General features: G+C 38.2%; 1 protein-coding gene and 1 long non-coding RNA gene across 3 annotated transcripts; both read left to right on the top strand.

The window, feature by feature from the left end:
- The first annotated feature begins 37,708 nt into the window (after positions 1-37,708).
- LOC141556614 (uncharacterized) lies at positions 37,709-50,373 on the top strand. The gene is made up of 3 exons (XR_012486581.1): positions 37,709-37,945; positions 46,447-46,481; positions 50,225-50,373. It is a non-coding gene; the product is annotated as an uncharacterized LOC141556614 (long non-coding RNA).
- A 3,591-nt stretch (positions 50,374-53,964) lies between these two features.
- On the top strand, positions 53,965-69,245 carry CLBA1 (clathrin binding box of aftiphilin containing 1). Of its 2 annotated transcripts, XM_074291022.1 has the most exons (7): positions 53,965-54,210; positions 54,637-55,318; positions 56,650-56,798; positions 58,555-58,684; positions 61,226-61,342; positions 64,780-64,813; positions 67,948-69,245. In XM_074291022.1, the coding sequence occupies exons 2-6, from the start codon at positions 54,857-54,859 to the stop codon at positions 64,789-64,791; spliced, it is 870 nt and encodes a 289-aa protein (XP_074147123.1). In that variant the 5' UTR covers positions 53,965-54,210; positions 54,637-54,856; the 3' UTR covers positions 64,792-64,813; positions 67,948-69,245. The 2 variants fall into 2 exon arrangements, with proteins under 2 accessions (XP_074147123.1, XP_074147122.1); XM_074291021.1 differs by lacking the exon at positions 64,780-64,813.
- The last annotated feature ends 2,844 nt before the right edge of the window (positions 69,246-72,089 follow it).

Raw genomic sequence — 72,089 nt, 5'->3', positions numbered from 1 at the left:
AACCTGCATGACTCATAGTCAGCATTCCCTAGGTTCCCAGCCACATCTCCACCCAGTCTCTGGGAAGTGCTGATTCATAACCCCTTTGCTTGCCCTCCGTTTTTCTCATAGTCTCCCTTCCCAGAGACTGTCTTGGCCAAATGGTAACTGCTGGAACTCTATCTTTCCAGAAATCAGCAAGAGTCAGGATCACTAAACGTCTTTATTCTAGATCTTTACCTTCGCCTCCAACGCCCGGTCACGAGTGCAAGTGAGCGTGAGTTCCACCACCCAAGTTTCTCTTGCTCCTCCCACACACGTCACTTCCCCCTCTTTGTCCCACCAATCAAGTCAGCACAGAACAGCTGGGGAGGGTCAACCTTAAACAAGTTAATAGGGAACCGTCCAATTGGCAATTAGTCTCACGTGCTTCACCATCCAAGTGCATTGCTCAGTTCTAGCCCTTTACATCTCCCGCTTTCTTTTGTTTTAGACCACAGGAGGTCGCGCCATCCCTGACCTTTCAGGGAGATGAGAACCCCAAAAAGGACGTGATCACGCCCCCCCTGACTTCTCAGGAGGGGAGATGAAAGCACTAAAAAGGAGATAATCACACCCTCCCTGACATCTCAGGAAGGGAGATGAGAAGCACCAAAGAGAAGTGGGGATTTGCTAGCGGGTTTCTGGATTGAAGGGCCTTATTAGAGACAAGTATGCACAAACCCATCAGCATGGGAGTTATTACACAAGCACATAGCAATAACGCAGAGGCTATTAGTGGTGACTCTCCCCACAGTCAGTGCAGACTCGATGTGGTGTAACAAACAGGAATTGTACATGCAAATAGTGACATAACAAACAATATAAATCTACATGGTATTGTAAGAGATTTCCAGAAGTCCTAGAAGGAGGGTATGTAGACACCAGACACACATACCCCTTCTTCAGCAACCAAGAAATAGTCCAAAACCAATCTATTGTCCATTGCTTCACTGTTAGGGAATCCAATGATCCCCACAAGTTTTTGAAATCCCACATCAGTCTTTTTATATGTTAGGGAATCCAATGATCCCCACAAGTTTTTGAAGTCCAGCAACAGTCTTATGATGCCTCAGAGAATCCAATGATTCCTGAGGATTTCAGTCCTACAATAGTCTTATGATGTCTCAGAGAATCCAATGATTTCTGAGGATTTTCAAATCCAACAGTTTTTGATGTCCATGGGTCAAACGCCATAACTGCCAGGTTCTTTCAGTGGTGGGCACAGTCAGCAACGGAACCACCCGATGTTTCTTGGGCCTTCTCCTTCGTTTCAAGGGTCTGCTCTGTCTCTCTCCGATGGACAAGGCGAATACGGCTCGTTGGCACCCATCTGATTCCTTCTCCATCTGTAGAGATACAAGCAAACCCTCTCCCCCAAGCAGTTAACCTATCTGGTCCCTTCCATTCACCACTTTCTGGGTCTCTCCACATCACTTGGCGATTATCTAAAGACAATGGAGCTGCTCGCACTGGACACTGCCCTTCCGGTGGGTTATAAAACCTGTCTGCTGGAGCCAGTGCATCTTTGAGGCCCAGAAATTTCTGTGGATATTAGGACTGCCCTTGGGCGGGATCCTGGCCATATTGAAATAGCTTCGTAATGGGTGACTCTCTCGCTGATTGGCTGTGTGTGTGACCTCACAGGCCCTATATAAGCCCACTGCAGGCAGCAACTGGCCTCTTTAACCTCCTGCTGTTCACCCTGGCTCCTAGCCTGGGTGGCCAAGCCAAGATGGGTAGCCGAAAGAGGTAAGGATTTTGGTAGTGAACACATGGGTCTTCTGACCAGGTGTTCACTTGGGAACCAACAAGTCAGGGCATCAGTTAGGGCATTATGTGAGTAGGTATAATAAAGGCTTTTAAGATTACATGTGGTTGTTCTTGAGTGCGCTACCGGTTACTAAGCTATAGATTCAAGAGATTGTGGCCAGAGACCTTAGAAGGCCTCAGAGGAGGCGAGCCGGGTAGAGCTCACACTGCAAAGGACAGTGGTCAAAGGTATTCTGGTGGGTCTAGGACAGACTAGTAATTGTAACTGCCAGGAGAGCTCGTTACAGGTAACATCCAGCAGGGTTACCATCCTATGATGCTTTTTCTCAAACCTGCATCCATCCTAGCATTAATCCCAGTCATTGGATCCCTTCCCTCCCTTTGTATTATTAAGGGCAAATATGATTCCCTTAGCAAGAGGATTGATGGTGACAGAAATAGCAGTGTGCCTGCTGGTAAATGTTTAACAATCGACTCTCCAGTAGAAAAAAAATTATATGTATACACACACACACACACACAACCACACACATATATATAGTATGTGTGAATGTGTGTATTCAACGACACATTTAATTTACATTATTAATACCTTTTCAATCATTTTATGTCCAGAAAAAATATAATAATAAGATTTGTAGCAATTTGTCAATTTCTGAGATATAAATGGTTACCTGAAAACTTAACAATTAGCTCTCCAGAGATTATGTAAGCTGGCTCTAGAGCACCAGGAGTCTGCAATGAACAATGAAAGAATCCCTAATGAGAAAATTCCAAAATTCCAAGCTCTAAGGGTGGGAAGAGGAAAAGCAAAGAAAACCATAGACTGCTATCACAAAATTTTAAAATCTTATAATGTATCTATAACAACCTGTAACTGAATAGGAATCCCCTCAATAGTATCCCAAACAAGTGGTCATCCAATATCCACTAAAAATCAAGTGATAGGTATCTTTCTAAATCCCAGGTCGAACCACATCACCCCTACCCACTCAATAACCTCCAGGAGATAGGGGAGGGGAGGCAAAATAATTTCAAATATTTTAACACCTGTTATGGAATAAAGGAAAATCTCTCCATATATGCAGGTGAAAGCTCTTACACAGATTCACATGTAACTAGTGGAAAAGGGAACACATCAACAAGACAATCAACCAGCACTATTAAATGCCTCTTCTATGTCAGGCCTTGTACTAAGTATTAGGACATGAATAGCCTGGGCAACTCACAATTCTAGAGCTGCATCCCAAGTGAAACTTCTTTTCCAGCTAGAAGGCTCAATGGATCAAGTGATAAGTCTGAAGTTGGAAAGATCTATGTTTAAATCTGGCCTCTGATATTCACTAGTTGTGTGACCTATATGCCTCAGTTTCCTCAAATGTAAAATGAGAGTTTAATAGCCACCTACTTCCCAAGGGTCTTGTGAGGATCAAATGTGACAATCATTGTAAAATGCTTAACATGGTTCCTGGAATATAGTAAGGGGTGCATAAAGGTTGGCTATTACTATTACAAAGCTATGGCTGCTAATGTTATCTTCTGGGCTATTTTTCTCTATCAAGCTACCATCTTCTGAATTCTCCACTGAATTACAGCCACTTCCTTACCAGGGAGGGATCCCAGTTGTTTTATACTTGGGACTAATCCAGCTATTTTATGAGTCAGAACCATAGCTGTATCAGGCCAATCAGTAAACACTCTTCAATCAAGTCAGTCTTTTAAAGTCCTTTATTTTTGTTGCAGAGACTTCTTTTCCAGATTTCTCTACTGTTTCAGTTGTGGGTGAGAAAATTCCTTTCTAAACCCATCATCACTCCGGCACTGTAGCTTTAATCCAAGCCTATGTCTTTACCCTTCTAGTAAGTCTATACTTACATGACAACACTTAGTTGTCTTAACCTAACATCACCTAACTTCATGATGCTATCTTAATGACCCACCAAACTCAGGCCTATCATATAGTAAATCCTAGCCCATGACCACTGGAGCCAGGATCATACAAATTATCTGGAGTGTCACTTAGTAAGACCAGAGGGATGAAGAAGAACTGGTAACTTCTTATATTTCTGATAGCACTAAAATGGATCCTTCCCCTACACAGAAAAGATTTTGTCTCCTATTAAACAGATAGCATAGAGGGGTAGAGGTAGGCAAAGCAGGTTATAGACCTAGAAATGCTTTCTAGGATCCTGTGGTGGGAGCATTATTCCCCTATCCCCTTTGTAAGTAAGGCTGGTTTCTTCTCAAAAGTTATTGAAACCATCCTAAACATATAATTAGATAGGGAAACTAAAAGCTAAGATTGCTGACATCACTTCCTGATCACCTGAATACAAAACATGCTTTGCTGGCAGACTCACGATCAAATTCAGGTATCTTTATCCTTATTGAATATCCTTTCTGCTGGAGCTAATTTAATTTCCTTTTGTTAATTCTGTTTTTCTGAAGACTAAACTTCCCTAATCTCACATAGACTCTAAGTGCAAAGATAGTCATGGCCCAATCCCCAATCTGCAAGGGAGCTTTAACACTCTGGCTCTGCTTCTGACCTGAGCCAGTTTACTCTTCCTTAGACAACCTGGTGGCCTTCTTGCTCCCAGTGGCTCACCATATTGATGCCAAACTTAGTGGCAACACCTAATCAGCATAGCTCATTGAAGCTCAGAACTCCAATCAAGAAAACCACCAGACGTGGCTCTCTTCAACAATGAGATGATTCAGAGCAGTTCCACTTGTTCAGTGATGAAGAAAGCTGTCTACACCCAGAGAGAGGACAGTGGGAACTGAGTGTGGAACACAACATAGCATAGCATTCTCACTCTCCAATGTTGTTATTTGTTTGCATTTTATTTTCTGCCTCAGGATTTTTCCTTCTTGATCCGATTTTTCTTGTGCATCAAGATAACTGTATAAATACGTATGCATATATTGGGTTTAACATATATTTTAACATATTTAACACGTATTGGATTACCTGCCAACTAGGGGAGGGGGTGGGGGGAAGGAGAGGAAAATGTGGAACAGAAAATTTTGCAAGGGTCAATGTTGAAAAATTATCCATGCATATGTTTTGTACATAAAAAGCTTTAATAAAAGAGAGAGAGAGAGAGAGAGAGAGAGAGAGAGAGAGAGAGAGAGAGAGAGAGAGAGAGAGAGAGAGAGAGAGAGAGAGAGAGAGAGAGAGAGAGAGAGAGAGAGAGAGAGAGAGAGAGAGAGAGAAATCCAGCCTCTCTGTTGGCTGGAATTATAGCCATGTGCCACCATGCCTGGCTCCTTTTGTTAACTCTTGAATGACCTACAAGTGACTCATTGCATTCCTATATTGAGCATAAACTACTATGGTCTGACATAAGTCAGGCTCAGTCTAGATGCTGGGAGGAAGATGGGACATGGGGGAAGGTAAAGGGTGGAGAGTGGAGGGGATGGGGGAAGATATTCATGAGGAAGGAAAATGTGTTGCAAGATGGTAGCAAGTGTGGGATATTTGCCATTTCCTATCTCCTCTATTTGGGAAATAAATATCCTTAACCCTCAGTGCTCCACCTGGATAACCTCGCCAACCACCCCCATCTTGAACCAAGTGTCAATCCTTCAGAACAATTATAATCTTAATTAATCTTTATTTGCAGAGTCTGAGAATGGGCTATTGGGAAAATTCTGCCCCAACCTCCTCATCTTGTGACTGGGGCAGGGGTTATTTTTTCTAGGGTAGTACCTAGGGAATAAGAGCCTAGACTTCCACCTTTTTGTTTTGAGTGAGACAGGGTGAGTCACACAAGATAAGCAGGAATGGATAGATTGTGATATATCATTATGGTACCTTTTTTCCCCAAACCTACCTTTTTCTTTTTAAAATTAACTTTTACTTTTTGTTATTCTACATTTGACAAATACCAATTGTCATGAACATTATGACTTCTAAGCAAGATAATGACCTGAAAGGTGTCAAACCACCCAGTTCTCATATATCTTCTCCAGCAAAACTAAAACAAGTGATTTCTTCCACCCCAGAAATGTACAAAAAGTCAGTGAGGAACTCACAGGCAATTGCAAAGGAAGCCACCATCAAACAAACTGGCAGCCTCCCAGTGAGACCTTTATTAGAGATAAAGGTAGTATACTGAGTTCTATGTGTAGAGTCAGCAAGGGCAGCATCTCCTCCTACCCAAGAAGGCCCCGTGGTGGAGGCCCTGGAAGACCCAGGAGTGCCCTTGGCAGCACATATACTACTAAGACAGCCCAGATATATATATGAACCTTCTAGCATTCTATCCTGATGCCATTAGAGGGTCTGAAGTTTCAGTCAGTCTGTTAATAAACATGTATTAAGCTCCCAGTATATGCCATGCTCTACACTTAGTGCTAGGGATACCAAAAAAAAAAAAAAAGACAGTTTCTGCTCTAAGAAAGCTCAATGGAGGAGACAACATGTAAGCAATTACTGCAATCAAGATATAGACAGGATAAATTGGATATAAACAAAAGAGTAAAGGCATGAGATTAAGGGAAATTAGAAAAGGCTTCCTTTAGAAGGTAGGATTTTAGTGCTCCAAATCTCAAAGATCCAGAAGGGTCTAATCTCAGGAATCCAAGTAACTCAGATGGAAATCAAACTGGGTCAATCAACTCATGCAAAAATATAAGTCAGGCCATGTCACTCCCAGCTCAAGAAATTCAAGAAGCTCCCCAACAAGTTTTGGATCATCTATTTCATTTCTATCTCATTCTTTTTTAATTTCTATTTTTACAACACAATTTTACATACATATTTAACATATATATGTTTTATATATGATATATAACATATCACATTTATAAACATATATACATTTTATATATTTAGAAATATATCATATATAAACATATGTTTTAAAACTTAATTATTAATATAAAAGTACACATGTAATTTATAAATAAGTAAATATATGTATAACAGAAGTAGAAGATCATGGTCTTCCACTGCATCTGGGGCCACTGCCAATTATCTTGACCTATGTCTTGCCACTGGCCCCAGTGACTCTGAAAGAGAAAGTTAAGACTGATGACTGTGCACAGCCCTGCCTGACTTAAATCCAATTCACTTGAAAGCCAAGACATCACCTTCCTGATGTCTTTGGTCCTCTTCAAAAAAAAAAAAAAAAAAAAAAAAAAAAGAATGAACAACCATAACAAGATGCTACAAAAATTCTGTATTAGTATGAATTTTGAGTTCATGATACTGCTTGCTTTCTCTTAGCTTTCCTTCTTCAAGTCTAGATACTCCTGAGTTGCAAGATCTTCTTTCTTGTCACACCATTAGCTGTGGTATTGTTTTGGCCCCTCTTCTCTTTTCTTTTTATATTTATATTTTTTAATATATTTATATTTATATTTCAAGATCACTTGTAATCTCATCCCCTCCAGAAGGCTTGATAATCAGTTTCTATGCAGATGCTCAGGTCTATATATCCAGCTCTAGTATCTCTTTTGAGCTCCAGCCCTGCATCATCAACAGCCTGCTGGACATTTCAAATTGGAAGTCCACAGGCATCTCAAACTCAACACATCCAAAACAGAACCCCTTATCTTTCCTCTCAATTCCTTCCCTCCTTTAAACTACTCTATGACTATCTGGGTAGGCACCATTGTACAACTAGTCAATTAGATTCAAGTCTGTGTCATCTTTCAACTCATCTTTCTTTATCTGCCCATAAATTCAAACAATTGCTAAGTCTTGAAATTTCTACCTTCACAACAACTCTCATACATATCCCCTTCTCCGTACTCTTACTTCTACCATCTTAATTCATATTCTCATCTCCTCTTCCCTGGACTATTGCAATGGCCTTATTTTTTTTTTTAAACAAAAATTTTTTGATAACTTTTGAGTTTTTATATCAGCAAAATTTCTTCCTGTATCCCCTCCCCCCCAGAAAATTACCCCATGTAATAAATAATATTTTAAAGGAAAAAGTAGAGAAAATCAACAAAATTGATCAAAACATTAAAAAGTCTAGAAATATGTACCACAATGTACTGCAACTGGGGGTCTCATACCTCTGCAATGTACAGAGTAAAGGTATTTTCTCATATAACTTATTTTGGCATACTTTTGTTCGTTGTCATTTTATTGCAATAGCCTTATTATTGGTCTCTTTGATCTAGTTTCTCCCCACTACAATCCATCCTCCATAAAGTTGTCAAAGAGATTTTTCTTGAAGAGCAGATCTGCCCATACCATACATGCACACACACACACACACACACACACACACACACACAAATACACACAGACACACATACACACACACCAATTTTATAAGCTCCAGAAGATGAAGATCCTCCAGACATTTATAAGTAGTATGACCTTGAGCAAGCCACTTAATCTTTGTGCCTCAGTTTCTTCATCTGTAAAATGGGAATAATAATAGCATCTAGCTTATAAGTTGTTGTGAGGATCAAATGACTTAATAGATGTATTTTGCAAACCCTAAAAGCATGATATAAAAACTACTATTATACTCATCAGGATGAAATATAAATAATTTTGTCATATTCATCCTGGCCTCTTTTTTCCTTTTCAACCTTCATCTCCCCTCTCTATGTATATCTTTTCACTGGCCACACTAACACCCCCAATACCAAGAAATACATTACAATGTTTTCCTCTTCCTGCAGAAGTTCCAAGCTTCCTTCAAGACTCAGCTCATAGAAACTGGAGGATGAATGGATGTCCATCAGTTGGAGAATGGTTGGGTAAATTGTGGTATATGAAGGTTATGGAATATTATTGTTCTGTAAGAAATGACCAGCAGGAGGAATATAGAGAGGCCTGGAGAGACTTAAATCAACTGATGCTGAGTGAAATGAGCAGAACCAGAAGATCACTGTACACTTCAACAACAATACTGTATGAGGATGTATTCTGATGGAAGTGGAAATCTTCAACATAAAGAAGATCCAACTCACTTCCAGTTGATCAATGATGGACAGAGGTAGCTGCACCCAGAGAAGAAACACTGGGAGGGGAATGAAAATTGTTAGCACTAATATCTGTCTGCCCAGGTTGCATGTACCTTCGGATTCTAATGTTTATTGTGCAACAAGAAAGTGATATTCGCACACATGTATTGTACCTAGACTATATTGTAACACAGTAAAATGTATGGTATTGCCTGTCGTCGGGGGGAGGGAATAGAGGGAGGGGGGGTAAATTGGAAAAATGAATACAAGGGATAATATTATAAAATATATATATATATATATATATATAATAAAAAAAAAAAAAAAAAAAAAAAAAAAGACTCAGCTCAAATGTCACCTTCTGGAGGAGGACTCTTCCAATTGTCCCCCCAGCTGCTGTCTTCTTCTGTACAGTGATTGTCCATCTACTCTTTATACATCTTAAAAGTACCTATTTGTTGTCTCGTTTCAAGTGTAAGCTTCTTATAGGCAGGTACTGTTTTTGCCCTAGCTTTTAGCACAATAAATAATAAATAAATAAATAAATAATGAAGCTTTTGTTGATTACCTGCCTTGCAAACCAGACAGCCATAAACGAAGAAACAAAAGAGAAAAGGGGCAATTTTGCAGTTTGATTAAAGTCACACAAATGCTCTGAAAGAGCATCTGAGGCATCATTGCTCTCTCTCTCTCTCTCTCTCTTGCATTGATTCTCCCATTCTAATAGATGCTTCCATGAGAAATTCTCAATTATCAACCTTTACAGTTAACTGCCTCTCATCTATCTCCAGCCAGCCCCTTAGAATACTTCCTTCTCAATTCAAATGCCAGTTCCTCCCCTCCCCTCACCTCCTCAACGACCTTGGTCTCAAGGACTTCACATAGCATCTAGGACATCTTTCATGCAAGGGTTATGTACTATCTTTGTCTTTATGTATTAGTGTATCCAGTACCTATATATTATTGTATTTATCTTTCTTTTTATTTTTTCTCTCTCCTCCCTTTCCCTCATCCTCATTAGTCTGATGGCTCCATGAAGGCAGAAACTGGTGCTTCATCTGAACTTTGTATCTCCTTCAGTATTCAAAAGTGAGGTCTAAATGCAGTAGAATAAATGAGTGGGAAATTTGAATTATTGTGGTACTGGCCAAAACATAATAGACCTAGTTAAAAAGGTGAATCTGATGTAAAAAAAAAAATAATAAAATAACTAAAAGTCTGCCAAAACCAGAAAGATTTTAACAACTTGGATTATCTACTGTTTTATATGATCCATACCAGAGTTCCTCTTCCATTTACACAAATCACTGAGAGACAATTCTACCCTAAGTAAACTAAAACTGGGAAAGAACTAAGATCCAACTTTATCATAACTCGACAGATCTTTCCCAAAGCAGTTTTCCTATCTTTTTTCCCATTATACTCTCCTACAATTTTTCAAGGGAGGCAAAAAATAAATAAATAAACAAACAAACAAAAAAAAAAAAAAAAAAAAAAATAAAAAATAAATGAAAATGTTTTTCATTCCCATTATACAGATGAAGAAATTAAAGAGACTCATCAGTTTGGCCAAGGCATCAACAAGGTTCAGTTTACCGTAGGCATCATAAGCGACTGCCTACACTGTATGATGTGAGGTGTGCTTGTAAGTCTTCTGACTCTATATTATTGAGAGAAGAAGAAGCAGGACAAAAGGGTCTTCACAGATTCTACCCAAATTTAATCATAACTATTGAAGGAAATTATTGTTTTGTAACAAAATATTAAATTAAGATTAAGGCTTCTTCTCCGTTATTTCCTCATTTAGGGACCAGTCTCTGTAGGTCAGTCAGCCAGGCTCTGAAGAATAGGCTTGATAGATGTGATTGCCCTAATTCTTGAGAACCTGCTTCTAGGACCCCGCCCAACTAGGAGAATTTACTCCTGTTTAGAGTATAAACGGAATCTAATCTAGGTGATTTTCTTACCTCACATCAATGAGCTCCGGGTCTTTGTACCCTTCCATTGGAGTTTAGGGTGACCCAGTTCAAGAAGAAGAAAAACAGCCAGAGTGATCTGAATGGGGATGGATTCCTCTGTCCAGATTGCTGGAAGCAGCTGAGTCTCATGATCAGCCATGTTCTCAGCAGGACATCATGTCCTCATTAAAATGTCTATCAATCAGAGTTGATTTTTATTTGTCATGACCTTCAATTTTCCAAAAGTATATTAAGCCTCTCCATGATTTTGTCTTTGGTTGCTGATAAAAACCACTGACCCTCAATTTATTGATTATTACCTAGCTAGCCTAATTAATAAAATGTTTCTAGAAACTCTGTCTCCAGGGTTTTTAATTTCTTGCACTGTGGCCCTAGTATCATTTCTCCCAATTCCCCAATTATCTGGACCCTGTAGATAGTGCCCTTCAAAAAATCCCAGGTTTCTCCCAAACAAATACAGTTATATATACATATACTTGATGGGTTATGCCTAAAAAGAAAAAAAGTAACAAATCTTAACCACTAGGCTAAGGAGAAGAGGAAGGACAAGAATATCACTGTTAAGCTGATATGAAAGGAGAGGAGAAAGAAAGAAGAGAACAGGATGAAGAGAGGAGGAGAAGTAAGGAGGATGAGAGGAGAAGAGGAAAAAGAAGAAAAGAGAGGAGGAGGAGAGAACAGTAAAGAAGAGAGGAAGAGGAAGAAAGGAGGGGAGAAGAGGGAGAAGAGAAAGAAGAGAGGAAAGGAAGCAAGGAAGAGAAGAAAAAGAAGAAAGGAGGAAGAGGAGAAGAGGGGAGAAAGGAGAATGTGAGGAGGGAGAGAGAGGAGAGGAGGAGAGGTGAAAACCTGGACAATCAGGAATAAGCACCTCATTACCGGAAGAGTGAATGTGACTTGGGAAGCCAAATGCTAATGACCAGCACAGCACAGTCCCTGGCAGACAGAACCTGGCAGGGTTCTAGCAGGGAGAGGCCTACCACCCCTACTTTGTTCAGAAAAGGTAAAAAAAAAAGAGTCCACCCCATATTGAGCTCTGACCCCCGACCAAGCCTCTCTCACCTAGTCCCAGACAAAACTCAGATTCAGGCCTTACATTAAACCCTGATTCCTTCCCCAAACTGAGTCCCAACGATAACCCTAGGAAGGTCCTGCCACCACTTTGCCTCTTATAATCTGTATGATCTTTTCTAAGCCTCAGTCTGCTCATCTGTAAAATGAGTGAGTACTCATGGCTTCTGATCCCCTTTCTAGATCTCCTTTTGGGACCTTCTGCCCCAACCAGGCTGAGGGCTGCTCCTCTTCTCCCCCCACTCCTGCCCCCCAACACACACTGAAGCATTTGGGGAAGGAAGGTTAGCAGACCCGTACATCTGCATAGCCCAAGCCAGCTTGGGCTGCAGCTCCCCTCCCTCTACAGCAGGGATTCTCATCCCATCTATCATTAATGTCTCCCTTGGCTCAGGCTTTATGGCAAAAATAGCTCTGACTGCAGCAGCCCCAGCCCCAGCCTTCCCTTTCTCCTTCTTCCCTCCCTCCTCCTGGCCCAGCCTTTGTCTCTTTCTGAGAAGGAATTGGGGATGGGGGCAGGGGCAGGAGAAGAAAGGAATGATGAAAACAACTTCTTGTGGGAGACCTTCCCACTCGCCTCTCCCCCATACCCACACCAATCGCAGCTTCTTTGCTGTAGCTATGGCTGCCAATACCCATCGATCCTCCTCCTAAGATGCTTCCTGTCTGCCTATGTTCTGCTTGCTGCTGACCCCGGAGACTTCTCAGAAAATGCACAGAAATTGCAGTGCACAAGGCCTGAGAGACTCAGGGACTCATGCAAACAAACCCAGAGAGCCTGGCTGGGGGAGAAAGTCCTGAGTGTGTCCCTCCAAAACTGTGCACCCAGCTCTGTCAGCCCACCTATACTTAGTATAGCCTCTGCCTATTGAGAGAGAAAGCCTCTCCAACCCCTCTTCCAAGAGTACTCTTGCCCTGATTCCCTGATTAAGTAAACACAGAAAGCTTCCCCAGTTTCCCCAGCTCCCTTTTGGTGACCACTTTCTCTGACTTTTTCTGCTTCTCATGTTTTTCTGTTCTCTGAGGAGGATCATCTTTGCATCCTTCAATGTCCCCAGAAAAAGGGTTCTGTGCACAGCAGGCCCTCACTTAGTAAGAGTTTGGATGAATGAATGATTAGGGAATCTCTATTCCTTCAGCCTGTCCAAAGCCTGGAGTGGGGGGAAGGGGAGAGGTGAGACCTGCAATGCAGTGGGATGGGACCACAGTGCAAGGGGGTGACTGCCAAGGGATGGAGCTAACAATCACAGATCTTGGGGGAGGGGCCAGGGACCAGCCCAGAAATCAAATGGAAAGTGTTTCACCACCAGCCATATAGGACTGCAGTGGAAATTCAGAAATTCATGAATTTTTAAAATTGTGATTCATCTGCTTAAGACTGAACAAAAGGCAACAGGCCTGAACTAAAGTGGGAGAAATTGGGCACAGAGTGCACAATGCTCATCATTCATTCCACAAATACAGATTAACATCTGTACATCAGCTGGAAGATGATGGTCCCAGCTCAGAGTCTAGAGGGGCATAAGACACCAATATGGATAACTTACATGATTAGTGCATGAGAGAGGGACAAAACAAAGTGAACTAATGAAGTCTGAAGCCATCAGGGGTGAAGGCAGAGGGGGAGTTCAAGGAAGACTTCCTGGAGGGCTCATTTGAGTTGGCATTAAAAGAATGGGTAGAAATGCAAGAAGAGGTACAGAGAAAATTATTAACATGGTGGGGTTATTCAGCCACTGATTAGATGACAGAGAAAAGATATAGGCTGTGAGTCACCAGAAATAGTAGGAAGATAAGGCACTAGACCATAAGTTCCAGATGATTTAAACACTTACCCAGGGTCCAGGGACTGGAACTGATGATGTCTTCTTAAACTACCTATGACCTTCAATGGAAGCACTGATAAACTCTAGATATTTGCCCATTTGCCATAACCCAGCAGCCGCATAAATGTCCTCAGGGGGCCGCATTTGGCCCGCAGGCAGTAGTTGAGAACCCCTGAAACTACTGGAGCAAACGAAGAACCACTGGACCTTCTAATCCATCTCCATTAATCTCTGTCTGCTCTGTAGCTGAACTGTCTTTTATGTGTTGTTTCTCCCAAATAGAATTTTTTTTAATTATCTTTTTTTGTTGGTTATTTTATTTGGTGTTTGTTTGGTTGGTTAAGTGATTTGCAAAGGATCACACAGCTAGTAAGTGTCTTAGGTAGGATTTGAACTCAGGACTTCCTGATTTCAGAGCTAGTTCTCTACCAATTGTTCTTTACCTAATTGCCCCTCCTATATTACCTTTCCTATTTGTAGCTCCAGTGCTTAGCAGTGTTTGGTACAGAGTAAACAATAAATGTTCTTTTGTTCATTCATTCAAGATCCCACAAAGGAAAAATGCTGAAATTCCCATACTCTATCAACTTGATGGCCCATGAAGTTCCTCATTGTCACTTCCAGGCCTCCTCCCTGCTATGGATAGTCAACATTGTTCTTTTGAGGTTTACTCCATTTACCTATATTGCCTTATCTAATATTTATAATCATCTTCCAGTTTTCCTGCTGTTCTCAAGAAATTCACCATCTTCCCTTCAGTCCTTGCCCCTATACTCAGGAACTTCAGCCTACAGGTTGACATATTCTCAAATCCCCTGGCTTCCCAATTCTTCAACTTCCTCTAGTCTACTCAAAAAGGTAGCCATACTTTAGCAATCACCATGACCCACAATTGCTATTTTCATGATCCTGAATTCTGAAATTCCTCTCTAATCACAAAATATAATCCCTTCCCCATCTTTCTTCCTCGTTCCTCCCTTGCTCTGATCTCAATTTCCTCTACTCAGTCTCTACCTTACAGTTGATGAGTTTACTATATCTAGTCCTCCTCCCTTGAAGCCCTTGCTCTTTTAAGCCACTCACAGGTGATATCTGACCAAACCTCAGTATTCACTTTCTCTGCTCCATTTTGTACACTGCTGAACACCAATGAAGGAAATCAAAAAATTATGATGACTGGGAACACTATAAATTTATGCTATCTGATCTTATCTGGGACTTTATTTGTAAAGGGCTAAAACTCTGAATAGGTGCATTGGAATCAGACAACTGAGCACTTAAGACTAATTACCTATTGGACAATAATTCTATTAGAATATGCTTGGGAAAATGACCTTTCTCACTATTCTGCACTGGCTTGATCTTTTGGTGTATACAGATAATCATAGGAGGGATTAGAGGGTGGAGTGAGACAAGCCAGAGTCCCTTTGGAGGAGAAGGAAGTTTGGTGGATCCCCTTCACTTCTCCCCCTAAAGACTCCTGCTGATTCTGAGGCCTCCAGGGAGCTAGCCCAGACTTTACATTTATTGTTATAATCTCTAAGCAATCTCTGAAAAAGGGGTATCCCTTCTCACAAACTGACCCCCTGCCTTGAATGCAAGTTTTCCTTACCTTCATTTAAAAGCTTTCTCCACAAGACTGCTATTATTGCTACTCAGATTGCCACATAGTAAAACCTTTGATTCTCTTTCCCTCTACAAATTTTTTTATACTCTCTTATCTCTGTACTTTCTTATTAAAAATTAAACTGCTTAAGTGGAGGAACAGTTTTTCTCTTTAGTTTGGTATCCCCAGTGCTACCCCTAACCCTAACCCTAGCAATTCTTTACACACTTTAGGTGCTTAATAATTATTTGTTGAGTTGAGTCAGTAATTCTGGTCACTGGCATGCTTTTGATACCTAGCCTGCAGGTTATGCTTATGTGTTTATATTGCCATTTGGCTAATCAATCATTTAATTAACAAGCATTTACAAAGCATCTTTCTGACAAGTACTATGCTAGGTGAGGGTTAACTATTACTCTCAAGGCAATTGGTATAGATAACCCTGAAGAGTCTGTTTTCAAGCACAGACCCCCACTGGTATGTTTCTCATTAATAATTCATCAGCCAGATTTCATTCTTTTAGAAAAGGATTTTTACTGGGAACATATATCAAGAACAGTTGATACAAAACATTTCCCACAGATCTGGGCACATATTCCACTATGAAATTTATGGGAAAAAAATTGGTTTAAACTTTAAGTACAAAGGTAGCAAGAAAACAAGTGGTAAAGAGGTAGCTTACAGTTCCTGTTGTAGAGAATCTTTTTCTCTCTTTCATAAAGTTCTCACCAAATTTTCCTTACATATAGCTCTCTGCGGGGAAAGAAACCCAGCTTCAGTGTCCTTGTCACTACAGAGTTCAAAGCTGGCATTTCTCCAGGGTTCATGACAGTTATATCTCTGAAACTATCGTGTTTATTATACTTGTCATTGTTATATCTCTCTCTGCTCCTGAAGTAGCCTCTTCTGTCATTACTACTTCAGTACATGACTCAGCCCTGCCTCACAGAACATTTGAACCTTTCAAAGATTATAAGATTGTTACTCAGACAATTCCATTTTGGATACTCAATTGGTTAAAATCAGAAAGGAATATAATATTATATGTACTATATATATAAAAACTATATATAATATAATAAAGAATATAATAAAGGAATAGAAATATGAAAGAAATGGAGGTAGTCATATGTTTACAGACTACAGCAAGATGGAGGAAGGAAGATGCACTCTCCCTCCCTCCCCTCTACAAACTTAAGAGACATCCTTACACTTGGAAACTGGAAGGAAGGGAAAGGCCAAGAGGCAGATTCACCCTTTAACATATCCACAAAATCCTGGCTTAGCAGAATCGTGGCACTCAATTCAGCTCTAAGTCATACACTGGTAGAAGCCTGCCCCTCAGAATTTCCATATGATATACTGGAAGCAAGCAATGAATATATGCACATATTCAGGTTTGTGGTGATAGTTGGGAGCAAGTGCCACTACAGAGAAATAATTCAAGCAAACATCTCCAGTTTAGCCCCAAAGCCAGTCACCATTTTCTCACAATAGATTGAGCTAGATCAGGGCTGGGTTCCTAACTTGGAGTACATGAATTAAAAAAAAGTTTTCTTCTAACCATATTTCAATATAATTGCTTTCCATTAAGCACATGGTGCCCCCTTTTGGTTAGAAATATGATTGCTTCAGATTCAAGATCCTATCAAAGATTCTGAGTAATTTTAGAGATGGATGAAACAATTTTTGTTCCTACCTATCCATTTCAGGGCTGAGGAAATGAAGTGATAAAGAATCATGGACACACACAATTCAAATCCACATCTGCCTTATTTCAAGTCCAGTGGTCTATCTTCTATGTCATATTATGTTTAGAAAAACAGTTCTTCTAGAAGTCTATGTGATGATCAACTCTGATGAACTTGGCTCTTTTCAATAGTGAGGTGTTTGAGGCCAATTCCAATAGACTTGTGGATGGAGAGAGTCATCTGCATCTGGAGAAAGGACTATGAGGACTGAATATGGATCACAACATAGCATTTTCACCTTTTTTGTTGTTTGTTTGCTTTTGTTTTCTTTCTCATTTTTTTTTTCATTTTTGATCTGATTTTTCTTGTGCAGCATGAATGTGGCAATATATTTAGAGGAATTGTACATATTTATCCTATACTGAATTAATTGCTGTCTAGGGGAGGGAGTGAATAGAAGGGAAGGAGAAAAATTTGGAACACAACAAGGTTTTGCAAAGGTGAATCTTGGAAAACTATCTTTGCATGTATCTTGAAAATAAAAAGGTATTAAAAATAAATACTGAAAAATACAAATAGCCCTTGAAATAAAAAGAAAAGAAAAACAGTTGTTGTTAGATGAAATATTTTCTCCATTAAAATAACTTCTTCCCTCCCCATCAAAGATTTATATTAAGGAAATATAAGACTTGTTTTTGTTATTGTTTATTTGTGTCTGACTCTTTGCGAAACCATTTGGGATTTTTTAGACAAAGATACTGAATTAGCTTCTTTCTCCATTTCTTTCTTCAGCTCATTTTTAGAAATGAAGAAACTAAGCCAGACAGTAAGTGGACTGCCCAGGGTGACACAACTAATAAGAATCTGAGTTCAGACTTGAACTCAGGAAAATGAGTTTTTCTTACTGTAGGCCTGGCATTATCTACTGTGCTACATGCAACAAAAAACAATATCAAATTTAGAGACAATAAAAAGCAAGTTTCACATATGATTCTGTCTCCAAGGATATCTTCCTCTAATATCCTGTGACATAGGGGAACTCTGTGCACTTAAAGGCTATGCTCTATACACAGTTGGTAAATAAATGTTAGTATTATATTGTTGTATGCCAGTGAAGCATAAGCTCTTACAGGTTCTACTAAGTTGGAAAGACTTCAAACAATCCCTAAAACCTAACTCAATTAAATGCAAAAAAACCTATCTCTAGAGTCATGGCTACTAATTGAAGTATTTTTTAAAATTCCAACAATTTGTGTGTTAGATGTTGGAATTGTCATGAATGAAGAAAATATCCAGCTTGATGAAATTAAAGAAGTAATAAAGAAAAGATTTAAAATTTACTAAATACTTTTATGTATATTGCTTCATTTGATCCTCATAACTGTCCAGCGAAGAAGATGCTATTTATTATTTCCTCTTTACTGAGGTAAGCAGCATAATTTATCCAGGGTCACAGAGCAGTATTTAAGGAAGAAATATGAACTCAGCTCTTCCTGATTCTAAGTACAACATTTTATCCACTTGTATCTTGTTCTATCTCTAGCTGCCAGGATAAATGTAGCAAGTGGCTGACTTTCTACCTCTGGGACACAATTACAGGTACTTGGAATGGTTACCACAAATCATAAGGTCCATACCCTTCATTTCCAAAGAAATAGCTCAGAATAATGTGTAGAATATAACCCATTTGTCCTGAAGAAAGATGGAAGATGGAAGGAGAACACCAAAAAACCTTTGTAAATCCCCAAAGATTCTGTAGAAATGGTTGACAGGAGTCCATAAATGACATTATCCATAAAAGAGAGGAAAACTGCTTCAGTCTCACGATCACCCAAAATAGGACAGAAAACAAAAATCCACCTAAGTAGCTGCCAGAAGAAATCTTTTGCGTGGAGGATGGAATTGTAAAAACTAAGTGTAAAAATCACAGAATTTAAAAGAGATCAGAGTTACATTTGGAAGTAGAAAAGACCTGTCACATCAACAAGGCCCATCAACAAGGCCATCCATAGCAGAAGTTGTCTCCCCTGAATAAACATTTCACTGAATTTCATTCAATGCTAGTCTTACCAGCAAGCACTGGGCCCTGTTAGAGATGACCGCATTAGCACTTTCTGCCTTTTAGGCAGATAGAACTGCTACGTGTGAGAGAGGAAAAGTGGGAGCCCATTAGAGGCCCAGGACTGAAAGCTTTCCAAATCCTTTTGAACCTGGGTGCAAGGAAGGCCATGCAAGAAGAAAAGAATCTATATATGGAAAACTATTTATAGTAGTTCTTTTTTGTGGTAGCCAAAAATTAGAAACCAAAAGGTCATCTTTCTATTGGTTAATGGTTAAACAAATTGAGGTTTTGAACACAAGGAAATATTACTATGCCATATGAAATGACAGTTTCATAGGATATTGGTAAAAGTTTTATGAAGTGGGGGCAGCTAGGTAGTGCAGTGGATAGAGCATCACCCAAAGTCAGGAGGACCTGAGTCCAAATCTGAACTCAGACACTTAATATGTCCTAGCTCTATGATTGCCTCAGGGGGGGAAAAAGCTTTATGAAGTGTTACAAAGGGAAATTTGAAGTAAACAGAAGTAGAATAATGTATACAATGATAAGAACTTTAAAAATAAGGTCTAAATAAATGATTTTAAAAGATTTTAGAACTCGATCTATGAAATATTAAGCCATGCATCCAAAAGAATATAGATAAAACAACAACAAAAAGAATATAGATAAAACATACCACTCATTTCCTGACAGAGGAGTGTTATAAATATATATTTCTATTCATTGCAAATGTGGGAATTTGCTTTGCTAAACTATGCAACTATGTCTTGTGGACTTTTTTTGTTTTTGTTTTGTTTTGTTTTTGCTCCATTGGGTGTGACAACAGTAATGGAAGGGATAGATTTTTTAAATGCTTGTAAATTGAAAAAATAATAAACTTAAAAAAAAAAAAAAAAAGGAGGGCTGCTTAGAGCACTAAGGCTAAATGACTTACCCATATTTCATATTTTTGTCTTCTCCATTAACAGTCATCACCACTCTTGACTAAGTTCTTTTCTGCAATCTCCTAGCCAGACTCCTGCTATCACTCTGTCCCCATTATAGTTTATTTTCCATCCAATGGCCAAAATTATCTTCTCTAATTTATTCTCCATGTAGAAGTTAAAAGAATTTCCTAAAGTACAAATTTGACCAAGTCAGCTCCCTGCTTAGGAAGATTCTGGGGATCCCTTTTCACCACAGGTAAAAGGCTTAGGTTTTTAACACTTCATAATGTCACCAGCCTGCCTTTCCTGGGTTATTTCACATTATTTCTTTGTGCACTAACTCTAATTGCAATCTACTTGTACCACTTCTTTCCTACTGCCCCTTGTCATAAGTAAACTCTCCCTCTCTTCAAATAATCTAGCATATTCTTATCTGTTTACATGATATATTCCCTCATAAGACATAAAATGTGTGAAATCTTTTGTTGTTTTTGTTTTGTCTTTGGTTTCCTAGTGTTCAGTACAATGTCTGGCATATGCTTGTTAGGTTGGGGAAACATTATCTTGGTCCCAAACTCCAGGCGTTTACCCCGCAGATCAATGCACAGAAAAGTATTAGGCAAAGATTTCCTAGTACCATGTTCCTCAATGTCTCTGCCACTAAGAGTTTTACCCTGACTTTGAAGATAAAGTGGGAACAAGAAGGAAAAGGGGGACGGGGCAGGATCTAGCACAAGCAGTTCACTGCCATGGGGAAAAGCAGAGACAAGAGACTTTGCAAAACCGGGGAGCTGAGCTCTCCAAGTGCTACAGCACCCTCTGGCTGGAATGAGGAGCCCTGCCGAGCAGTCTTTGATTCAGGGCTCAGGATTACTCAGAAAGTGCTAATGCTGTTCATCTCTAACAGGGCCCAGTTCTTGCTAGTGAGACTAGCATTGAATGAAATTGAGTGAAATGTTTGTTGTGTTTATTATGTATGCTAACATTGGGATACAGATTTTTAAAAAGTAAGACTGTCCTTGTTTTCAAGGTGCTCATGATCTAATGGAGAAGACAAAATCTACGTAAGGTTGTAACTACAAGTTAGATGATTGTTAGGATACAGTATCTTATTTAATGTTCATTGGTAAAATCGTATCAGTTTCAGGTGTTGAACCATCTGACAACGCCAAGGATTTTGCTGACAAGACCTTTCTTTCCTGGGTTCTCATAGATGAAACTGTCTTTAGTATCTTCAGGAGCAGTTTCAAGATACTTCTAAGGATGAAGGCTTAGGGCACTGGGAACAAAGTTTTGATATTCCAAAGTTTCCCGGGATCAGGGTCCTGGGTTCTTCCCTTTAACATCTTAGGAGAGATGGTGGTAGTGGCAGCTTGATTTGCCTGACTTATGGCAGTCTCTCTCTGAGGAGGCTTTGCTGCCCCAGCAAAGCTGGCTTGCTTGCCCTCTGAATAGCCTCCCAAGATGATGGCCCTGAGATCTGAGCTGGAAGCAGATCTGTGTTCTGCAGGGTGCTGTCTCTCTCAGCGCTCTTCTACTTGTGTGCCTGTTAATGGCAGTTTTGGTAGGCAATTTTTGTTAGTGAAGACAGTTTCTTTTTTTAGGACCTTTCTCCCTTTCTTCCCTTTGTTCCAGCAGGTTTGGAAATAATTGGTCCAAGGCAAACCAGGTGGCTGAAATGGAGGTTTTTCTCCTTTTTGGGAGAGATATCCTCTTCCCTCACTTATCTGGCCTAATCTATTCTTTGACATTGTCGCCCACATAAACTTTTTTTTTTCCCCCCTGAGGCTGGGGTTAAGTGACTTGCCCAGGGTCACACAGCTAGGAAGTGTTAAGTGTCTGAGATCAAACTTGAACTCAGGTCCTCCTGAATTCAGGGCTGGTGCTCTATCTACTGCGCCACCTAGCTGCCCCCCACATAAACTCTTAAGGATTATTATCCTAATTTCTTCTCTCACAAGTCTTGGGTGCTGAAGCAAGGCTGTATTTCTACCTCAAGATTTTAGGGGGAGATAACTGACTGAGGAGTAATCAGATTCTCTGATGGCATCAGCTTGAGCTGGTGTCCTCATGTTAATATTCATATTAGTCAGCCAGCCTTATGTAGCTTCTAGAAAGTTTTGCTTATGAAGAGAGTACAGTAAGAAAAGTTGTGCAACAGTTGAAGATAGTACAAAAGAACAAAACATTTCCCCAAAAGTCTATAATATACTCTTCCATCAGTACATGCACATTTGCACACATTGAAAAAGAGGTAACCACATAACTCCTTGTTCTCCCTTCCAACCTCGAGAAGTTCCCCTTATGTATGATATAGTTTCTTTGATAGGTTCCATGTGGAGTTAATCCATATCCAGTATGTTCTTTGTTCCAAATGCAGACATGCTGTCAGCTGATCCAAAGATGCGGATGGATGGGAAGTCCAACCTCCTCTGAACCCTTGCAAGGTCCTACTGTAGAAGAAGGATGAAGGAGAAAAGAAGACCCAAGTATGAAGCCAAAGCCTTTCCCCCTAGGCTATTCCTTCTCAGGATTTCTACTGGAATACTGCACTTACTTCGATTTCTAATTGTTTCTATTTCTAACTAGTATGATAATTTATAAATAGTTCCTGGGAGATCCCTTGGATTAAGTGAACATGATTTTTTCACAAATTGACCATAGTTTGATGGACTTTTCCAGCCTATGATTGATTAGACTATTTACTTTAAATAGGGCAACTGGGTTGAGGTAAATATCAGTCAGCTCTACCTTTTTTTTTTTTTTTTTTGCATAGTATGATGAATATGGAAATATGTTTAGAAGAATTGTATATGTTTAACCTATACTGGATTGCTTGCTGTCTTGGTGAAAGGGAGGAGGGAGAAGAGGAGGAGAAGAAAAGTTTGGAACACAAGGTTTTGCAAAGGTAAACATTGAAAACTATCTTTACAAGTATTTGGAAAAGTAAAATATTATTAAAATGTTTAAAAAAGGAAAATAACCAGGGCAGCTAGGTGGCACAGTGGATAGAGCACCAGACCTGAAGTCAGGAGGACCCGAGTTCTAATGTGGTCTCAGACACTTAACACTTCCTAGCTGTGTGACCCTGGGCAAGTCACTTAACCCCAATTGCAGGGGGGGGGGAAATGAAGATTTTATCTTTCTTTTTCTTTTCTTTTCTTTCTTTCTTTTTTTTTTTTTTTTTTTTTTTTTTTTTTTGTTGAGGTAATTGGAGTTAAGTGACTTGCCCAGGGTCACACAGCCAGGAAGTATTAAGTGTCTGAGACTAGATTTGAACTCAGGTCCTCCTGACCTCAGGGCTGGTGCTCTATCTGCTGCGCCACCTAGCTGCCCCATGATTTTATCTTGGAAAGAAAAAAAGAACAAAGGACAATGATTGACTGGACTATAATAGGTGGTATCTTTCTGTCCCTTCCCACTCTGAAATTCTGTGAGAATAGCCAGAACTATTCCAGCATAGAATTAGTGACTGTTTTTAAGGGAAAGAATAGGGATTGTGATTTTGGGTTAACCATCAGATGAGATTATTTTCTGAATCTTCAGCTCCTAACCTTCAGTGATTCTTGTTATATGCAGCCTACTCTCTTCCTATCCAATTCTGGGATGTTTACTGTTCATCTGGGGTATCTGTCCAAGATACTACTTGGGGTCTTAACTTGATTGCCTCCTATTCTAGTTTTGAAATAATAGTGGCTGAGTACTAGAAATGGGACAGAGAATGCTAACAATCATCCTATGTCATCTATAATTAATTTTACCAGTTAATTTTGGGTATGGCCAGCTTCAAAAATCAATGATTAATAAATGCTTAATTACTTTAAAAAAAAGAAAGAAAGAAAGAAAGAAAGAAAGAAAGAAAGAAAGAAAGAAAGAAAGAAAGAAAGAAAGAAAGAAAGAAAGAAAGAAAGAAAGAAAGAAAGAAAGAAAGAAAGAAAGAAAGAAAGACATCTGGTTCAGGGAATGATGGACAGCTTAGTCTACTTTGCTTGTCAGAGACAGCTAATAAGTAGATAAAGATATGTTTTGTATTTCTTTACCTTAATTATGCCTTGTCATCTTTCCTCTGCCTTCTCCATAGAATCATACTCTACAAATCAAACCCTACAACAATACACACACAAAAAAGAGAGATAAAATAGTGTAAGGCTTTTGATGCAATTAGACTTCAATCAAGTTATAAGGGGAAAAAACAGAGACCTATTATTATCTTTGTTTTTAAATTGCCAATTTTTCTCCCAGGGTCTTTCCTCTTCCCCTCTCCCAGAGAAATATCTTATATAACAAATGTTTTTAAAGGAAATATAGGTTAAGTGGCTTGCCCAGAATCACACAGCTAGTATGTGCCTGAAACCAGATTTGAATTCAGGCACTTTTGACTCCAAGTCTAGTGTTCTAACTAGTGTACCACCTAGCTATTCCAACTTATACTTTTCCCCCATTTATTTATTTATTTATTTAAAACTTAAATACAAAACAGAAAAAAATTGCCATGTACACAGCAGAACATAAGAGGATTCAAAATATAAAATAATAAATTTCCATTTCAGAGTTGTCCATTTTTGCTTCCTTATAGGTTTTCTCTTGTTATATGGATTGCACTTTTTATTTTATTCTTTTTTCCCTTTCCTCCCCAACCCTTACCACAAGAAGACTACAATTAAGCAGGTGTGTGTGTATATGTATATATGTATGTATATATAGAGAGACAGAATTTAGATATACATGTATGCACATGTGTATACATATATGCATATACACACAAACATTTATACATATATATATACATATACAATGCTATTTTTAAAGAAAAAAGGAAGGGGAGAAAAAATAGCAAAACTATTAATCAATAGATATTTGTTAAGTATTATGTTCAAATTACCATGCTAAGCTTTGAGAATACAAAAAGAAACAAAAGACAGTTTATATCCTCAAGGAGCTCACAATCTAACAAAAGAGATAAAAAATAAACTTATATGAACAAATAAGCTGTATAGAGGAAAAATAAGAAATAATTAATAGGGGGAAGGTGCTAGAATTAAGAGGGGTTGAAAAAGACTTCCTGTGGATGTGGATTACAAAATAAGAAAAGAAAAAAAAGCATTGCCAAGTATACAGAGTACATATGATAAGATTCAATTTAAAATAATAAATTTCTATTTTAAGAAAACCTGTATAATAAATACTACACATTGTTTTCAAAGTTGCCCGATTTTTTTGCTGATTTTCTTTTGCTCTTTGCTATTCACTTTTTATCCCATTTTCCCCATTCTTCTCCCCATACCTATCTACATATTCATATATACACATAAGCCCTCCTACTAGACATGTTAAGACTATGTTTATTTTCTCCTATCACATTTCTCTTAAGATGGATGACAACTTTCTTCTAAATCAACTAGCTCATCATTTGCTATACCACACCACAGCAATATTCCAACCTAATCACATCCCAACTGAGAAATTATCTTTAGAGGTTTTTTCCCAAACTTTTTGTATTCCTTCTGTTCTTGGCTATAAAGGTTTTATTTATACAAGAAAATTATGATTTAAAATAATTTAAAATTATTAAAATTATTCTTTTTATTCTTCAATAATGCTCTCACTTTATAATATAGTTTAAAGTCTGATACTTTTGAATCTACTTCCATTATAACTTTTTCTCCTAGTTTCTTTGAAATTCCTGTCCTCTTGTTCTTCCAAATGCGCTTTCTCACTATTTTTTTTAACTCAGTAAAATAAATTTTAGTAATTTAATTGAGATAACATTGAATAAAGAGATTAGTTAGGTAAAATTGTGATTTTTAAAAATTATATTGGCTTTACCTATCTATGAGCAATAAATATTACTTCAATTATTTATATCTGAATTTATTTCTATTAAAATATTTTATAATTATGTTCATATAGTTCTTGTGTCTGTTTTGGAAAATGTATGTTCAGATATGTTAAACTGTCTGATTTAGTTTAACTGATTAATAGAATAACAGCTTGGTCCCATAAACTGTTGCTTCAATACCCAATCATTCTCATATCATTCTGAAATATTGAAGGACCTCATCTTATACACAAATATATAAACGTAAGTAGGCAGATGACAACTCTTAACTTGGTTGTTCAAGATAAGGGATTGTAACAACCAGATTCATCACAAAATGACAGTTCAACTTGCCCTCATCAGAGAGATTTTCTTTGAAAGGAAGCAGGTTAGAACCCCTACAGCAATATCAGTACTGGTTCTCCAGGCTAAAGCTCAAGAGCACAGAATGACTCAAAACATGTATAACAGGATAAACCATCCTTAGTTCCAATTGCTTTCAGGTGAAAATAGAATAAACAGCTAAGCATTGACAGGATACACCAACCTGGGTCAGAATTAGCCAGGTAGAAAGATTTCTTATATGAGAAACTGAGTCAAGAGAACCTTACCTTAGCCTTTCCAAAGTCATCTTCCCAACCAGTTTCCTAGAAAAAGTTAACCACTGGCCTTAGATCTCAGACCTCACCACATTGAGCTGCTAGCATTTTTCTTGAAGTGGTGAAACATTACCTGAAGGACATAACAAACCTGAAAATTAAGCTCACAAAGAAAAATCAGGATCCCAAAACGTTTTACCTCAAATAGCAAAGTCACAGGCAGCTATATAGAGCAACAGCCCTGAAGTAAGGAGGATTTGAGTTCAAATGTGACCTCAGACACTTAATGCTTCCTAGCTCTATGACCCTGGGCAAGTCACTTAATCCCAATTGCCTTGGGGAAAAAAATATTGCAAAGTCACTAATTAGAATAGGGCTGCACATAACTGTTATCAATATTCTCAATTTGTTGCAATAAATTAGCTAGCAAATAAAAACTCATCAGGCCGTAAAAAAAATCACACAAAATATTTTACATAACTTTCTTTTCTTTTAATATTTATGTTTATTGAATAATGCTTAAAATTTATTCTAATTTAAAAGGCATCATTAGAATTTTTTTTATTTAATTTTCATTTTATTTTATAATTATAACTTTTTTTTTTGACAGTACATATGCATGGGTAATTTTTTACAACATTATCCCTTGTACTTACTTCTATTCAGATTTTTTCCCTTCCTCCCCCAACCCCCTCCCCCAGATGGCAGGCAGTCTTATACATGTTAAATATATTACAGTATATTCTAGATACAATATATGTGTGTAGAACCGAGGTTTTTTGTTGCACAGGAAGAATTGGATTCAGAAGGTAAAAATAACAGTTTACACTCATTTCCCAGTGTAGCGAGCTGTCGTCTCCAGAAGCTGCCGGATCGCTCTCTGGGAAGAGATCTGCTGTGTCTACTACTCAAATCTCTCCGACAGATTCTTCTTCCTGTAACGAACCGTTGTCTCCAGGCAGTTGCTGTTAACTCTTGTCCAGAGAAGTGACTTCCCTTCCTGCAGGGAGCCCCGTCAAGCCTGATGCAATGCAGAGTCTTCTTCTATCTCTGGGAGTCCTCTCTTTTATTCTCCCAGAGAATGGGCGTGGGATAATGCAAGGGCTTCTGGGAAGAACCACCTCAGCCAATGAGCCTGCTCCTTCCATCAAGTCAACCTGAGTTCTCACCTTGTAATTGTCCAACCTGAATTCTCACCTTGTCACTATCCAGACAACCCGACATCCCAGTGTTCCTTTTCTGGATGTAGCTGATTCTGTCCATCATTAATCAATTGGAATTGGATTAGCTCTTCTCTATGATGAAGATATCCACTTCCATCAGAACACATCCTCATACAGTATCATTGTTGAAGTGTATAATGATCTTCTGGTTCTGCTCGTTTCACTTCAGTTGATGTAAGTCTCTCCAAGCCTCTCTGTATTTCTCCTGTTGGTCATTTCTTATAGAACAATAATATTCCATAACATTCATATACCATAATTTACCCAACCATTCTCCAATTGATGGACATCCATTCATCTTCCAGCTTCTAGCCACTATGAAAAGGGCTGCCACAAACATTTTGGCACATACAGGTCCCTTTCCCTTCTTTAGTATTTCCTTGGGATATAAGCCCAGTAGTAGTATGGCTGGGTCAAAGGGTATGCACATTTTGATAACTTTTTGGGCATAATTCCAGATTACTCTCCAGAATGGTTGGATTCTTTCACAACTCCACCAACAATGCATCAGTGTCCCAGTTTTTCCACAGCCCCTCCAACATTCATAGTTATTTGTTCCTGTCATCTTAGCCAATCTGACAGGTGTGTAGTGGTATCTCAGAGTTGTCTTAATTTGCATTTCTCTGATCAATAGTGATTTGGAACACTCTTTCATATGAGTGGAAATAGTTTTAATTTCATCATCTGAAAATTGTCTGTTCATATCCTTTGACCATTTATCAATTGGAGAATGGCTTGATTTCTTATAAATTAAAGTCAATTCTCTGTATATTTTGGAGATGAGGCCTTTATCAGAACCTTTAACTGTAAAAATGTTTTCCCAATTTGTTACTTCCCTTCTAATCTTGTTTGCATTAGTTTTGTTTGTGCAGAAACTTTTTAATTTGGTGTAATCAAAATTTTCTATTTTGTGATCAATAATGGTCTCTAGTTCTCCCTTGGACACAAACTCCTTCCTCCTCCACAAGTCTGAGAGGTAAACCATCCCATGTTCCTCCAATTTATTTATGATTTCGTTCTTTATGCCTAAATCTTGGACCCATTTTGATCTAATCTTAGTATGTGGCGTTAAGTGTGGGTCCATGCCTAGTTTCTGCCATACTAATTTCCAGTTTTCCCAGCAGTTTTTGTCAAATAATGAATTCTTATCCCAAAATTTGGGATCTTTGGGTTTGTCAAAGATTAGATTGCTATTTTTATTCACTCTCTTGCCCTGTGAACCTAACCTATGCCACTGATCAACTTGTCTATTTCTTAGCCAATACCAAATGGTTTTGGTGACTGTTGCTTTATAATATAGCTTTAAATCAGGTACACTTAGACCTCCTTCCTCTGACTTTTTTTTCATTAGTTCCCTTGCAATTCTCGACCTTTTATTCTTCCATATGAATTTTGTTGTTATTTTTTCTATGTCATTAAAATAGTTTCTTGGGAGTCTGATTGGTATAGCACTAAATAAATAGTTTAGTTTGGGGAGTATTGTCATCTTTATTATATTCGCTCGGCCTATCCAAGAGCACTGAATGTCTTTCCAATTATTTAAATCTGACTTTATTTTTGTGGCAAGTGTTTTGTAATTTTTCTCATATAATTCCTGACTCTCCTTTGGTAGATATATTCCCAAATATTTTATACTACTGACCGTTATTTTGAATGGAATTTCTCTTTGTATCTCTTGCTGTTGGATTGTGTTGGTAATGTATAAAAATGCTGAGGATTTATGTGGATTTATTTTGTACCCTGCAACTTTGCTAAAATTCTGAATTATTTCTAATAGCTTTTTAGCAGAGTCTTTGGGGTTCTCTAAGTATACCATCATGTCATCTGCGGAAAGTGATAATTTGATTTCCTCCTTTCCTACTTTAATTCCTTGAATCTCTTTCTCGGCTCTTATTGCTGAGGCTAGAGTTTCTAGTACTATATTGAATAGTAATGGTGATAGTGGGCAACCTTGTTTCACTCCTGATCTTACAGGGAAAGGTTCTAGTTTATCACCATTACATATGATGTTTACTGAAGGTTTTTAATATATGCTCCTTATTATTTTAAGGAATAGTCCATTTATTCCTATACTCTCAAGCGTTTTTAGTAGGAATGGATGTTGGATTTTATCAAATGCTTTTTCTGCATCTATTGAGATGATCATATGGTTTTTATTAATTTGATTATTAATATGGTCAATTATACTAATAGTTTTCCTAATATTAAACCAGCCCTGCATTCCTGGTATAAATCCCACTTGGTCATAGTGTATTATCCTGGGGATGATTTTCTGAAGTCTATTTGCTAATATCTTATTTAAGATTTTAGCATCAATATTCATTAAGGAAATTGGTCTATAGTTTTCTTTCTCAGTTTTCAATCTACCTGGTTTAGGTATCAGTACCATGTCTGTGTCATAGAAGGAATTTGGTAGGACTCCTTCAATCCCTATTTTTTCAAATAGTTTACATAGCATTGGAGTTAGTTGTTCTTTAAATGTTTGGTAGAATTCACCTATAAATCCATCTGGTCCTGGGGACTTTTTCTTAGGAAGTTGGTTAATAGCTTGGTCTATTTCTTTTTCTGAGATGGGACTATTTAGACTACTTACTTCTTCCTCTGTTAATCTGGGCAAGCTATATTTTTGAAGGTATTCTTCCATTTCATTTAAGTTATCGAATTTATCGGCATAAAGTTGAGCAAAGTAGCTCCTAACTATTGTTCTAATTTCCTCTTCATTAGTGGTGAGTTCACCCTTTTCATTTTCAAGACTAACAATTTGCTTTTTCTCTTTCCTTTTTTTAATCAGGTTTACTAAGGGTTTGTCTATTTTGTTGGTTTTTTCATAAAACCAACTCTTAGTTTTATTAATTAATTCAATAGTTTTTTTACTTTCAATTTTATTAATCTCACCTTTTATTTTTTGAATTTCAAGTTTTGTGTTTGTCTGGGGGTTTTTAATTTGCTCCTTTTCTAGCAATTTTAGTTGTAAGCCCAATTCGTTGGCCCTCTCTTTCTCTATTTTATGCAAGTAGGCCTGTAGAGATATAAAACTTCCCCTTATTACTACTTTGGCTGTATCCCACACATTTTGGTATGATGTCTCATTATTGTCATTTTCTTGGGTGAAGTTATTAATTATGTCTATGATTTGCTGTTTTACCCAATCATTCTTTAGTATAAGATTATTTAGTTTCCAATTAGTTTTTGGTCTATTTTCCCCTGGCTTTTTATTAAATGTAATTTTGATTGCATTATGGTCTGAAAAGGATGCATTTACTATTTCTGCCTTACTGCATTTGATTTTGAGGTTTTTATGCCCTAGTATATGATCAGTTTTTGTATAGGTTCCATGAACTGCTGAAAAGAAAGTATATTCCTTTCTGTCTCCATTTAGCTTTCGCCAAAGATCTATCATATCAAACTTTTCTAGTATTCTATTTACCTCTTTGACTTCTTTCTTTTTTGCTATCTACTTCCTCTTGCAGCTCTCTTAATTTCTCTTTTAAGAATTTAGATGCTGCACCACTTGGTGCATATTATGTTTAATATTGATACTGCTTCATTATAGATGCTGCCCTTTAGCAGGATATAATGCCCTTCCTTATCTCTTTTAATTAGATCAATTTTTGTTTTTGCTTGATCTGAGATGAGGATGGCTACTCCTGCTTTTTTGGTTTTGCCTGAAGCATAATATATTCTGCTCCATCCTTTTACTTTTAGTTTGAATGTCTCACCCTGTTTCAGGTGTGTTTCCTGTAAACAACATGTAGTAGGATTCTGACTTTTAATCCAGTCTGCTAACTGCTTCCTCTTTATGAGGCAGTTTGCCCCATTCACGTTTATGGTTAGAAGGACTAATTCTATATTGCTTGCCATCCTATTAACCCCTGCTTATGCTTTTCCCCTTTCCTTCCCTTTTACCCCCCTACCCAGTATTAAACTGGTGAACACCACTTGCTTTTCACAGCCCTCCCTTTTTAGGATCCCTCCCCCACCTTAAAGATCCTCCCCTTATTTTACCCCTTTTCCTCGAAATTTCTGTATTCCCTTCCCCTTAGCTTACTCCTTCCCTTTCACTTTTCAATGAAGTGGAAGAAGTTTCACCATAAATCGAATATGTCTATGGATACACACTATGTTTGTTCATCTCCCTCCTTTCTTTCTCTCAGATATAATAGGTTACCTTTGCCTCTTCATGAGATGTAGTACCACCACTTTACACTTTTTTATGATATAATTTCCTTTCCACCTCTAGTTTCTAAGACAAATTGTACATATGTTCTTTACATATTTTTTTGGCAGAAATATAGTTCTCAAGATTTCTTTTTACCTTTTTAGAAATCTCTTGAGTTCTGTATTTGAAGATCAAACCTTTTATGTAGGTCTGGTTTTTTCATCAAAAATAGAAGGAATTCATTTATTTCGTTAAATGTCCATCTTCTTTCCTGGAAAATGATGCTCATTCTTGCTGGGTACGTTATTCTTGGCTGCATACCAAGTTCCTTAGCCTTTCGGAATATCATGTTCCAGGCCCTGCGTTCTTTTAATGTGGACGCTGCTAGATCCTGGGTTATCCTTATTGTGGATCCTCCATATCTGAATTGCTTTTTTCTAGCAGCTTCCAATATCTTTTCCTTTGTCTGATGGTTCTTGAACTTGGCCACTATATTTCTTGGCGTTTTGATTTTAGGGTCCTTTCAGTAGGTGATCGATGAATTTTTTCAATGACTATTTTACCCTCTGTTTCCAGAATGTCTGGGCAGTTCTCTTTGATAATTTCCTCGAAAATGGTGTCCAAGCTCTTTTTTTCCTCACATTTTTCAGGGAGTCTGATTATTCTCAAATTGTCTCTCCTGGATCTGTTTTCCAGGTCTGTTGTCTTTCTAGTAAGGTACTTGACATTCTTTTCAATTGTTTCATTTCTCTGGTTTTGCTTGACTACCTCTTGGTTTCTCCTTGAGTCATTCATTTCTACTTGTTCCAGTCTAATTTTCAATGATGTATTTTCTTCACTCACTTTTTTTATATCTCTTTGTAATTGTCCAATTGAGTTTTTATCTTCTATGGAATTTTTTTCCATTTTATCCATTTTATTTTTTAGAGAGCTGTTTTCTTTTTCCAGCTCACTAATCCTGTTTTCCTTGGAGTTGTTTACCTTTTCCAGCTCACTAATCCTGTTTTCCTTGGAGTTGTTTACCTTTTCCAGCTCACTAATCTTGTTTCTCAATGATTTGATTTCTTTATCCACTCTGTCTTTGAATGCATGGGATGACTTCTCCAGGCTCTCTTGCCAAGCTTCCCTTTCCTTTTCCCATTTCTCTTCCAGCTCTCTTGTGAGAGCCTTTTTGATTTCCTCTATGAGGTTCTTTTGTATTGAGGAGCAGCTTATATCCCTCCCAGGGGATACATCTGGGGACAGTCTGTTCCTAGTCTCCTCAGCATTTGAAGTCTGCTCCCTCTCCACACAGAAGCTGTCAATGGTTAGAGCCCTTTTGAATTTTTTGTTCATTTTGTCAGAGTAGGAATGGAAGAAAACAAACTGACAAGAGAAACAATTGGTCTGTTCTGGGGGGGATGGGGCTGGATGGTATTAATGGGCTTCCTCTACAGACTGGGGGTAGGGCAGCAGAGAGCCACTAACAGAACAGCAATGACTGTACTGAGTCTGCGCTCTGAAGCTCTGAGAAAGCACTGAGTCAGTCCAGGTGGGGGTTGGGGGTGGCCGGGTTCTGAGAGATGCTGGCTTTCTGGGGTTTTAATCTTCACCTCCGGTGTTTACACCCTCTCTGCTGCTCCTGGCTTGCTGCCAAGATGGAGTATCCACACTGGGGTAAAAGCCTTTTCACAGAAAGGGCAGAGATCGTACCCCTCCCCCTCCGGTTTGAGCTGTGTGAGCTGCCTGTCTCGCTCTAGCTTGCCTGCCCTCAGTCTGCGCCCAGTCTGATTGACCCTCCCCCGAGCAAACACAGACCTTTTCTGGCGACTTTCAAGGATGTCTTCTCTTGGTGATTATTTGTGGTTTTCTTTCTGGGTCAAGCATTAAGTCTGAGGCTTGTCATGAAGTAAGTTCTGAGAGAAAATGAGGAGCTCAAGCAGCTGTCTGCCTCCATGCTGCCATCTTGGCCGGAAGTCTCCAAAACAAATTAAATATCGGCATCATTAGAATTTAAGAGATTGCACTTTAACCCTTTTGAAATAAGAATAAAATTTTAAAACTGGAGTTTTAAGTTTTAAGATGGAATTTTTGTTGTAACATAAAGTTAAGTGAGGGAAGGCAATAGGCAGAGATGGGGAAGGAGAACACAATGGGAAAAGGGTACAGCCAGAAAAAAAAAAAAGTCCACAGATGAAATAGTGTTTTGTTCAAGAACAATAAGGAAGCCCATGTCACTGCATCAAAGAGCAAGTGGCAGAGAATAATAAGGTGTAAACATTAAAAAGAAGACTTTGTGTTTGATCTTGGAGGTGATCCCCTAGAGTTTATCGAGGAGTGCAATGCATTTTAAGAAAATCCCTTTAGTGACTGAATGGAAGATGGATTAGTCAAGCAGACCACCAGCAGGATATTGAAATAGTCCAATTATGATAAGATGAGAGCTTGCACCAGGATGGTGGCAGACAGAGTCAGAGGAGAGCAAGGAGACATATTTGAAAGATCCTACAAAGCTGAAATTTACAGGCCTCTGAGGGATAGGGAGAATGGCATTGTCCAATACATTATCAGGGAAGATGGTAGGAGGGAAAGTCTAAAGGGAAAGAGAAATAATTCTTTTTAGGATAAGTTGAGGATAAGAAATCTACTTTGTTATTCAGCACAAGATCTTTGAAAGGTAATTAGAGATGTGAGATTGGAGGTAAACAATTTGATTAGAGCAGGATGTGTAGATTTGAGAACCATCAGCATAGAGATTTTGGAGGTGGTATAAGGGGGTTCCCCAAAACTTCCTATCCTTGCACTGAATCCCAAGGGTTTGAAAGGCAGCCAAACCTCTCCATTTTGGTTCCCTAAACCTCAAACATGCCACTAGACCTTATCATTTAAATCCCTGACCACCAGAAACCCTAATCTCATTTTGGTCCCTAAATCTATCCCAAAGAGATCTTAAAGAAGAGAAAGGGACTCATATGTGCAAAAGTGTTTGTAGCAGCCCTTTTCACAGTGGCTAGAAACTGGAAATTGAATGGATTCCCACCAATTGGAGAATGACTGAATACATTTGTGGTATATGAATATTATGGAATATTATTGTTCTGTAAGAAATGACCAGCAGGAGGAATACAGAGAGGCTTGGAGAGACTTACATCAACTGATGCTGAGTGAAATGAGCAGGAACAAGAGATCATTATTCAAAAACAACACTATATGATGATCACTTCTTGATCACTTCTGGTGGACGTGGCCCTCTTCAACAATGAGATGAACCAAATCAGTTCCATTTGTTCAATAATGAATAGAACCAGTTAAACCTAGTGAAAGAACTCTGGGAAATGAGTGAGAACCACTACATAGAATTTCCAATCCCTCTGTTTTTGTCCGCTTGCATTTTTATTTCCTTCTCGGGTTAATTTTACATTTCAAAGTCTGATTCTTCTTGTGCAGCAAAATAACTGTATGGATATGTATACATATATTGTATTTAACTTATACTTTAACATATTTAACATGTATTTGGTCTACCTGCCATCTGGGGGAGGGGGTAGGAAGAAGGAGGGGAAAAGTTGGAACAGAAGATTTTGCAAGGGTCAATGCTGAAAAATTATCCATGCATACATCTTGTAAATAAAAAGCTATTAAAAAAATCAACTACCCAGCAAAAAAAAAAAGAAAAAAGAAAAGAAAAGAAAAGATTCACTTCCATCAGAATTGATCATCATATAACCTTCTTATTGTTGCTATGTACAATAGTCTCCTGATTCTGCTCACTTCACTTAGTTCATGTAAATCTCTCCAGGACTCTCTGGAATCATTTTGCTGATTGTAGAACAATAATGTTCCATACTATTCATATACCATAACTTATTCAGCCATTCTCAATTGATGGGCATCCACTCAGTTTCCAGTTTCTTGACACTACAAAAAGGGCTGCCACAAACATTTTTGCACATGTGAGTCCCTTTCATGGTGAGTAAATCTATATAGGCAATAGGGAAGAACTCTGTAAAGAGGGAAAGATCAACTATAAGTGACACAGTGAGGATAACAGAGGAGGAGATTTGATAGAGAAATTGGGAAGGAATAGAATTAATTGAGCAGGGAGAGGGATTAGCCTTGATAAGGGGTAAAGTCAGCTTTTCATATGAAACGGGGTGAAGGAAGTAGTGAACAGAAGGCATATGAGTTATAGGAGATTGTTATTGTTTGTCCTTCCTTCTCAAAGAAGGCCAGAACCTCAAGCAGGTGATGCCATGACATGCAAGTGAATTAGATTTAAGTCAAGGAGGGCTGTGCAAGGTCACCTGCTTACTTTCCCCTACAGAACCACCTGTGTCTAGTGGCAAGATTTTTTTGAACTAGTTGAAAGAGGAGATTCTTTGCCTCAGTTGCTACCTAACCTTAATCACTGAATGGGCAAGATTAAACTGAGACCTATTGAAGACCTTAGCTTAAAATGGTCAAGATTCCCATTGCAACCAGGGCCAATTTCACCTGTCCTGATCTATAGAGGATAGAGAAGGGGAAGAGGGACCTTGAGGCAAATGGCTTCAATTTTTCTCTGTAAAAGATGAGAAAGGGTTCTTAGCTGAGATAGTAGGGGGAAGGAAAGCTGTGGGAGATTTGTGGGGAATCAACTGAAATTATGTGACATAATCATAACAGTTACATGATTTTCTCCACTTTCATTCAGCAGTAGGTCTGGAGGAGAGAAGGCAGTAGTTGGGAGTAATCCAATGCTAAGGTTAAGAAACTGAGTAGTTGGGGTATTTTAGGGAGATTTAATAAATTCTCCTGGTATGAAAGGAAGAATTGGGAAGAAGAGAGAAGCTGTGAGTCATGGATCAAATTCGTTGAGAAAGGAATGAAAGTGGTCTGAAGACAATAGCTAATGGGACTTTGGGTGATAGAGATAAATAGGCTGAACCTCAAAGGAGGAATGATAACTGAGTGATGGAGTTAGGGGGAAAAATTGAAAGTGGCAATGGGAAGCAAATAGTGTTTCAATTCTTCTTCCTCTGCCAATGAGTTAAGGGGAATTAGTAAAGGTACAGCTAGGACTAGAAAAGTTGACCAGAGATGCTGTGTCATGAGGGGGCGGGAAACGGTAACCAATTTCAGTAATAGCTAGACAATAGGAATAATAGGAGAGAAAAAGATTTAGGATGAAGGGAATTTGTTGGGGAACGTGGTATTTGATTAGAATTCGGGATAGGAGGATTAAGGAGGATGGGAATAAAGATTTGGGTGATGGGAAATAAGGGTTGAAGTTTGTATAATAATCTACAAGAGTTCAAAAATCACTGGATTATGTAGAGTATGAGTAGGTGTGAGAATGATCATCACTGAATGGAAGACACTACTCTTTCCAAAGAAATCTGAAAATCAAATTGGAGACAAGTAGAGCATTAAGTGAATCTGCTAAAAGAAATCTGGATTTGGATCTCACTCTGTTCAATGTTATGGGCCAGAACTCTGTACTTGAAACAAATATTCTCACAAGGTGCTAAGTGGAATTGATAAGACAATGGTTATCTAGTTTAGCATGGTGATTAATAGTTCTCTAGTTCAGTACATCAGTATTTAGTACTTAATATAGTTCTGCAAGAAGATTCACACCTATGATAATGCAATTATAATAGAGCATATAAGCTGGGACAAACTCAGCCAGACAGATTCACTCCATTTCACACCATCTGGGTGGCTATCCTCTCCTCCTGCATTTCCTCCACTTAAGACCATAAGACAATAAAGAATTTGAATTTTATCCCTGGCTATTCTTGTGGTGATTACTCTGTTGAAACAGGCTGGTCCAGAGACATCCAGAAAACCAACCAGAACACTGCAGTTCAATAATGCTAATTTAGGAAAGGTAAAAGGATTTTATTAAGCACACTAAAGCAGTTGGCAGTTGGCAGTTGGGTGTGGCTGACCTCCAAATTAAAAAATGCATGCTATTTTTATGGACAGGAATAAACAACTTCCATATAAGAACAAGATAATCCTGTTTGCTACACTGTAATATGAGAAGGAGGGATAAGTGCCACCTCAGTTCTTTCCCAATTACAGAAGCATAGGGAGATGGAATTAATGCACCTGTAGACTATAATCTCCTTTAAGCTGGCTGTGCACATACCCTAAGTATAAATGAAAATTATACATGGAGTTATTCAGGCTGAACGCCACACAGATCAATATCTCAAAAAGGTCCAAAAATATAGATAATATAGATGATATTCTACATCAGTAAATCTCCCACCCCTGCAAAGGAGTAAGGTAAGAGTATCTTTTCATATTTCTTCTTTGGGTACATGATTGTAATTTTTCAGCATTCATTTTTTATTGCTTTGTGTTCTTTTTTACATTTACATTCTTATGATCATTGTGTGTATTATTTCCTTGGCTCCACTTATTTCACTACATCAGTTCATGTAAGTCTTTCTATGCTTCTTTCTTGCTTTCCATAATAGTTGTACTAATTCACAACTCCACCAAGATTGTATTAAAGTCTCTATTATCCCACAACTCCTCCAACATTGACTATTCCCATTTTTTGTTGTCTGGGCCAATTTTAAGTATATGAAGTAAAATCTCAGGATTGTTTTAAAAACAAAAAATTGATTACAAAAACTACAAAAAATTACCATTTCTCTTATTATTGCTGATTTTGAACATTCTTTCTTACAATCCTTTACAGAATTTTTTGTTCATATTCTTTGACCAGTTGTCTATTAGGGAATAGTGCATATAGATATAGATGTGTATATATTCATGTGAATACACACAGGGATGAATAGGTATATATGTATATGTATGTATGTATATATTTCTTGGATACCAAATTCTGAGGAAATTTGATACAAAGATTTTAGAAGTGGGAAAGGATGGAAGTAGTTTATATCCTACGTCAAGTTTATGGTGTTGATGATATTTTGATATAATACTTGACTTATTCAAACTTCTGACTTTTTTACATGATGAAATATATTTCTTTTGCATCTGAAAATGACTTCAGGCCAGGTGCAATTCTACACATCAGCTACTGTTCAACCCCAGGTTACTTTATTCTTTCATTCTCAGAGTACTATAACCCAGGCAACAATACTTCGACTTTTCTATTCTTGCTCTTCAGGAAAAGAGGGATGCAGATAATTAAGTTTTGCTATTTATTGTCCCAGAATGGTAAGTGATGACAGGGGCAAAGTATGTTGGCAGAAATTTTAGCTGCAGTAAAGGAAATAAATGTTGAGTAGATCCCAGTGTAAGAGGCCCACAGTCTATAATGCCTTCTCCTACTGAAATGTAGGAAAGAGTGAAGGAGGAGATGCTGTGGGAGTGAGTTAGGGATTGGTCTTCTTGTTATTTGATGGTATTCTCTCTTTCTTAGGGTTATTATCTTGTTATAGGTAAAAATACAATTACTCTATCTATTGAGCAAATTAATTATTATTTGGGGCAGTTTTGAAAGGATAAGAGGATCTGAGAAAATGTCTGTCCATCTTTCTGGTCACATGACTTGGAAATCCAAATGGATTCTCCTATAGCACAAATATGACCAAGTCAGACATACCCACCCTCTGACCCCCTTTCCCACTGATGTGAACTCTTAATCAGTTCATCCAGCTTCCAGGGTTAGTAACCCTAATCCTGCTTTCCACTTCTGAGACTGTTTTGATAAGCATATTTTTAGACAAGTCTGGGACCTGGTCAGTCACATGGCCTCTACCTGGCTCCTCCTTGAAACCTCCCAGACCTGTCCCTAACTCCTCCCCTTTCTCCCTAGATCCTGCCCTTGATCCTCCTGTTCCCTGAGACTTTAAAGGTTCCTGCAATCAGAAGAACATTGGTCAATCATCTATGATTCTGCCTTGCTTAGTCATATTCAGTGAATCTATGAGCTATTTCATGTAATAAATGGCAAATCTTTGTTCCGTGATAAATGATCATGATTTCTTCATGAGAACCATTATGTTCTCCCACAGTCTAAAACTATGCTCTCTCAATCTCCTATACCACTTCACCACCATTCAAAGAACTCCAATGGCTCTATTGCTTCTACAATCAAATCTAAACAACTCCCTTTGGCATATAAAGCCCTTCATAACCTGACCCACTCTATCTTTCTTGATTTATTAAACACATCACTTCCATTCAGACATTCCTACTTCATACTGTTACATAAAACAAAATATCGCCTTTCTCCATGACTTTGCACAAACTGCCTCATTTCTTCCCCCTTCCCATACCTGGAATTATGCAGAGTCAACTAGTTGTGCTGAATCAGTCTGAGGGACTCCATTTTTAACCTTGTAGGAGATGGAGGTGGAAAGCATGTATCCTATCTCCCTATGATATTATAATGAGGAATTAATTGAGGTGGTATTAATCCTATTTCTTCATAGGATTTCTTCATAATTATTATACTAATTTAAATGTATAACTTTATATTGAAATTGTTTATTCCTACCTCCAAAGGCAGCACTGCATTTTGAATGCTTGCTGCCTTTGTCTTCTTTCTTGAGTTTTGATCAGGGTAAGACCCAAACCAACATTTCTTTTAACTGAATGAACTCTCTTCTTACCTTGTCTCTTGGAATTCTTAATTTCCTTCAAGACTCAGTTTTCCATCTCTTACCCCCAAGCTAGTGATTTCTCCCTTCATCTTTTACTTCATATTTGTTTTGCATGCGGTCTTTATATATACAAGTTTTGCAATGTGTCCAAAACTGAACTCTTTATTTTTCTCACAAAACCTCCCCTTTTCACGCTAACTTCTTTATTACACCAGTCACCCAGGCTTACAACCTAGACACCTTCGTCGACTCCTCATTCTCTATTACATCCCACCCCCATATCCAATATATTGCCAAAGTGTTGTCAATTTACATTCACATTTGGATTGTTTCAATAGTCTGCTTGTTGGTCTGCCTTCCTTAGTTCTCTTCCCATTCAAGTCCATATATTTATTCCATTTAGATCTCAAAGTGATCTTTCTAAATCAAAGGTCTAAATATATCAGCAACCTGATCAATAAACTCCAGTAGCTCCTTGCCACCTCTAAAACCAAATCGAAAATCATCTGATGTTCAAAGCCCTTCACAACCTAGCCATAACACACAATGAAAATAATGAGGAAATACAGAAGCTATTAAATGAAAAAATGGGAACTCTACAGGATCTATTAGCAGGATAAATCATCTGTCTATAAAAAGGCAGCATTTAATTTCATCAAAAGTAAAGGGTAAGCAAAGTTTAGAGAGATGTAGGATTCTTGGCTCAGTAAGAAGGCAGATGAAATTCAGTTTTTCACTGACAATCCAACATTCAAAAGTGTTTCTATGATGTCTTGAAGACTAATATGTTTCATATTAACTACTGCTACAATAACTACTCAGCACTGAGGCTGATTATTACATAACCAAGTATTGAGGAGATCCAGGTTTTTTTTTCTCTCTTCTTTGGAGATTTCCTCAATACTTGGTTATGTAATAACATATTATTTCATCTTTGCATAGCAAAGGCTGACTTCCCAATGCCAATAATAAACTTTTTACCAGTCTAGTTTTTCAGGTTGGTAAATTCCTTTACAAAGGACCTCTGCACCATCAAAAGGGGTTCCCCCAACTCCCTACCTTGTGCCGAATCCTAAGGGGACTTAGGGGAGTCAAACCTCTTTATGCCCTTAGAAGACTGGGTGTTCCTGAGGGTAGCAATCAACTCTGATTGATTAACAATTAATGGGAAGAATGAATATTATAATTAAGCTCCTTTGCTATGGAGCCTTTGCTATGCATAAATAGAAAGACTGAATTCCTTAGTGGCAGGGTCTGACAGAGAAGTAAAGTTTCTAGTAAAGAAATCCCGACAAAGAGGTATAAAGTCTTGTTAAGGAAATAGGTAAGAAAGATAGAGGGTAACTCTGAAAGAGAATATTATTTCAGTGGGCAGAGGATTGCTGCTATGCATGGCATGGCATGTTAGACACTCTGCAAGGATTGGGCCCCAAGTTGGCTCATTTTATAAGCCTTGGCTACAAGCTGGAGGTTGCTCTTGATGGGGGCTAGGTATAATCCCAGATGGAAAATCTTGGAATTGAATGAGTCTCTGGGCTAATTTTTTAATTTAATAGTGTCAGAATTCTCCAGCTTCAGACTCAACTGGGCCCACCTAGATAATAGAGTGAAGCTGTTTTAGTCCTTAAGGAGTTTTAGAGAGAGTTCCGGGGCTCCCCTCATCAAGCATTTTGAGTGAACTCTATGAGGGAATCTTTGGCATTCAAGAGTGCCACTGACCCCTTTTATTCATTATCCACTAACATGATTAACAAAATTATTAATTATCTAAAAAATTTTCAATTTTTTTATATATCACAACATGATCCTGAAGAGATGGACTAAACAGTTTACAATGTCCTCAACAAACCAGTATTCAACCAATGCCGAAGCCATTAAGCTCAGGTTGAAGTCAGTTCCTCTTTAGCTCAATTTCCAACTGAAGAAGAGGTATTGAATATTATTAGGCTTCTTCTGTGTGGCAAAGCACCTGATGCAGATTCCATCACAGCAGAGATCTATAAGACAAGGAGTCCACTCATACAGAAGCTGACTTAAATCTTCTGGATTATATTGTTGAGATTGGGAAGGGACCCAAAAGGTTAGGGTTCATAGATCGGTATCACAAGGTATCTCAAAAGAATTTGCAGGCTTGAACCTATATCCAAGTCAAGAGGAAAAGTTTATTGTATTTGTAATGCCAATTAAAGCAATCAAAATTCCAAACGGAATTTTAGCAAAAAACCTGGAGCAAGGAGACAAATTTATCCAGTTCATGTCATTGATATGCTAATTTTATGGCCTAGAGGAAGAACCAAGGAATGGTCTCAAGAATTTGGTTCTCATTGACCAACAGACATATATAGAACTATTCTAAGGCCAAAAGATTTGAAATCATTGACATTGTTAGAGAAATAGTCTTACAGTCACTCATGTATCTTCCCTAAAGCCTAAGGGAAGATATATTAATATATTCCTAGGCCAGAGGACTTTTATAATCATTGACAGTACAATAGCATTCTTAGATCAGAGGGCCTCAGGATCACAGATTCCAAAGTCAAAGGATTTAGAAGCACTGACAGATTTTTTAGAACAGAAGCACCTTAAGATCAGGGGATCTTAAAATTATTGCTGTCTCCCCTAGAGGCTACATTACATCAATATGATAGGTTATTGCTCCCCACCAAAAGATCAAGGATGCCTCCATTGTCCAGCTAGAGATAAAGGAAAAGGAAAATGAAGGTAAAAGAAAAAGGAACAGATTGTTCTGTGACAGTGATAGGTTGGGGAAGTCATTGCTGACAAGATTTTTTTCAGAGTCCTCCTTAATCTGCTGGCTCTTCACTAGGAAAATGGTCATCTACCCAAGAGCCATTAGGGCTTCAGAAAAGGCCAACAAATGATGAACATGGTATGTTTGCTGTCCACCAATCTCAGGAGAAATGCCAGGAACAGAACAGAAGTCTGTATATAATATTTGTCAACCTAAAGCTTCTCATACTGTCAGTTGTGGAGGTTTGTGGAAAAATTTGGCTCCTGGGGAACTTCATCAATATTGCGGGCCAGTCTCATGATGGTATACTTGTTTCTGGATAAGGAATGATAGATACTCTTATGCTTTCCCAGTCACCAGTGGAATAAAACAGAGCTGTGTGCTTTCTCCCAAGTTTTTTAGCATAAGACTTTCTGTGATGTTGTCAGATGCCTTCAATGAGGATGAAAACAAGGTCAGCTACTTCACTGAGGGTAAACTATTTAACTTGGAAAAGCTACAAGCCCAGACTAAAGTGGAAGGATAGTTACTGTGAGACTTTTTGTTCACAGATGATTATCTGCTCAGTGCAACCTCTGATGCTAAAATGCAAGAGTATGAATCCATTCTCTATGACTCGTGCTAATTTTGGCCAGACAATCAACACCAAGAAAAATAAGAGATCCTTAGCATGCCAGGTGTAAGGCTGCCATGTTTGGGATCTCTGCAAAGGGAGAACTCCAGCTTGGCTCTTTTATAATGAGAGATTTAGCTAAAGGGGCCTATAGGTGAAGTCCCAAGTTGGCTCCTCACTGGATTTCAGTGAGGGCTAGAATTTGCTTGGTGAGGGTTGGGAAACCTGAACAGATCATTAGAATGGGGGCTGGGAGAACCCGGATCTCCTATTGGAATTCAAAGGGGACTTTTGACCAGGATTTGTGAATCAAAGGTCCTAGCTTCTTGAATTGATAATGCATCAGCTAGGAGGGGCTAGGACTCAGAAAGGAATAGTTTTCTTTATTTTTTTGTTAGGGCTAGTATAACAGCCAGGAAAAGGTACTTAATAAAATAAAAAGAGTTTGCTTAAATTGTTACAAAGGAAAAGATGTGCCATTGTTTGGAGTCATTTACACTAGATCAAAGGAAATTATACCTTCTTTATCAGTCAATGAGTCAATAAGCATTTGTTAAGGGCTACAGAACTCTACAAGATAAAGATAAAGCAACTTTCTCCAGCTATTTAGGTTCTTGAATAATTTTAAAGAAACTTGGTGGTAGGGAGATAAAGGAGAAAATGGGGGAAGGAGAGATGGGGAAGGGGGAGTGAGGAAGGTATGAGGGAAGGAAGGAAGGAAGAGAGGGAGGGAGGGAGGGAGGAAGGATGTGAATCTTTAAATCAGCTTATTCTCTCTCTTTTTGAGCACATGCTAAAATGCTCATTCTGGAAACTTAGTTTCCCAGACTATCTTATTAGTTAATAATTAGTCTATGGTTAAGGTAACCATGATGTGGTCAGATTGCCTTAATAAGTATCTTATTCCTATAGTGGGAACCCAGGCTTTCCCAGACTGCTTTTATTAATATCTTCAAGGCAATCTCAGCATTCTTCCCTCCTTTATTTCCCCTTCTGGAAGAAACATATAGGTTATGCTTTCTCTATGAAAGATGTGCTTATAATGAAAATCTTTGTTAAGTTCTTTTCAAAACTAAGCCAGCTATGAAGTACTTTCTCTTTTTCTCTCCCTTCATAGTGTCTCTTCCCTTTAATAGCATCTTTCTTCTTACTATAGCTAGCTCTGGTTAGTCTGCTAAACTCCTCTATGGATTTAATATGCCAGTCAACGGCATACTTACACCTCTGTTCCTTTAATGACTTCTTTCAAATGCTTTTCCTTGCTCTCTCAAATGTATTGCATATTTACCACTCCTGGTACCTATTTTGCCTTTTCATTTTTGTCTGTAACTTATTCTCCTAATTGAAAGTATCTTTTGCATAGAAGAATTTGTCACAGGTGTATTTTGGACTAGGAATTGCTATTCTGACAAGGAAAGGAGGGAGAAAAGGAAGAAGGGAGGGAGGGAAGATAGGAAGAAGAACCCTGACAAATACAGTGCAAAACGGAGTTAAATTAAAAATCCTCTTTCAAAAACGCCTACACCTACAGGAAACCTCCCTAGATCCTCTTTAATTATAGTTGCTCCCCTCAGTTGATTACTTCCAATGTATCTTGAATATCTTGTTTATATAGTTGTTTGCATGCTGACTCCCCTCTTAGACTGTCAAATCTTTGAGAACAGGAACTGTCTTACTTTTTTTTATGTCCCCAGAGCTCAGCACAATCTTCATACATAACAGACAATTGGGACTCCCCTTTAGAATTAGAAATTCCTTGAGGACAGGTCTCAATTTGTTCTGATAGCTAGCACAGTATCTGGTGATGGGGTGAAATATGTTGTACCAAGAAAAACAATGAATGAGACTTGGTAAAATTTCAAGTGGAATTTATTTGCTGGTGGCTGCAAGGGACATAGCAAGACCCAAATTAAGCAGCCCCAAAACCAGCTGGAGGCAAGGGTTTATAAAAGCTAAAACCACATGCTGGAGGGTGTTAATTGCATAAGCAGGAAGATACAGAAGCACACATCAGTAGTTATAACCTTATAGAGAGCAGGAGAGTACCAAGAACAAGGGCATAGAATGGGGTACTCTGACCATAGAGCACAAGGATGATGCATTCTGCTTAATCAAAATGCTTGGGTAAGCAGAGGGATGGGGCAAGCAGGAGCTAGTACAACAAATAGACTTCAACTAAATACTATTGTTATGCCCTGAATTGTCATGCCCTGACTAAAATTATTACAGCCCCCCTTTTCCTCACCATTAGGACTGGGAGAATTAAGTCAGAAAAGAAGCCTTGAAATACCATTGAGTCATAAAACTCTAGGTGCCTTATTTCAATCCTTGCTGGGATAATTCCCCTCCTTTTGAGTATTGTCCCTCACCTCACTGTCTCCAGTTCTCGACCTTCTTATCTTGACCCTTATCCCGTCAGGACTAAATTATGATCCTTTTTTGGAATTAAGGATTGTTTGCTCACTCAGTGTCTTTCATTCCCCATATCTGATTCTATTTGAAAATCCTAGTTAGCTACAAAAGCTTCCTGCTTCAGTCGCTTAGGGTCAAATGATTTTTGAACATGAGTTCTATTTGGTTGGCTAACCTAAACTCTCTAAAGATTAAAAACCAAACTCTGTCTTGCCTCAGTTACTCTGGCATTACATTTGGAGGCCCCAGCAAGATATGAGACCTGAGAACAAGATTAGAGATTAGAGAATAACAAGCTTCGGCTGAGAGCCTTGAGTCAGCTGGTCCTGGACACTTTTAGGGAAGACGGCCTCTAGTTTCTTCCAGAATCCCACACAAAGACTAGGTCCAGCCCAGCAAGAATTTACCATCAATGTTTCTATTTCAGCTGCAGTGGAGAAACTGGTTTGAAACTCTCCAGAGGTGAGTTTTCTGTTCTGTTTGGGTGCTAAGCATATTGGGTCCCAAGATACATTTGGGCTGACAGAACCATACAACTCTGGGAAATGCCAGTGGTACGCCACATAGCACTACTTGGTTCTCGGTGCTTTGGGGCACAAATTTGGATGCCTTTTTAAGCACAACTTTGTCTGGGTGGCATTGGGCAAAAATCCGGGTGCCTGTTAGAACAAATCTGATGCCATTAGGCACAATTTGGTTCTGGGTATTTTCTTGTATAAAACGTAGTAAAATATATCTGGGCACTTTCTGTGAATGCAGGGAATGCACCTGATCTGATCCCTCCAGTTCTACACTGGAGTTTGGAAGCCTAGTTAATCTTTTGAAAATACTAAGTTTGGGTTTCTGTGAGGGAGAGATTGTCAACCTGAAAACGGCACTCCTGAGATATCAGGAATTTGCCCCCAGTTTGTATTTGTTAAATGTTGTGTCTGTGCAGTCTGTGTTTGTGATTTGTCTGTCTGTTGTGTTGATTTAAGGAGTTCTGTTAAGTTTTAAAAACAACAATTGAGGAATTTGGCAATTGGTCATTTTGAGATTGCAAAGGTGCTTAGCATAAAATGCTTTATGAGTGTTAATTTCTTTACTGAATTTAATTGTAATCTGTTGGCACTAATTTTGAAGAAAAAAAAACAGAGAAAGCTTGGCTGTTTTTTAAATCTGGCAGAAAAGCAGTCTTTTCGAAAACCTGTTAGCAGAAAAAAAAAAAAAAAAAAAAGCCAATATCTGATTGTCTGATTATCTGAATCAATCAGGTTGCACCTCTGAATGGGGGAGGTAAGAGAGAGAACACAAGCTGATGTCAATTGCTTTAAAGGAAAAAAAAAAAAAAAAAAAAACTCTGGCAAAGGAATAGCCTCTTTATCTAGTCAAACTTCTGAGCCTGTTCAGACTTCTGAGAACCAGTTTTTTAAAAAGAGAGAAAAAAAAATAACCAAATGGTAATTCAGCTTGTCTGCATCGTTTAATTGGAATTTAGGGAAATTTACTTTAGTGGGGAAAAAAGGATATGACTTATTGGTCTATTGAATTTGGGGGGCTTAGTTTTTATTTATCTGATTCTGTTTGAAAACCCTAGTAAGTTATAAAAGTTCCCTGCTCCACTAGCTCAGGGTTGAAGGATTTTTGGACATGAGGTCAGCTAACCTAAACTCTTCACATTAAAACCAATCTCTGTCTTGCTTCAGTTTCTCTGGCATTACATTACATATGTACCTGACTGTAACCTAGTATCTAGGTGGGCCCCAATGAGGAACGAGTTGACCTTGTAGAATTATCTTGTACAGAAAGAGTTATATTATACTGAAGGCCACTGTTACTTTATATAATTTGAGGTTTAATTACAGATGTCAATTCCTGAGGCTATCTTGAAAAAAAAAAAACAGGATGTCCAAGACCAGCAGTTGATTTACTCATTTACACAATTACATAGTTAGCATACCTTTTTTAGGATCTTTTCCCCTTTGATAGTTAGGAACTTTGCCTTCTGTCTGAGCATCACAGTATAGCTTTGCCCTTTGACCTGGAGATGGTTTGAGCCTGTGAATTCATTTGAGATGATTTCCCACCTTTGTGACTTCTTGTACCTCATTGACAAGGGAAACTGAGGCTGGAGACCCTAAAGTCACTTTCCACATTATCCTGACCCAGAAGTCAGGCCAACCCCCACCTCTGTTAAGTACCACTAATTTACCTTTCTATAGAGTTCAGCTGACATTACCTAAGTTTTCTATAGAGCTGAACTAAAGCTAAGTACCCCTACTTAACTTTCAATAGAACTGAATTCACCTCCACTTAAGTACCTTAAGTACCTCCACTTAAGCTCTATACAATTTGAACTATCACTAATCAAACTTTCTATAGCCTTGCTGAAGCCTATTCAAACCCAAAAGCTCTATATTATCTCAAATCAAATATACTAGGGTGGGAAGAATGGGCAGGTGGGCAGAACTGACAGAACTCTAATTCCATCAGAGAGTTCTGCTCCATTTGAGATCTCTTGATGATTTATAATAAACTTTTACTTCTACTTTTACTTATAATTTAGTAAATTCTTTTACTTCACCCGCGCCTTGTCTCATCAAAAGCCTGGAGAAAAATCCCCAACATCATCATCTAATACTTAGCAGAGATTAAATATTTCCCAATTGATTTCTAGGACTATTAGTTCTCAGACTCCTACATACACATCCCCTCCCCCCCAAGTAATTTTGTACTTAGTTAACATGTGAGAACTCATGAGGATTTAGTTTCCACAGAGTTATGAAAATTAAACTAGAGAAATAAAGAGAAATGAAACTTAAATAAGGACAGTTAAGTTGAAAGGTAAGAAATGGAGGATAGGATATGGAACAAGGAAACAAAACTAAGTAAAATGTAATCAGGGTTGACGGTCTCAGACTTTCAGAGATTGTAAAATGAAATCAGAAGTAGGGATTTAAAATAAGAAAATACATTATAAAACATAATTAGAGGTGGAGATTTAGATCTGAGGAGAAATAGACTTCGGATAACAGGGGATCAGCCAATAGGGAATAAGGGGAAGGTCCGAATTTCATACAAATAAGGTAAATGACAATGGTTGTACCCAGGGATAGAGATTCACACTTATGGGGGGGGGATGGGATGAGGGATTTCTTCCAGATTGGTTGTGGCTTCTGAGGTACTCAGTATAATAGGGTTATCAGGGGTCGGATTTGTTTTCAAGATCACTCAGTAGAAAGCAGAAAAGTTTTTTATCACGAGATAAGAAAGAGAAAGCTAGCTGGAGGTAGGAGGGCTAAAGAAGTAGTAAAGATGCACAGCTTTTATACAAGAGATTAAGACTACATCACAAGTAAGAGATCATTGAGAAGGGGGGGGGGAGGCATCTAATTGTTGCTATTTGGAGATATTGGAATGGAAGTATTGGGAACATGCAGGCTTTTGATGAGACAAGGCGGGGTGAAGTAAAAGAATTTACTAAATTATAAGTAAAAGTAGAAGTAAAAGTTTATTATAAATCATCAAGAGATCTCAAATGGAGCAGAACTCTCTGATGGAATTAGAGTTCTGTCAGTTCTGCCCACCTGCCCATTCTTCCCACCCTTGCATATATGATTTGAGACAATATAGAGCTTTTGGGTTTGAATAGGCTTCTGCAAGGCTATAGAAAGTTTGATTAGTGATAGTTCAAATTGTATAGAGCTTAAGTGGAGGTACTTAACGTGAATTCAGTTCTATTGAAAGTTAGTAGGGGTACTTAGCTTTAGTTCAGCTCTATAGAAAACTTGGGTAGTGTCAGCAGAACTCTATAGAAAGGTAAATTAGTGGTACTTAACAGAGGTGGGGTTGGGCTGACTTCTAGGTCAGGACAACATGAAAGTGACTCTTTTTAGGGTCTCCAGCCTCAGTTTCCCTACTCAGATTCCCCGTCAGATTGTTTGTTTTGCTGAAATCACCCGATTTCTAGGAAACAGAAAATCAGGCCTTCAGGCTTAATCAAGCAGATAGTGGTCTAAATATCGATAGATAAATGTCAAATACTGATACATGTCATCAGCTCAGCTTAAGTAAATGTGTTTATAGCTGGCCAAGGCTCAAGTAAATATGGGCCTGCACATATTATATGTCATAGGGGAAACACAGAAATAATGAAAATAAAATACAGAAAAAGAATTTATACATTCCTGTAAATTCTTCACCTTATCTCTCTATTCCACACACAGATCTAATGGAGTTATTTCTCACAAACATGAATTTATTAAATATGCATAGGAGACACTGTGCTAAGTGCTGAGGATACAAAGAGAGACAAAAACAATCCCTGCCTTCAAGAAGCTAACATTCTAAAGGAGACAACATATAGACAACTGTGTCTATACAAGTTATATACAAGGTAAATGGGAGATAATCTCAGGAGGAAAGCATTAGCGACAGCAGGGACCAAACTTCTAGCAAAAGGTAGTCATAATCTCAAAATAAACGATCAGAGTCACAAAAGTTACATAATCAAGGGCTGTTAACGGTGAAAAACACTAACAATCCCACAAGGTGATAACCCAACTGTTAATTCTGAAAAATAAATAAAACCAAAGAGATAACAGTAGTCATAAGAAAAAGTTTTCTTTAATACTTTGGAGCAGGGAAACTCGACACATGTGCCTGCAGAAGGCTAAACCTTGATATGTATGCCTGTGACTAGAAAAGAATCAATAATGAGGTAGAGCAAAAATGATGAGGCACAACAGGAACGGTGAGGTAAGGTTGCCTAGAGACAAAAATTCTATTTGCAGCCGGGCTTCATGCCTGAGCTGGTGAGAAAAATCACTTCTGTGATTTCGTTGCAGCAGAGTTCATCATATGAGCCCAAAGGATTGTTGTCATGCTAAGCACAGTTTTCTTGCTGGGCCTTAGGAAAACAAGGTGATCAATAATAAAAAAGAAAGGATAGAAAAGAGAAGAGTGATTTTGGCATAGAAATCCTGGTACTTTGTGGAATTTAGGAGAAAGAACACTGTCTACTGAGAGGGGAGGCTAGTATTGTGGGGCACTATACAATAAAATACAAGTCTCAATTTTTTTGTCCTGAACAGTTTTCATTTATGATTTCTTGAAATATGGTTCTGAAAAAAAAATAGTTTCTTAAAAAGCCCATCATGTTTCAAATGGAATTACTTGACTACCTTTGAAACTTAAATCACTCTGGTTTTCACTGAATGGCCAATAATAGCCCCCAGTCCAAGCCTTCGTGGCTCATTGTTTAGATTTTGATTGCTTAGAATAAGTATAAATAGCAATTTTTTCTGTTCTGGGTTGAAATTCTTCGAGTCTTCCTTTCTGATTAATAATTTTATGATCCTAAATAGGGCCATCTTTGTCTCAATTCTTATCTAACTCTCAATCTTTGAATGGGCATTGCCTCAGACAAACTGAGACGTGAAAAAAACCTTAATTTATAAATTTATAAAACTAAGGTTACTCACTAAGGCTATCATTACTCATTTTGACTTCTGTGATTCTGGAGATTATGATTGACTTTGCAAAGCTTACTTAAATCCAATTCACAACAATGGTACTTGTGATACCATTGGTCCTCTTCTAGAACGAAGGAAATCCTAGAACAGGAAATCTGTTTTCATACTAATGAGGGTTGGGGTCCCTTTTAAGAACAAGGTAAAAGCTATGAGAGAGACGTTTCTAGAAATCTTGAAAAGAGTCCCCAAATCTCTCCACTGTACCCCAAGAAGGGGACAGGATGGGAGCATTAAATGGCAGGTTAAGCCACATGGGAGAGGTTGGAAAAGAGAGGATGGGGGAAGGGAGAGAGGTTATCTTACCCAGTGCTTCTCAGGTGGAGAAGGTGAAGGCTCACGCAGTTGGGTAGAGACACATCTCCAAGTTCGCCCCGATCCATTGATCGTCTCCTCGTGGCTACAGCCTGACCATTAAGGTGGAGTGTGAGAGGGGCTCAAACACAGATATCTCCCCCAGTAGAGATCAAGGAGACTGCTGGCCTGGGACCAGAGAGGGTTGGCCACGTGGTGGGGGAGGGGTGAAGAAGAGATACTCTCCCCAGTGTCTCTGGCCTGAGGGCAGGCTTTTCTGGCGAGATAAAGGGATTAGAATTTGCTTTGGCTCTAGAAGTGGCCTCTAGAGACAGAGTGAGATGGAAAGAGAAGTAGTCTCCACTGGAGACTTTGCTCGCACCCTAAACCTGGCCTGGGTGCCCTATGTTTTAGAGATAGAGTGAGACGAGAGTAGGAACACAGATATTCTTCACAGAAGCTGCTCGAAACTGCTAAGGACAAAAATTGGTTCTGAGAGACCTGAAAAGGTTAAGGTTAGTTTTCGGGGTCCCCGTGAGGGCCACCAACTAATGAGGGAAAGAAAAGGGGAACCCCATTTCTCGGCACATAGATAATCCCATGAGGCGCAGTGTCCCCTGTAAAATGAATTTATAGGCCCGAAAACCTAGATTGCTAAATAAAAGGTTTATTGTAGAAATTTGGAAGTAAAGCTCAGTTAGAAAGACGCCAGGGCCAGAGGTGGCTGTTGGTGGGCAGGGACCCTTACATGGCTAGAAGGACACTATGTGTTGGCTGGGAGGGCTCCTGCAATGAGGGTGTTCCAGCTTGTTTCTTTTATACCTAGAAGATGATGGGCGGTACCCAGTTCTGGTGAGGGCTGGGGGAAGCTGAGCTGAGAGTGGGGGGGCCGGGCCGGATATTCAAAGGGTGCCTTTGACCTGGATTTGTGAATCAAGGTCAGTCATGGGTTGGGCAATTAGGAATCTTAAAGGGACCCCAACCCTCATCAATACCACCAATGGAGAAAACATGAGAAAGGGTATAGTGCTAGAAGCCTGAAAAGGTAACATAGGTTCAGGTTTTAAAGTGCTTGAAAAACCAGAGGATTTTGTATTTATTCCTAGAGATGGTAATTTAAGTTTATGATTAAGGGGATAAAATGGTTAGCCCTGAACTTTAGGAAGAGTAATATGACAGTGGAAAAAATGCACTGATGAAGAGAGATTTGAGGCAGAGAGACCATTGCAAATTTACAAGCATAAAGTGGTGCAGGCCTGCCTCAAGGCAGTGACTGTGTGAAAAAAAGGAGATATATCCAAGAAATATTAAGGAGAAATCAGCCGAACTTTGCAACAAATTGGAATTGGATAGTAGGGAGTGATCTGAGGTTGGGGGTGAGAGTGAGGAGTCAGTGATGTTAGTTTCAATCTTAGTTAAGGGCACAGTAGTCTCCTCTACCCTATCAGATATGTTAGGAAGAGGAAAGAATTTGAGAAGTAAGAATTTCAGGTCTAGACACGTTAAATTTAAAATATTTATTGGACATCCAGTTCCAGACAATCAATAAACAACACATACATATACATATTTGTTTGTGCACATATGTATATATACACATATCTATATAAACCTATGTATATATGTATGCATACAAATACATACACTAATATGTTTATAGATGACAGTTTCTCAGATGGATTATAAGCTCCTTGGGAGAGGGAAATTTTTATTTTTGTCAATGAGTACCTGTTGGACAGTTAACCGCGTGGTTCACAGATTCCCTCTGTAGCCGAGAAGCTAAGGAAATCCCTGAGTTCGAATCTTGATTCAGAATTTTAATAGCTGTGTGACCCCGGGCATATCACTTAACCTCTCACCGTGCTCCTTTAGGAAAACAGTACCTTCCTCACAAGGTTATTGTGAAGATCAAATGAATTAAATATATCCCCTTATAAAGTGCTAACCAAATGCTGCTCCGCAGCTCAAAGCGAGCTCTCCCTAGAGACTACCACACGAGAAAAGGAAAAAAGAGGAGCTGCAAAGAGAAGAGAACGGGAAAGACGTAACATACTCGCAGGCGCAGTCTCCTTTCTCCACCTCCCTCCCAATACCCCGCCCTCGCCCTCTGGTGGACCCGCTGACGTAAGCCACCCTGTCGGGAGGGAGGGGGTGACGGCGTGACGTCACCCGGAGCCCGGACTGCTCCTGTCACTGCCAGCCCGCCGGGCCGGGGAGTCCGCGGGGCGGCCGCGCTCCATCTCCGGGGCAGCGGGCGCGGGGCCGGCCAGCGAGCATCCATTCCAGCCAGCCCCGGCCCGGCCCGGCCCTCTCCTCTCCTCCCCGGCCCGGCTCTCTCCTTGGCCAGGGCTGCTGGGGGACCCGGAGCGACGGCGCAACCGGCGACGGTTAGTAACGGCCGTTGGGGACCGTTGACGCGGGGGCGCGGGTCCCAGGAGCCTCAGCGCCTAGGGGGTCGTTCGGGGTCTCTTTCTCCTTCCTCTCCCCGCCGGCAGCCGGGGTCACCGGATCCCAGATCACGTCAGCCCCCTTGTTTTACCGTGGGGGAAACTGAGGCTCTGGGGCGAGGAAAGGACTTGCCCAAGGGCACACAGGCAATCCCCGAAAAGAGATTCGAATTCCGGGCTCTGGAGTGGTTAAGATCTAAATCTAAAAGAAAGGGCTCTAATCTCCTCCATCTCGCTCCCATTTGTCTTCCCTTCCCCCTCTCCCTTCCCTGGGTTGCCCCCACTGCCCGGCAGCCCCCCCCCCCAACCCACCCCTGCTGTTGCCGTGTACGTCCTGTCTCACTCGGCGTTCGTTTCCTTTGCCAGCTTTGTGCCCAGCTTGGACGCGTGCCCCCGGGCAGGTCCCTGAATGGAAAGGCCGAGCTCCCCGAGGTGGGCAGCTACCGAGCCGCGCCGGCGGCGTCTCCTTCCTTCGAGGCAAAGGAAGAAGTGAATGGCCCCTCGGCACGGGCACCTCTCTCGGCTCTTTGACACGAGTCGGTGTTTTTTGTTGTTTTAATTTGCCCGGAAAATCTCCCTGCTGAAAATGCAGGATCAGCGCCCCGAGGCCAAAAATTCCCGAGGACAGGAGAATGCCAGTGGGGACTCCCTCTGTGACCTCGTGGAGGCGGTGGGAAGAGCTTCAGTCAGCGAGCCCCTCAAAGGGAAAGAGGGGAATCAAGTCCCCGGGAGCAGGGACTGGGATGAGGGGGCTCCGCGGTTGGAGAGCCAAGCCAGAAATGCTGCTTTCGGGGCTGCCTGGGAACCTGACGTGTCTGACGGTTGCAGCTTGGGCCCCGTCGAACACAACAGCTCCTGGGGGGACTTCGAGGGCTTCAGCGAGACTTCGGACAAGTCGGACACTTTCAGCACCCTGGACGTTCTGGAGCGATGGGCAGCCCCCGGGACACGAGAAAGCGAGCCAGACTTAACTGGATGTGCCGCAAGCTCTTGTGGCCGTCTGCAGTTTGATAGTGTGAGGGAAACTGCTGCTGTTTCACCTAGTAAGGTATTGGTTTCCAACTTTGTTCAGTATTATGAAAGGCTGCGTGCTGCAAATCGGAACTACTTAAGCAGAAATTGGGTGACTCTTGCTTGGGATGCTGCGGAGGAGACTCTTCTCCGAGGGAGGTCAAAATCACCTTCTGCTCTGAGCTTTTGTGTTATATTTTTAAAGCTATTGCCGGCTAAATAGTTGTTGAACCTCTTAAATTCCCTCTTTTCATTGATAACCACTTTGAAAATCTCTGTAGAAAAAAGCACTGAGATTAGGAATTTTTAATATTCCTTCTGTTGGCCCATTTAGTGAAAAGACAATGATGAATTACTTTTTTAAAAAAGCCAAAATATTTTCACATGTGAACTACCCACTTTCTTTCTCTTTTTTTGCTATTTTTTTTTGTTTTTATTTAATATTTGTTTTCCCCAGTTATGTATAAAACAATTTTTGACATTTGTTTTTATAACTTAAAGCTTCAGATTCTCTTCCTTCTTCCCTCCCCATCTACCCTCTCATTGAGAAGGCACATGTGAATTTATGTAAAACATTTCCATAAAAGTCATTGTGAAAAAAAAATTGATTTCTGCGCCCAAAAAACCCTCAAGAAAAATAAAATTTAAAAGTATTCTTCAATCCATATTTAGACATAATCAGTTCTTTCTCTGTGCATGGATAGTTATTTTTCATCCTAACTCCTTCAGAGTCGTCTTAAATATTGTATTGCTGAGAATTAGCAGAGTCATTCCTAGCTGATCCTCTCACAAAGGTTGCTGTTACTTTGTACACAAAGTACATTTCACTTTGCATGAGCTCATGGAAGTCATTCCTTAACTGGTATTTCTTTATCTTTACCTTTGAAAACCTCTTGCCTTTTTGTTCCTAAATTAAGTTTTGCTCCTTAATCTTTCTCCTTTCTTTTCTTTACTCTATTTAATCTTGACTATACCTGATCTTTGCTTTCTATATTCCCTTCACTAACTTTAATCTCTCCTTTTTTTCTTTCTCCTCTCTCCCAATCATTACTTCACAAAGAAGGGAAAAGTGTAAGATAGTTTGTTTTTTTAAAGTGAGAAAGGAAACCTGTTCTTTCCATGGTATAATAGTTCTGTGAGATGAACTGGGTTCTCTTGAGTTTGTTGATTAAAAATACTATTAACTTGGATTTTGATACTTAAAATGTTTTAGTAATTTTAGGTATTCAAAACCAAAATTTTACAATTTAGGAGAATAATTAGTAGCAGAAATAATGTGTATATCTCAGCATGTTTTGGGTTTTGTTTTGTTTTGTTTTGTTTTTTCTCCTAAAAAGACTGGTTTGATTTTTGAATTTTTTTTTTCAGGCCAATCTCAGCTATGAGAATATTTTTAAGCTTGTCTTTCAAGAAGTACCAGTACAACAAATGACTGAGGATATTTGCACCTTACACCATTTTCTAGAAAAACATAATGAAGAAAATACTAGCAGCAAACCTGTAAAGAAGCATTTTTGGTAATTTAAAATTAGATATTTACTTATTATATATTTTTGGCAAGAAAAGTAGAAAAAATGAAATTTATAAAAAGTTTGAAAATTATTTTGAAGCTTTTTCTATTCCTTACCTAATAAATAGTCAGAGAGTCAGGTGATTCTTTCCATTTAAGTACAGCTGATGCCAGGAGTAGAGTAGAAAATATAAATCTAAAACTTATTTCAGTTCTAAAAAACTTATTAAGCAAAGATAATCTGTACGATCCCCACAGCTCCTGCTATTTAGTAGTCTCCAATGTACAATCCTATTATCTAGTAGGTTAATAGGGAATAAAAATCTGCCTTTTATTAGAAGATCTGGGGAACAATGCAAAGGCCAGAAGACTTTTAGCAATAGGGAAAAGGAGGCTACAAACTCTTAGTTAAACCACAAGATATCTAGATATGACCTCACTTATACAGAATAGGCAAATATTCGTTGTTGGTTTTATTCTTATTTGTATCTAAGTAATGAATCTAAATATATTTACTATATATATAGTATAAAAGAGCTATCTTTTCTGTAGCTAAAAGAGAGCTAAAAAATGCTTTTTAGCTTATTAGAATGACTTTTAAACCTTGTCTGCCTTTGAAGAGTTTTGGGTTTTTTTTTTTTTCTTTGTTTTTTTTTTTTTTTTTTGGCATCTAAACTTCAGGTATTGCATCTGATGCATAAAGTTCTATTAATGCTAAGTCACGTTGGTGAACTCTCAAAGTTTGTAGTTTATTCTTATGCATATTAGCATTTGGTAAGACAAACTTTATAGATTTCACTAGGATGGATTTGATTATATAATAGCAATAAAGTTGGATCAAGTGGTCTCAGGGCCAGTTCAGGTCAAAGAAGGTTAATTTAGCTTTTTCCCCTTTGTTTGGTCTGCTAGAACAGATTTCCCATAATCTTGTTGAAAAGCTAGATCAAAATCTTAAAGCTATTTACCAGATGTCTTAAGGCACTTTAAATCTGATACCTTTTAAGGTCAGATCCAGTCCTAACCAGAGTAACAGCAACTACTGCTAAATCCCAGGCCCATTTTGTCCTTGGGATGGGAAGGGGTAAGAATGGGGGAGGAGGGGTTTGAGATGAATGCAAATAGTTGGAATGACTTTGAAGTACCTTGGTAGTGGCATTATCAGGTATTTTGTAACCATTACCTTATTCATTGTACACAGATGGGCAGAACTCAAATAAGCATGTGTATTAAATTCTGAACTATTTCTAAAAAGGCATTTCCAGCGAATTTAGATTATTTGGGGAGATAATGGTGAAAGAATTTTCAGGATTAACATTGAGGGGAAAGTAGAGGCTGATTCTTTTGTCAGATAGTGATAAAGTAGAATATGGAAAGTTACAATAGTATGAAACATTAGGTACAAGCTCAAGTGATTTCTTTTTTTAAATGCTAGCTGACTCCTAGAAGTTTTAGCAGACCACCCATTGGTTGAGTAGAGCTTTGCAGATGGCCAGTTTAAAATTTGGAATAGTGGAAAGATGCTGAATTTGGAATCATAAGACTTGGGGTTCACATCCTGCTAAAACTGCTCCTTAACAATCTGTGACACCTTGGACAAACTCTGGGCCTCAATTGTGCTGTTTGTAAAATGCAGGGTTTGGACTTTGTGATTTCAAAGGTCTCTTCTAACAAAAAAAAAAAATGTTTCTATGTTGGGTATTGCTTCAGGGATTTAGTCTGAAGGCTTTCTGGATTACATTTGAGTGATTATATTTGTTTTCCAGTTCTGAGTCCCGAAAACTCTGGAGGATTCTCCAAGATGAAGATAGCACATCTACTTCAAAATGCCTCTGGAGTAAATCTCATTGCCAAGACAATTTCTTACTTGTTCTTGGAATAGATGCTGCTCAAAAAGTAAAGTATTTAATACACTTTTAATTAACATGAAGTCACTGACCCACCATCAGAGCTTTGCATTGTTTCTCTGAGTGAGGAGAGTGGGGTTATAGTCAGCATGCTTTGCTCTAGTTATCATTGCACTTGTGGCATACATTGGTCAAACTTTTGGTGAGAGATTAGAGGTGCAATCTGTTGCCAAAGGGCAAAGTTTCTTTCTCTAAAGTTAATTGGTCTATAAGGAATCAGATCTCCCATTTTTAGCCTCATTACTATCTATTAGCCACCTGGTCAGATCGGCTCAAACTTAGCAGTACTGTTTTAAATATACCTAGAGATTTTAGGTACAAGCATTGAATAAGGAAGAAACAAAACTACTTCTAAAACAATTTATTTTTACAAACTTTCTATATATAGTATTCTCAGTATTCCTGAGAAATTGTCTATTCAGTCAGGAAATTTGTTAAGGGCCTTACAATATGTACTAAGTACTGGGGATTTGTTCAATCATTGTCATGTCCAACTCACATGACTTCCATGGACTTTGTCCATAGGCTTTTCTTGGCAAAGATATTGGAGTGGTTTGCCATTTTATTGTCCAGTGTGTTCCCATTTTACAAATGAGAAATTGAGGCAAATAAGGATTAAATGACTTGCCTATTCACACCTACTAAGTGTCTAAGGCAGTCATTCTGATATTCTAGGGGGCATCTTGTCTGTATAGAATTTAATCAGACATTAATTTTGATAGTCTTGGAGCTCATTAATTAAGCCTTATAATGGACACTTTCTTAAAAAATCAGTCTCTTAGTAGTGCAGATAACCCAGCCCCTTGCCCACACCCCTACCTCCTTCCAAGTTTAATATATCTATTCTAATGAAAGGAACTATGATCTGGGAGTCAGGACACTGTTTCTAGTCAAGCTCTGGCTTTCTCCATTTGACCATGAATCATTGAATTTGTCTGTATCTTAGTTTTCTCATCTGTCACTAAGGATAACACTTGTCCTACCTACAATATAGGCAATAAGAGATGATTTATTGATAATTGATGACAGGTAACAGATAAATTATGTTTTATTAAATAGACTATAAAATGCCAGTATAGAAAAGTCTAACTTCAAAAATAATGTTGTATAACCTTGGTTGTTAACAATTTCTCTGAGCCTCAGTTTGTTCATCTATAAAAAGAAGATAATACAAGCAGCTGTTTTACAGGGTTGTTAATAAGGATCAAAGAACACTCTGTGCTGCTGTAATAAGATATGAGTTCCCAATACAAAAAGCACTGCACTATGCAAATAGCTCAATATATGCAAAGAAGATATATATAGCTCACTGTGCAAAGATGTACAAATTCTCAGAAACCTTGTCAGTGACCCTTTAAAAAAAAAAGATAAATAAAAATGGTAGCCAAGTTGTATACATGTAATAGTTAAGAAATAAATACTACAGTAAATGGTGGTCACAAATTCGGCCAAAATCTCACTCTAGGAAGAAAATTGAGAAGCAAGCTTGAAATTTGAATTATGTTCAAAATGTTCCCTAATATCAGTTGAATTGGAACAAATTTGTTTTTAAAATACTCACCATAACAAAACTAAATAAATGTATATTTTTTCCAGTATCTTAAAGCACTATGTAAATGGTAAGCTATTATAATTTACTACAGATTAAAATGGCATAAATTAAGGGCCACTTTAAAATACTACCATCCATTTTAACCTCCTTAAAATATAATTTTGCGTCCTCAGGCACATTTAGTACCTAACTGTAGTTCTCAGAATATTATAAAATGTGCAGATTTTCACATACAGAATTATTTCTCCCCCCCCAGGCTGGGGTTAAGTGACTTGCCCAGGGTCAAACAGCTAGGAAGTGTTAAGTGTCTGAGACCAGATTTGAACTCCGGTCCTCCTGAATTCAAGGCTGGTGCTCTATCCACTGTACCACCTAGCTACTCCCACATACAGAATTATTATCACCACTAGTTTATTTTTGCCTTAATATCTTTTTCATGGATTTTTCTACTCTGTAAAGAAGGCATATCACACAGTAAATGTGCATTCAATGATTGCTTGAATATTTATGATCTTCAACAAGAATTAACCTTTAGAACAGAAGGGAAATTGGTTCATTTCTCAATGCCCCAGAACTTAGCCCAGTGCCTGGCACGTAGAATTTACTTAATAAGTGCTTGTTGATTGAGTGATAAGAATTGTAGATAGAATAGTTAACTTGGAAATAATAAGTAATCAAGAAACACCTGGTTCAAATCTCACTGTTGAAATCTTATTGCGTGATCCTATGAAAGTCACTTTCTGAATCTGTTTCCTTTTCTCTAAAATGGGATTGTTAATAAATGAATTGTGATGTTCAAGTGAGATAATGACTATAAAGCACTTGTAAATCTTAAAGTGTTACATGAATATCTACTATTTCATTTTAATATTTAATAAATTTTAATTTAGCATTTAATAAATTCTAATTTAATTAATAAAGCAAGCAGACATACAATTCAAGTAACTGATTAGCTATTTGATGATTTTATTTTCTCAGGATCTTTCCGGAGGTGGTGATCACGTTCTGGAAGATTCTAATCTGAAAGAGAACGAAGAGTTAACAGAAGTAAATGGCTTTAGTCTTAATAATTGCAAGGCACTAATTCAAACCAAGGTAAGAGTCAATAGAAGTATTAAATCTCAGAGTTGAAAGGGACCTTAATGGTCATTTATTCCAACTTGAAGCAAAAATTCATAATATCTTCATCTCTGTATAAACTTTCAGGACCTTGAAATTCATCATCTGCAAACCATTCACTATTGGATAGTTTTTGGTTTTGTTTTTTTTTCCTCTGAGGCTAGGGTTAAGTGACTTGCCCAGGGTCACACAGCTAGGAAGTGTTAAGTGTCTGAGACCAGATTTGAACTCAGGTCCTCCTGAATTCAAGGCTGGTACTCTACCCACTGCACCACCTAGCTGCCCCTGTTGGATAGTTTTGACTTTTTTAGGAGAGTCTCCCAGAACAGTGATTTCCTCACCTTCTTTGACACAGATCACTCTTCCTTCCATGTGCTTTCATCCTGTGCAGTTCTTGCCCATGTTATCTCATGTTCTTCATTATCTCTTTATGTGGCATACTGTCCTTTTATTATTTTTAGATTTCCAAGGACAGAACCCATATAACTAGGATGGAATGGAATAATCAAGGCTTGACCCCACAGCCTCAAAACGGATAGAGGCTCTTTCCTACTTACTGTTTCCAGTGCCTTGATATTCACTGTAGACTGTACAGTCCCATCTTTTTTCCTAGAGCCTGCCTTCTTTCATGATGAACCTCTCCTACTACCATACTTCTAACTTGCTACCCCAGGTAGTACCCCAGGGGTACCTGTTGCAAGTGCACCTAAAAAGTGAGCCAGAACTCCTGAACCAGAAATGACTACCCTAAAAAAAAATCTCGCTTTTCCCATTGATTGAGGAACTGCTTCCTCCCAGGAATTGTCCAGCAGCTACATCCAGGTAGGGTGTACTGTTTTCTGTGCATCCTCTGTCATCACCAACACAGTTCTCTCTTCTTCCTTCCCAGGAAGAATTGCTTTATGAGGTTCTATCCCTCTCCTTGCCTTTATGTGCCCCTTCCCTGGCTCATTTTTTCCCTTGTACTTTCTTTCTCTCTCTCTCCGTCCCTCCTCCCTGTCTCCCCCTTTGTCTCTATCTGCCCTTTCCCAAGAATTGACCAGTATGAATGTAGGATTTCACTATGGGCTTTCTTCTCTCCTTTCCCCTTCACTTCACTGCACTCAACCAGAGCAGCCTGTCCATTGTACCTTTTCTATCACCCCTAATCTAGGCTGAATTTACTTTGAACACTTTTAATTGCTAATTATGATTCTGCTCTGGAGATATAAGTATGTCATTCAAGCTGCCCATCAATTCTTCCAGGTGATAAACTACTTTTTCTAGCCACTGGTGTTCTCAATAGTGTCTTTTACACAATTATCTCACATGGAAACTATTCTGGGAATTCACTCTCTTTACAGTCAGTACATCAATTGGTTATAGAATGGAAAAAGTGAAAAACCAAATTTGAAGAAAGGCTCAATGTGAGAAGATGCTATCAATAATCCCATTTGTGATTAACAGCTCTAACCCAGCTTGTTTAAACAAACCATTAACTTGGTAAATGGACAAAAGATTTTGTCACAGCTTTCATCAAGTTAAGCCAGTGCAAAACACTCACCACAGTGAGGAGGCAAAAAGAGTCCCATACTACCTTTGGCTCTTAATAAATAGAGACACATGGTGGTTAAGGGCATTAAGTTTTTTCCATGAGCTGATAATCTGTCTTCTGATAACTTCTTAGCCATTATTCTGGGGTGGGAGTGAGGAGCACAAGGAACAAACTTATTCTTTCTTCACCATGATAACTTGTGATGTGTATAAGAATCTAAACCTCTATTTTAAATCTCATTGATGCTCAATTAGCTTCTTAGGTTGCCAGCTTTTCTTGGAACCAGTATAGGGGACCTACTTGTCTCAAAGCTTTCTCTACTTACTAAACCTTCCCTGAATATTGAATTCCAACATTTTACCTTCCTAAGACACCAACGATTCTCCAAGAAGACACTTGTTTCACAGATCTTCCCCAGAGCCTCTTCTACCCCTACCACTATATACAGGTAGTTTTTCCTGGCACTCAAACTTCCCTCTTTGCTGTTTATACTCTATTATACTAGACTAACCATGCATTATTAAGAAGGAAGATAACATAAATATTCAAATAACATATCAAACTGAGGTAATTAAGTGTATTAAAGCTAAATACTCATTTCCCTAATCAGAATGCCTTCATAGAATTAAGAAACCTAGAAAGGAAGTTATCTGCTTTAGCCCTTTGCATTTAGAAAAATGAATGTCCAACTATTCAAGACAAGATTACTGCCTGCTTAAAGGTATGTATATAAGCCTAGGAAATACTCTGTTCCATTGTTCAATCAACTGGATATTAAAAATACTCCTATACAATTAAAAAAAGAAATGTTTAATTCCAGATTAAATGACACATTTTTTAAAAATTAACCTTTAATTAGGGTTCCTAAGGCCTATCTTCATGATGGATTCCTTAATGTCTACTTTCTAAATAAGAAGAAATTTGCATCCTACAGATAGTTTGTTTGTCCTAATTTCTGAACTTCTGTCTCAATTTTACTTTTAAGACAATCAAAGAAGTCTCTGATTTGGCAGAACTTGTATAATACAACTGGGTTAGTTAAACTACATAAACTAAAATCCTTAAATAAAAAAATAAAATCCTTCCACTTCTCTACTCTTCCCTCATCCTCGGGAAAAACAGGGGAAAAAGAGTACAGGTTTTCATTAACCTTGAAAAGATCTGAATTATTCAGCCTAATTTAGTCATCCCTAGAATCAAAGAAGACACCTTAGGGAATTATATATTTATCTATATTTATATGAGATTCATTTATTTAGTGTTTTGGTACTTGACAATATTTTTTTTAATCATTGTGAAGTTCTAAGAGATGGTCCATTTTAATTTTAAAAACAAAAGAAAATATAAAACAGACCCTTGGTAGAACCTTAGACAAATCCTCAGAGTTTATATTTATCATGCCAAAGTCTGGTCCATTACACATTCCTTTCCACAAAACCTAGTGAATTTTCTAAAACTGGCAAGATTTGAATAGATAATAGTAATAACTCATACTTTAAGGTTTACAAGCACTTTCCTTATAGCAATCCTGGAAGTAAATGTTGGAAGATGAGGAAAACCCAGAAACAAAGTGGCTTGCCCAAAATCACATGACTAATAAATTTTGGAGCTGATAGTTTAACTCATATATCCAGATTCCAAACCTCTTTTCAATAAGCCAAATTTCTTACCACTCAAAGGAACCTGAATATACAATCAGGTGCCCTAGAGTCAAACCTCACTTTGTAACTGGAACAAGCTAAGTTGCCTTCTCAAGGACTTCTTTTCTTGATCTACAAATTGAGGGTGATGCATTCTCTGATGGTACTTTCCAAATCTAATTCCTGTGATACTGATGCTTTATTTGCTCCATTTTGCCCTTTTGTCTGTTTCATGGAAGAGTGAACCCTGAGCATTTACACCCACTACACACCGTAAGTTTTTGCAATTCTATTCATGGTAACAGTCTGCATTGCTTGGCTACAAAAATGTAATAAAAGGAATTTGCTTTACCTTTAGCTTTAAATTGGCTGCACCTTATTGACCATGAATGAGCCTTTATTAATTACTGACAGGTGTAGGTGGTTATACGTTCCTTTTATGCTAGCTGGATTGCCAATGATCACCAAAGTCCCCCTGTGCCCTTTCTCCACCTGCTAAGCTCATAGCTCCAATCTTTTATACATTACTTTTTTTTCTCATGGTAGCATGGCCTTAAAGTCCACCTGAATTGCCTAATTGTTGCTTCATTATGCTCTGCCAGACTTAGCTCAACCTCCTCCTTCATATAACTATTACTTTTCACTAATGCTTATCCCTTCCCTAAACCCCTGATATCAGCGACAGTAAAACAGATTGTGCTTAGAAAATATACTACAAGGGAAGCCTATAAATCCCTTCTTTCTGGCACTAAGGGGTAGAAGTAGGAGTAGTGGAGGAGTAGGGAAGGAGGAAAGATTTTTGCCTCAACATAAAGACAAATGTTCCAACAGCTGTCTGACAGTAGAGTTGGCTAATTTGTGAAATAGTGAGTTCATCTTGGCATTGGACAGGAAATCTGTCTCTATGATCTGTACTGTCTCATCTCTTATACTATTTGAATCAAGTGCTATTCCAAACTTTCTCTTTTCTTCAACCCTTGCACCTACTCTCTTACTCCACCCACTATCCCCCCCCCACACACACACTATATTCTTTCTCTGAGAAAGTTTGAGCAAAAGACTTGACTCCTACTTTGAGAAAAATCAAGGCAATCTTCTGTGAACAATTCCTGGCTTCAATATTTAAAGTGATTCTTCTTACCAAAGACAATCCCTCTATTTATGCCCTTGATCCTATTTCTCCAGGAACTTGCACTTTTTGATGTTTCCCTTTTTCTCTTATCCTCAGTAGTCTTGATGTTGGGTTTTATGCTCTACCCCCAATAAACCTGTCTAGATCTTCCCCAACCTTTAAAAAAAAATCTTTCATTAAACCCTGCCATTATCTTCAATCATCCTTTTTCTCTTTTCTCTTTTACAGGTAAATTTCTTAAAAAAAAAAAAAAAAAAAAAAAACACTTGGTAACCTTCACTTGCTCACTTTCTAATCCCTCAACACCTTCTTGCACACCAGGCTTCTGACCCAGTCACTTGAGTAAATTTGCTCTCCAATATTATAAACAATAATCTATCTATTAACTTTTAGAAACAATAGCCTTTTCTAATTCCTTATCTTGTCCTCCCTTCAGTTTTTCTCACTGACATTTTCCCTTGGCTTTGCTTGGCTCGCTTTGCTCTAGTGACACTGCCTTCTTATGTCTCCTCTTTTGTTGGGTCATCATTTTATGCCCTAAGCAGAGGTGTTAACATTATATTCGAGGAACTCTTTCTTCTTGATGACTTTATATTCTCATGGTTTAATTTGTCATCTTAAACAGAATGATTCTCAAATCTAAATATCCCATCTTTATGTATCTTAAACTGTCAATTCCATGCTAGACAATTTGTAACTGGAAGTTTTGTCATCTCAGATTCACTAAGTCTAAACAGAACACTCACACCTTTCCTGCAAGCTTTCCTCTTTCTGTTAAGGACAGCATTTTTCCAGTCATTCAGGTTTACAGTCTCAGTCATCCTTTTCCACTCTTCCATGTCTAATCAATCACTTGCCTTGTTAATTCTTGCAAATTCTATATTTCTCAGAATTAAAAAAAATTTTTTTTTTTTTACAATCTTTTCCACCTACATGGTCAGTACCCTAGTTTCAGTCCTTATTGCCTAGGACTATTATAGTTACTATGTTTTCTACTTCCAGTTTCTCCTCTATGCAATCCATCTTCTATACAGCTGACAAAAGTAATTATTGGAAAGCACCTGCCTGTAGGATGCAATACAAACTCCTCTACCTAGCATTTAAAGTGTTCCAAAATCTTAACTCTGGTCTTACCTCATATCCCTTCTGGTCACACACTCTATTCTAGCCAAACTATTCTATGGCTGTTGCTTAAATTCAGCATTCTCTTTCCTCTATCTTGGCTTTGAGCTAAACTGTTGCCCATACCTGAAATGCATGGCATCTGATTCAGAAGCAGGTAAGTTACTTGGCATGGCAGAATGATGAATACCAACCACAGACTCCATACAAATCACTACATCCTGTTTTCTATATTTTCAAGACATCATATTATCAATACTTTCTGGCTTTCTAAGTGACATCTTTTATTGTAGCTGCCTCTTACCAACTTCCCTTTCCATCTCCTTTCTTCCTTCTCCTTGAGTCTTTGCTCTCCTTTTCTTATAGATCAAGTCGTCCTCCAGTTTAAATCATTCTTTTTTTCCTTCTTATTCAGCTAGAGTCCTTCAGCTTAGATTCTTACTAAATGTCTCCATTCCTCTCTAAGATTTTAATCTTTGGAGTAATATTCTTCTCTTCAACTTCTTTTTCTTTTCTTTCCCTTTACTTCTAAGCTAAATGAAATTAAACAAGGAATTAAAAATGGGGAAAAGGCAAGACTGGCAGTACCATTCACAAATTTCCTCAGCACAGTGGCTCACCTTGAAAAGACTCAGAGGAAAGTAGAGACCTTAGAACAGTTCTTTCCAGCTCAAATAACAGACTGGTAAATATATACAAATTTTCTGCTGTGTACTTCTGCCTTCCACAGCCTTAGCCTAGCAGTGAGTAGTGATATCAATCCCAGAGTCCAAGTGACAAGAATACAATATAGGGAAAAGGATTCAATCTTTTAATTTGTAGGTTTTTAAGAAAATACTTTTGGTTAATTATTTTGTCACTGATTGTAAAATGCTACTTTAAAAAAAAAAAAGTCATCCAATCCAACCTCTCCCCTTTTCTTCCTTTCTCTCCTCTCCACCCACCTACTTCCTGCCAATTTTCAAGAAGGAAATCTATATCTAAAGGAAAATAGTTTAACACTATCAGAAAAAAGCTGCCTCAGAATTCAGTAGATATGCCCTGCATGATGTTAACTTGACAGATGTTGATCAGTACTATAATTTTGAATCCTCATGCTAACTTCCTTTACTTTGCTTTGAAATTTACTACTCTTCCTTTCCTCCATTTTTAGCTCTCTGGATCCTCAGCTCCTCGACACAGCAGCCTGTTTATGTACAACTTGTTTTTGAAGAAGACTCCTTCCAGTGGAAATATGCAATACATAACAATTCCAAGAAAGAAAAAACTTTTTACTGCCCGGAATCTAAAAATGAAATTTTTTAATAGTGATGTTTGCTAAAGAAAAATACTTTTTATCTTTGAGGAAAATATTACATTTTGCTACTGATTTGGTATTGGAAACTGGAAATCATAGACATCTTTGAGGTGATAAACTAGAAATTCTTAGCTGTATTTTCCTATGGCTACCAGTTTGCATATGAATTAGTCAAGGATAAAAATCAGGACTTTTCTTTGAAGAGTTTGCTCTTCATTTTTAAATGTATTATTTTCTGGCTATCCCCAATTTGCCACTTAAACAAATTTTGCTTTAGTTTTCTAGTCAACAAATACCCAGGCAAAATCTTGAAAAGGAATGCACTGCCAATTTTTAAAAAGCTTAGGGATATCATAATTCTTTAACAAAGTTGCTAGATCCCTGCTCCTAGGAGGAGGGATCTAGCTATTGGAAATTCAGGCTTTGATAGCCTGCCTCTGGGCCTCATTCCATGGTAGCAGCATGAGATTAAAGATCACAGATACCCGAGGGACAAAACCAGCTCCTCCAATGGCTCCCCAATGTCCTGACTCATTTGACCTTTTGTTGATGACTAGTAAAACTGAACATTCTTAGGAAAGGTTCAAACTGTGACTAGAAGTCCCAAAATGTGAATATTTCAGTGTCAACCTATTTTGCATAGTTAATTTTCTTTATTTTCAGGTGACATACATTGGCCAAGCCAGGATAATGTCCCTGTGGAGATGTCTGCTTAAATGCTATGATGCTTGTTTGAAATGTTAAAATATTGTACATAATAGGTTTAAAATATGTTCTAACTAAAAGATTTGAGAAAACTTAAAGGTATCTCCCTGAAGTATCTTAATCATAACTTAAGCTGTTTTTCCCTAAAATATTTGTTTTAAGGGTCTTTCTGGAGACACCTCAATCTTCTGTTTGGACATAAAACTCAGTGCTGCGTGTTAGCACTAAACCTGGGATAACTCGACATTTTCAGTAACTGCTGACCTTGACAAAGCAGCACTCTGGACAACAGTTTTATTCCATTTTACACTTTGTTTTATGGAACATCCAAATGAAAACTTTCTCTGTGTCTCCATTGAAAAATCAACTCTATTAAAAATGGCAAGAACCAACAAATCCACACTGACTTTTGTAACATTTTATCAAATAAAGTTCCCTGAATAAACTTTCTCAATTGTCCTTTTGTTCTCTTTGATGAGAGGTGAAGTGTGCAGTAAGGGAAAAAAAAAACACTATTCTTATTTGAATTCTGTTTTTAAGACAGCTGGGTCACAGATAGGGGCAAGGGAGTATTAAGAATTGAGGGGATTGGTCTGGGAAATATTGCAATGGACTTGAAGTCAGAAAGCATCTTACATCTTTTGCCTATTAAAGAGTCATACTTTAATAAAAGATAAAAGGAGACAATAGAGATCATATTTATAGTTCATTAGCTCTGACATTTGGGAAGTTACTTATGGAATCAGGACCTCTTTATATAAGGGGAATCATAGAGTTGAAAAATCTTAGTGATCATCTAATCCAACCTCATTTTACAAGTGAGGAAACTTGAGGCCCGGGGATTACATGTTATACAGGTAGCATATTTCAATTATATTCATGACTGTTTTGCAAATCCCTATCATGAGTATTGTGATAAAAGTGTCCCATGAAATGTTTCTTGTGGACTTTGCATGCATGATGAAATCAATACTTGCTCGTCAATTTGAAGAAACTGAAAACCCTCCTAGTTAAGACTCAACTTCCTTTTGCCATCAGATTTCATTTATAGTAAGAATTCAGTTCTAATTCTTCCAACAATATGTCAACTCTTTGGTCATTGGACCAATCTCATATTTACTATCATATTTAGAATGCCAACATATGACATTTTTATTTGCCTGGTTCTTTAGGAATTTTATTTGAATCTTGGAAAATACCTTATGAGCTAAATATTACAAATATTAATAGCCCCATTTACATATAGGCTCAAAGGGATAAAGTAATCACAGTCATAAGATAAATGCTAGTCCTTTTTGTAGTGGCAAGAAACTGGAAATTGAGAGGATGCCCATCAGTTAGAGAATGGCTGAATAAGTTGTGGTATATAAATGTTATGGAATATTATTGTTCTATAAGAAATGACCAGCAGGATGATTTCAGAGACCTGGAGAGACTTACATGAACTGATGTTGAGTGAAATGAGCAGAAACCAGGAGATCTTCATGTACAGCAACAAGAAGATTTATATGACAATTCTGATAGATGTGGCTCTCTTCAAAAATGAGATGATTCAAACTAGTTCCAGTGATCTTGTGATGAAGAGAGCCATCTACACCCAGAGAGAGGACTGGGAATAACAGCATTTCACTTTTTTAATTGTTTGCATTTTAGTTTCTTTTGTTTGTAGTTTGATTTTTCTTGTGCAGCAAGAAAACTGTATAAATATGTATGCATATATTAGATTTAGCATATATTTCTATACCATATTTAACATATATTGGGTTATTTGCTCTCTAGGGGAGAAGGTAGGGAGAAGAGGGAAAAAATTGGAACACAAGGTTTTGCAAAGGTTAATAATGAAAAATTATACATTACATATCTTTTGAAAATGAAAAAGTTTAATTGCACACTATTTCAAAGTCTGATTCTTTTTGTACAGCAAAACAACTGTTTGGACATGTACACATATATTGTATTTAATTTATAGTTTAACATATTTAACATGTATTGGTCAACCTGCCATCTGGGGGGGGGAGGAGAAAAATTAGAACACAAGGTTTGGCAATTGTCAATGTTGTAAAATTACCCATGCATATATCTGGTAAATAAAAACTATTAAAATAAAAAAAGAAAAAGCTTTAATAAAAATATATATTTTTTAAAAGATAAATTCCAGAGGTGGAATTAAAATCCATTTCTCTCCTGGCTTCAAGTCCAAACTTCTTGATTCTATGCCCATCTATTTTGTTGTTAGCTCATTTTTAGTCATGTCTAGTTGGACCCCATTTCATGATTTCATTTGAGGTATTCTTGGCAAAGATAAACAATGATTTCCCATTTCCTTCTGCAGATCATTTTACAGATAAGGAAATTAAGGCAAATGACCCTTGTCCAAGATCACACAACCATTAAATGTCTGAAGCCAGATTTGAATTCAGGAAGATATCTTCCTGACTAAGCCCAGTGTTCTATCCATTTCAATACCTAGCCATCCTTCTCTCTATATATACATGGTAGAAAAACTATAAGAACTCTTTTCTCCCCTATATACCACTTTGTAAATTCCTTGAACAGCAGGTTGTCTTTTATCTTTTTATATCCAAGTGCTTAACACAATGACTGATACATAGTAGGGATTTTAATAAATTATTGGCTAGCTGATTTTGCCTCCTTTATTGTGAAACTGGAAAGGAGATATATAGGATTAAGGGTCATTTCTTTCATGAAATGCCATTTGTGGTAGTCAAAAAATACTTAAAACCTTTGAACTACTAAGGATTCATGGAGTTCATTGGCAGCAAGCTGCCAAGGCTATATAAACAAGTATTTTTGCCATATATATATATATATATATATACCCCACCCAAGTCTTTTGACCTTTTCAAAAATCTTGCTGATTCATTTCAGTTAGGCCCAACTCTTCATGACCCCATTTGGAGTTTTCTTGATAAAAAAAAAGCTGGAGTGGTCTGCCTTTTCTCCAGATAATTTTGTAAATGAGGCAGTTAGGGGTTGTGACTTGTCCAGGGTCATACATGTAGTAATACATCTATCTGAGGCTGGATTTGCACTCATGAAGATAATGAAAATAAGTCTTCCCAAATCCAAACCTAATATGCTATCCTCTGTGCTATCTTTCCTCTCCATCAGGGATCTTACATATGTCACATTCCCATGTCTATATGGTACGGTGGAGTTCCCTTGCATTAACCTATACATAGTATAGCTCAGTGTGATATATCCAAGGTAGGAAAGTAGAAATGTGTCTGAGAGAACCCATCTCTTCCTTATAAAGCCTTAGGCTGCCTCTG

Source organism: Sminthopsis crassicaudata, chromosome 2 (assembly GCF_048593235.1).
Source record: "Sminthopsis crassicaudata isolate SCR6 chromosome 2, ASM4859323v1, whole genome shotgun sequence".
In the NCBI taxonomy this organism is placed as follows: Eukaryota; Metazoa; Chordata; class Mammalia; order Dasyuromorphia; family Dasyuridae; genus Sminthopsis; species Sminthopsis crassicaudata.
This window is presented reverse-complemented; position numbering and strand designations above follow the sequence as displayed.

Bases quoted from the DNA above. Each gene is read 5' to 3' on its own strand.
- CLBA1 (XM_074291021.1), top strand. From the start codon at position 54,857: ATGCAGGATCAGCGCCCCGAGGCCAAAAATTCCCGAGGACAGGAGAAT. The intron at 58,685-61,225 runs GTAAAGTATTTA...TTATTTTCTCAG, and splicing joins GAATAGATGCTGCTCAAAAA to GATCTTTCCGGAGGTGGTGA. The intron at 61,343-67,947 runs GTAAGAGTCAAT...CTCCATTTTTAG, and splicing joins AGGCACTAATTCAAACCAAG to CTCTCTGGATCCTCAGCTCC.